A 72,089-nucleotide genomic window follows, 5' to 3' on the forward strand; every position below is an offset into this window, starting at 1 on the left:
ATGTTAGGAACAGTGGAGGAAACATACCAGATTTCAAGGAAGGCAAAGTTTCCCAACAGAAAGTACATGGGGGTGTACAGTCGTGGGTCCCATTTCACTGCACAGATAATGGCTCCATTCCCCACCAAAGTCAAGGCATAAACCACCAAAAATAGTGAGAAGAGAAAAATCTGTACCTCCCAGCAACCAGGGAATCCCAGGAGAACAAACTCCATCACAATGTGTGTTGCTGACCTGTTCATGGGTTTTAAATCTACAAAGAAGAAAGATGTGAGAGAACCCAAGTTACTTTGCTTCCTACATATCCTAAGGATTTTATTGAAGGGAACTTAAACACTACCCTAAAATAAATGAGGTATTTTGAAATGAAGTGGGAATAAATCTCACCTTATTTGAATTGACTATGGATCTAAATCTCAGTATTATTTTGTTAGAATCCAATGCAGAAAGATCCACATCAGCTTGTACAACCAGGGGTGAAAATTTCTTTCTTTTTAATTTTGATCCTTAAGAAGATGCTTTCTAATTTTGGTGTTTTTCTGAAGTTGACTATAGATTTTCATGCACAAACTCTTCCACTTTCTTTTATTTTGCATGCTGCTGCTGCTGCTAAGTCGCTTCAGTTGTGTCCGACTCTGTGCGACCCTATAGACGGCAGCCCACCAGGCTCCCTCGTCCCTGGGATTCTCCAGGCAAGAATACTGGAGTGGGTTGCCATTTCCTTCTCAAGGCATGAAAGTGAAAAGTGAAAGTGAAGTCGCTCAGTCGTGTCCGACTCTTAGCGACCCCATGGACTGCAGCCCACCAGACTCCTCTGTCCATGGGATTTTCCAGGCAAGAGTACTAGAGTGGGGTGCCATTGCCTTCTCCCTTATTCTGCATACCTTGTTACAAAACAACAATGTCATATTTTGAGGACAGCTAGTGTGAAGTTTGGAGAGGGCAATGGCACCCCACTCTAGTACTCTTGCCTGGAAAATCCTATGGACGGAGGAGCCTGGTAGGCTGCAGTCCATGGGGTCGCAAAGGGTCGGACACGACTGAGCGACTTCACTTTCACTTTTCACTTTCATGCTTTGGAGAAGGAAATGGCAGCCCACTCCAGTGTTCTTGCCTGGAGAATCCCAGGGACGGGGGAGCCTGGTGGGCTGCCTTCTGTGGAGTCGCACAGAGTCAGACACGACTGAAGTGACTTAGCAGCAGTAGCAGCAGCAGCGTGAAGTTGATCTAAGCCTTTGGCAACAGACCAGAATTAGCTGATTTACACATGGAGATAAAAATTACTCCAGAACACTGTCTTTTCAGAATAACCTAATCAATTGAGTTATTTGCGACAGATATCATGACACTCAAGACTCGAGGCTATTCCTAAATTCCTTTAAAATATCACTCTAACTACTTGAGTGATGCCTAAAAAAGTACAAGAGATCTAGTATATCATAAATATTTGTTATTATTTAAAAAATATCTCTATTGTGTGTTTAATTTTACATTTTTACACATACTATAAAAAATAAACCATCTTGCTTTTTATATTCAGATCCTACCTAGATAAAGAAAATGGTGTTTTTAATACAAAAGTTTAGTTCATTTAGTTAGTATTTTTGGATGATAAAAACAACTAAAGAAATCTACAGTCAAACAGGGTTTTATCTGCAATTTTATCTGGTAGAATTAATTTTGTTCTCTGAAAAGAAAGTGAGGACATTTTCAAATATTTGGACAGACATGTACTTTTCAGTACATGCATTTAAAATTTGTACATTTAAAAATTGTGCAGCATTTAAAAATTGTACAAAAATGTATAAATTTTTATATATTTCAAACAACAGAGTAATCTTGTAATTGATTAATATTAAGAAAACACTAAGAGGCCTAAGGGTGACAGAGGATGAGATGGTTGGATGGCCTCACCAATGCAATGGACATGAACTTGGGCAAACTCTGGGAGATGGTGAGGGACAAGAAAGCCTGGCGTGCTGCAGACCATCGGGCTGTGAAGAGTCTGACACGACTTGGTGACTGAACAGCTGAACAACAGCAACAACTTGGCAAGTGAACAAGAGACCTAAAAATAATAGTTTCAACATTCAGTTTTCTTATTAAATTCAGATCTCCTGCCTTGTATATTAGAAGTCATCAGGCTTAACTTTGTTAGGAATAGGAGATAAAGAAATTTGAAAGGCAAAAAAGAACAGAGAAATTGAAAGGAGGATCATGTATGATACTTATGAATCAAGATTTGGAATATTCCCATCAGTGGTTTTTAAGGAAGTATAAAAACGAAGTTTGAGCATCCAAGTCTAAAGCTGTCCAGTTTTCCAATCAATGTTGAATTCAAAAGATATTTGTTTACCATCTTCACTGAATAAGGTGCTTGATAGAAGATTCCCAGACTGTTATTTACAAAGCATAAATAAATCACTTTCTCTGTAATAGGTAAGAAATAAACCCAAGTTCACAGATTTAAACCAGAATCATGAGATCTGTGCTTCCTGTTTTCCTTTACGAAAAAAATGAAATACGTCTGCTTAATGTGAACAACAGTTTGGAACACTCTAGGTTTGACAATTTCACATCTCACTTCGTCTTTTCTGCCACAGTGCCCTATAAGATTTATTAGCAGCGACATTATTTTTCCTGCAGCTTTTGGTGAAAATGTAGATAAGCAGTGGGATGGTCAAAAAGTGGGAAGTTTAATTAAAAAGTCTAGAGTTGTCAATTTTTATTTTTACCATTGATGGAATAAACTGACTCAATTAAGTTCTTCATAACTCCACCCTCCAAAGTCTCCAAAATTACTTGCTGGGAATAGTTAGAGTATTAGAATGGAATATCACAAATTTATGCCATATACACACTGTTTCTTATGCTTTGGGGATTCATAAATCATTACATGAGGACAAACTTAGGGGCCAGTTTTTTCATACCCTTCTTTCCAATTCAAGAAACCAACCAGCCAGGCGACCAGTCAACTCACCAGTCCACCCACTTCAAGAACAGTAGCTTGATTAAACAGCCTCCTTCTGTATGCTCTTCACTTGGTATTCTGTCCTCTCAGGTAGTCTGAAGGAAGAGTATACTACCTGGAAAGTGAGATTGCTTTCAGAAAGACAGTCTCTAATAATCATAAAAATCATACGATAGGAAAAAATGGTGCAGATGATCTATGCTAACTGTTCATTTCACAAATAGGCTTCATAAAGGGTCCATGGCTGTTTATCCAATGAACAAAAATGTTCTATGTTCACATACAGAATGTTTACACTATACTGATACAGAGGAATAATGACTAACCAGATTTATAAAGTAAAAGGCAGTCTATAGTATATCACATCAGTGGTTGTAACATGAACAGTTAGTCCTTTTTTTTCTTACATACACTGTTGGATTTCCTGGCTCAGTTTGAAGAGATACATGGGTATGGTCTGGAGAAGGCAATGGTACCCAAATGCAGTACTCTTGCTTGGAGAATCCCATGGATGGAGGAGCCTGGAAGGCTGCAGTCCGTGGGGTCGCTAAGAGTCGGACATGACTGAGCAACTTCACTTTCACTTTTCACTTTCATGCCTTGGAGAAGGAAATGGCAACCCACTCCAGTGTTCTTGCCTGGAGAATCCCAGGGACAGGGGAGCCTGGTGGGCTGCTGTCTCTGGGGTTTCATAGAGTCGGACACGACTGAAGCGACTTAGCAGCAGCAGCAGCAGTATGGGTATGGTAGAGCTAAACATAAAAGCGTGTCCTCCTCATTGACTCTGATGAGGAAAACTCCAGTTGAGAGCATTTTATGTGGATGATTGGGCTTACTTCCTTCCTGGAGCCTCCAGAGGTTTATTTTCTAAGCTTGCGGAGACATTTAACATATGAAACAGTGTTAATCCATGTTTCCTCTCAGGGGTTACTCTAAAAATCTATGTCTCTCACCAAGTGGTTTCAGGGGCTTCCTTGCTTCCCCTGGAGTGCCTCCTCTTTTCAATTTTTGGGACTCATCCAGGTTTTAGTAGATTAGCTCCTATGAGGTGGCTAGAGTCAAGAAAACAGAGAATCCAAGGGAAATATTGAGTAAATTTCAGGAGGCTTTTCACTGCACGGATTGAATTCCATTGAGGAATCACCTTCTGTGAGGGTCAGTGCAATAAATGGAAGTTTTCTTTCCCATGACTCTAATTCTGAAACTGAGACATGCTTGTGAACAAATATTTCCCCTCTAGCTTGAATGAAGCACTACAACATAGAGATATAGGAAACTGTAGTCTGTTGGCCACTTTATAATTAAATCCACTAAAATATCCTGGAGTCTTTCACTGTAATAATCAGGTGATTGGTACTAGGTAGGAACTGCCTTGAATGACCTAATCATGATGTGGAATGACCTTACTTGCTGTGGAGGGAAATCCAAGATGGCAGAAGTGATTTACTTATCTAGTCAAATTGCAATTTCTACTCTGATTTCACTTTCTATGAATGGGGAATTTGAAACCAGTGTAAATGTGATGAGATTTTTTTTATCATTGGTCTTTTGTTTTTCTTCTAAAATAATTGGGGCTTCTTTCTAGGATCCCCTTAAACCACTTCTGTAAATATTACTCCTAGGGAAAGGTGAATGACAGTCAGTGAGAAAATCTTCACTGATGGTTACTAGGACAGCTTATAAGTGAATTTGACACTTCGTTGGCACTCAATGACATTTCTCCATTGAGTATTCTTGACTTCCTTGTCAAATTATTAGTTGTACTTATATATATGAGGGTTTATTTTTGGGCTCTCAATTTTGTCCCATTGGTCTATGTGTCTATTTTTATACCAATACCATGCTGTTTTGATTCCTATAGCTTTGCAGTATAGTTTGAAATCAAGAAGTGTGATGCCTCCAGCTTTGTTCTTCTTTCTGAGGATTGCTTTGGCCATTTGGGGTTTTCTGTGGTTCCAGACAAATACTAGGGTTGTTTTTTCTATTTCTGTGAACAATCCATTGAAGTTTTGATAGGACTTGTATTGAATCTACCTGATGGCTTTGGGTGTGTGTGTTAGTTGCTCAGTTGTGCCTGACTCTGTGACCCCAAGGACCGTAGTCCACCAGGCTCCTCTGTCCCTGGAATTCGCCAGCAAGAATACTGGAGTGGGTAGCCATGTCCTTCTCAGGGGATCTTTCCAATCCAGGGATTGAGCCTGGGTCTCCTGCATTGCAGGCAGATTCTTTACTGTTTGAGCCACCAGAGAAGCTATTTTAACAGTATTAATTCTTCCCAATCCATGAAAGGCTAGTTTTCGGTTTATTTGGGTCTTTGTCAATTACTTTCATCAATGTCATTCTGTTTTCAGTGCATGGATCTTTCATCTTCTTGGTTAAATTTCTTCTTATTAGTTCATTGTTTTTGATGTTACTGTGAATGGGATTGTTTTATTTCTTTTTTAGATATTTCATAGTTGGTGTATATGAATGAAACTGATTTCTGTATGCTGATTTTGCATCCTGCAACTTTACTGAATTTATCAATAATTCTAACAATTCTTTTTTTATTTTTGCTGGAGTCTTTAGGATTTCCTATATATAAGATTATGTCATCTGCAAACAAAGAAAATTTACCTTATTTTCTGATTTGGAAGACTTTTATTTCTTTTTCTTGACTGGTTGCTCTGGCTAGGACTTCCAGTACATGCTGAATAGAAATGGTGAGTGTGGACACCTTTGTTTTGTTTTTGAGCTTAGAAGAAAAGCTTTTAAGCTTTTACATTTGAGTATGATGTTAGCTGTTTACTCGTCATAATATGGCCTTTATTGTGTTGGGGTATATTCCTTCCATATTCAATTTGTTAACAGTTTTTTCCTTTTTAATCATGAAAGGATGTTTTATTTTGTCAAGTGCATTTTCCGTATCTATTGAGATGATCATATGATTTTTGTTCTTCTATTTGATAATGTGGTGTATCACATTTGCTTATGTTCACCCATCCTTGTATCCCAGAAATAAATTCCGCTTGGTCATGATGTATGATCCTTTCAATGTGTTGTTGAATTTGGTTTGCTAATATTTTGCTGAGACTTTTTCCATGTATATCCATCAGGGATACTGGCAGTACTTTTCTTTTCCTGTGGTATCCTTATCTGGCTTTCATATCAGGATAATGCTGGCCTTATATTCCCCCATCAGCAACAATACTTTGGCAGCAATACACGTACAAAAGTGCCTCGGTGGGAGTTTTGGGATCCAGGTAAGAGATTATGAATCCTCAGGGAAGCCCATGACCAACAAATGCCATTTTAAGAAGGCAGGCTGACACACAGATGCAGACTCACTGACTTAGGTCTTGGGTGCAGATTTGGGAATAGTCTCATCTTCCTGTCGGCTCAGCTCAGTCATTTTTGTCCTTGGTCTCCACCAGTGCCATCCCTCCAAGAAATCCAGCAGGAGTCATGCTCACCTCTGCCCAGGTAACAGTCCCACCAAGCTGTTTGCCTGTGAATCCTGAAGTAATTTGTGACCCCGTTCAAGCTCTTTTTAGCCTTCAGTTGTGCCTGTCCAAGGACTGAGTAGCAGAAAAGACTGTCTCTGAGGCAGGCCCTCTAACCTTGGTCCAACTACAAATCCTGAAACACCCTTTTAACTTAACTCTAGCCTCTCTTAGCCATAGGTGATAAATACTCCTGCCACCAGGCATCAAAAAGTAAAAATACTTAGGTTAAATAAATTTAACCAAGGAGTGAAAGATCTGTACATTGAAAACTATAAGATACTGATGAAAGAAATTGAAGAAGACACAAATTAATGGAAATCTAGCCTGTGTCCATGGATTAAAAGAATTAATATTGTTAAAAAGTATATACTGCTGCAAAGCATCTACAGATTCACTGCAAACCCCACCAAAATTCCAAGAACACTTTCCACAGAGAGAAAACAATCCTAAATTTTTTATGAAACCACAAAAGACTCAAATATCCAAAGCTACATAATACTGTTCAGCCACAAAAAAAGAAGGAAATTCTGCCAGTTCCAACAACATGGATGAATGTGGAGAACATTGTGCTAAGTGAAACCCAGAAAGATAAATACTGAATAATTTTACTTACATATGAAGTCTAAAATAGTGAACTCACCAAACCAGCTCTCTGAATAGTGAATGCTAGGGAGTGGGAGAGTTCAGGAGATGCTGGTCATGTTGGTCAAAGGATATAAACTGTCAGTTGTAAAATAAATAAGTTCCAGGGATCTAAAGTACAGCATGGTGACTATACTTAAAATATTGTATTATACTTGAAATTTGTTAAGAGAAAGCTTAAGAGTTCTCACCACTAAAAAAAGGTAACTATCTGAGGCAATCAATGTGTTAACTAACTTGAGGTGGTAATCATTTCATAATATATGCATATATCATTAATAACTCACCATGTTGTATATCCCAAAGTACAATTTATATTTATCATCTTAACTCTTTATATAACTCTTTAACTTTATTGTTAAAAAAAAATGAAGAAGTTTATACTTTCTTATACAAACTGGAGAATTTATTGCCAGTACATCTGTACTAGGAATAATGTTTAATTTTTTCAGGCAGAAGGAATTTGTTACCAGATACATGGTTTCACCAAGGAAATGAAAAGTACTGGATATGAAATAAAGAAATACATATAATACCAATATTTTGTGTGTTTTTTATAGAATAAAAGTAAAATCCGTGACAAAAAAATAGCCCAAAGGGTGAGAGTGAGGAATTGGGAAAGTTATATAAATCCTTTATACAACATATGAAATAGTATAATATTATTTGAAGTATGTATATTGTAGACCATAGGACAACCATTTAAAAACTTAAGAGAAACAAGTCATAAAGCATAATGGAGTTAAACATATTCATAAAAAATAAGCCAAAGACTGCAGAAAAAGAGGAAAAAAAGAACTGAATAGTTAAATATAGAATACAGTTAGCAAAATGGTAGATTTTATTTATTCATTTGTTTTTGATGTGAACCATTTTTAAAGTCTTTACTGAATTTTTTTTTACACAATACTGCTTCTGTTTCATGTTTTGTTTTTTTGGCCACGAGGTATGTGGGATCTTAACTCCTCAACTAGTGACTGAACCCACACCCCCTGCTTTGGAAGGCAAAGTCTTAACCACTGGACTACCAGGGATGTCCCCAAAATGGTAGATTTTATCTAACCATTTCAGGTATTAGATTAAATTGTTGTTCTTGTTGTTTAGTTGCTAAGTCCTGTCCAATTCTTTTGTGGCCCTGTGGACTGTAGCCTGTCAGATTTCTCTGTCCATAGGATTTCTCAACAAGAATACTGGAATGTTGCCATTTCCATCTCCAGAGGATCTTCCTGACCCAGGAATTGAAACTGTGTCTCTTTCATTGCAGGTGGATTCATTACCACTGAGTCACCAGTGAAGCCCATTAGACTAAATACAAATGATCTTAAGAAACCAGTTAAGAGTGATAATGTAAATTGGGGGAAAAAAGCAAGATAATATGTTTTCTACAAGAAATCCATTTTAAATTAAAAAAACAAATTAAAAGTAAAATATTAGAAAAAGTGTACCAAATGGACATTAATCAAAAGAAAGGTGGAGTAGCTGTATTAATATCAAAGTAGACTTCAGAATGAGGAACATTACCAAGAATAAAGTAGGATACCTGTGCTTGCTCAGTCGCTCAGTTGTGTGCGACCCTATGGACTAGCCCACCAGTCTCCTGTCTATGGGATTAGGATACAGCATGATTCAAAAGGGGTCACTTCTCCAGGAAGGTATAACAATCCCAAATGTATGACATACCTGACAACAGATTTCCAAAATACATCAGCAAAAACTGGTCAAAATGAAATCAATTTAAGGAGTGAATTTTACTGTATATAAAACATTTAAAATAGCCTATGTTAAGTGAAAGATTCCTTTTAATGAAATTTTAAAACAAGTATATCTAAACTATTTTTAGTAGATAAATAAAAATTATAAAGCAAAGAAATATACAATAGAAATTAGTGGGAGAAAAAAAGTATGATAATAAGACTTCCAGAGTTCTTACAATGCCCTCTTTATTGACTTCTGTAGTGGCTATGGGATATTTGTCATTTAATTATTCTTTATACTCATTGTATTTAGCATAAATGTTTTATGTATTTTCTGTCATGTATTGTATTTTACAAGAAAACTGTAAAAAAAATAGTTTTTTAGATAAAACCATGGGGAACTTAATTGAATAAGTTCTTTTTGAAGTATCATGCTATGTAAAATTCTGCTTCTCTGCCTTATATTTTCTCATTATATAACACTGGAAGTTGGTGATGGACAGGGAGGCCTGGCATGCTGCAGTCCATGGGGTCGCAGAGTCACACACGACTGAGGACTGAACTGAACTGAACTGCGTCGCTTAGTCGTGTCCGACTCTTTGCGACCCCATGGACTGTAGCCCGCCAGGCTCCTCTGTCCATGGGGATTCTCCAAGCAGGAATACTGGAGTGGGTTGCCACGCCCTCCTCCAGGGATCTTCCCAACCCAGGGATCAAACCCAGGTCTCCCACATTGCAGGTGGATTCTTTACCTTCTGAGCCACCAGCTGTTTTATTCTGAAACTGAAAGGTTTTTTTTTTTTGGTCTCATCGGTTTGTTGTTTATGTTGTCTCATTCAATACCTTGTTTCTTAGGTATCATGAGTGTTCTGATGTAGTATATATTTTATTATGCTTTTTAGTTCTTTATTGGGGAATTCATGCATATCTACTATATTTCTGACATAAGCCCTTTTTTCAAAGGCTATTTTTTAGAGCACTTTTATGTTTACAAGATTGAGAGGAAGGCATAGAGATTTCCCTTATACCTCCTACCCACACATGTACATAACCTTCCGCTGTATTACTGATATCATTCACTAGAATGGGCTGCACTGACACATCATAATCACCCCAAAATACATAGTTTGCCTTTGGACTCATTCTTGGTATTGTACATTCTATGGTTTTTAGACCATATCCAGTCCTGGCAAACAATTTTTTTTTCTTTTTTTGGGCTCCATAGTGGGATTTATTACTACAGGGAAAGAATGAAGAGGGGGAAGAAAAGTAGATTCTTCTCGGCTATAAACCGCAGTGCTGGCGCAGTAAACAGGGATGCAAGGCATCAGCCTGACCGCAGAAGGGAGATGCTAACAGGCAGCTGGGGTCCAGTACTGCAATCTACGCCCCTACAGCAGGGCACCGGTGACGCAAGGTGGCCTCCACGCGCTTGTCAGGCACACGCGTCTCCGCCGCCAGAGGGCGCCTGGGAGTCTGTGGCGGGAGAGCAGAACCCAGTTGACATTTTCCTGTGGGAATATGTGGAGAGAAGCTGGTCAACCCCGAGGTACTGAGGCGTGAACATCCGCATCATTTCGGTGTTTTGACTTTTAATCTTACGGTGTGAGCACTTTTAACGTTTCCGCCTTTCGCTGTCACTCATGTTTTCCTGAGGGGAAAGTTACAAACCCTGAGTGGAATGGTTTGAATCTTGAGAAACTCTGTGTAAAGGCCGCTGTGTGGGTATTTTTGAGCCTTTCCCTGAGTGAATGGTTGATTGTCTCCATAGTTTTGCTCTTTCCAGGATGGCAGAGTTGCAATCATATAGTTTCTAGGTTTTTTAGATGGGCTTATTTCACTTAGGAATATGCATTTAAGATTCCACCTGTCTTTTCATGGTTTGAGAGCAAATCTCTTTTAGGCACTGAGCAAGAAGATATTAAGAAGAGGTGGCAAGAATACACAGAAGAACTGTACAAAAAAGATCTTCACGACCCAGATAATCACAATGGTGTAATCACTCATCTAGAGCCAGACATCCTGGAGTGTGAAGTCAAGTGGGCCTTAGAAAGCATTACTACGAACAAAGCTAGTGGAAGTGATGGAATTCCAGTTGAGCTATTTCAAATCCGGAAAGATGATGCTGTGAAAGTGCTGCCCTCAATATGCCAGCAAATTTGGAAAACTCAGCAGTGGCCACAGGACTGGAAAAGGTCAGTTTTCATTCCAGTCCCAAAGAAAGGCAATGCCAAAGAATGCTCAAACTACCGCACAATTGCACTCATCTCACATGCTAGTAAAATAATGCTCAAAATTCTCCAAGCCAGGCTTCAGCAATACGTGAACCGTGAACTTCCAGATGTTCAAGCTGGTTTTAGAAAAGGCAGAGGAACCAGAGATCAAATTGCCAACATCCACTGGATCATGGAAAAAGCAAGAGAGTTCCAGAAAAACATGTATTTCTGCTTTATTGACTATGCCAAAGCCTTTGACTGTGTGGAGCACAATAAACTGTGGAAAATTCTGAAAGAGATGGGAATACCAGACCACCTGACCTGCCTCTTGAGAAATCTGTATGCAGGTCAGGAAGCAACAGTTAGAAATGGACATGGAACAACAAACTGGTTCCAAATAGGAAAAGGAGTACGTCAAGGCTGTATATTGTCACCCTACTTATTTAACTTATATGCAGAGTACATCATGAGAAATGCTGGACTGGAAGAAACACAAGCTGGAATCAAGATTGCCAGGAGAAATATCAATAACCTCAGATATGCAGATGACACCACCCTTATGGCAGAAAGTGAAGAGGAACTCAAAAGCCTCTTGATGAAAGTGAAAGTGGAGAGTGAAAAAGTTGACTTAAAGCTCAGCATTCAGAAAATGAAGATCATGGCATCCGGTTGCATCACTTTATGGGAGATAGATGGGGAAACAGTGGAAACAGTGTCAGACTTTATTTTTCTGGGCTCCAAAATCACTGCAGATGGTGACTGTAGCTATGAAATTAGAAGACGCTTACTCCTTGGAAGGAAAGTTATGACCAACCTAGATAGCATATTCAAAAGCAGAGACATTACTTTGCCAACAAAGGTTCGTCTAGTCAAGGCTATGGTTTTTCCTGTGGTCATGTATGGATGTGAGAGTTGGACTGTGAAGAAGGCTGAGTGCCGAAGAATTGATGCTTTTGAACTGTGGTGTTGAAGAAGACTCTTGAGAGTCCCTTGGACTGCAAGGACATCCAACCAGTCCATTCTGAAGGAGATCAGCCCTGGGATTTCTTTGGAAGGAATGATGCTAAAGCTGAAACTTCAGTACTTTGGCCACCTCATGCGAAGAGTTGACTCACTGGAAAAGACTCTGATGCTGAGAGGGATTGGGGGCAGGAGGAGAAGGGGACTACAGAGGATGAGATGGCTGGATGGCATCACTGACTTGATGGACATGAGTCTGAGTGAACTCCAGGAGTTGGTGATGGATAGGGAGGCCTGGTGTGCTGCGATTCATGGGGTCGCAAAGAGTCGGACACGACTGAGCGACTGAACTGAACTGAACTGAACTGAATATTCCACTGCTGGACGTACCACAGTTTATCTGTTCACCTGGGGAAGGGCATCAGTTGCTTCCAGGTTTTGGCAATAATGACTAAAGCTGCTATAAACATGTGCATGCAGATTTTTGTATGGACATTTTAAAACTCCTTTGGGTAAATACAAAGGAATGCTGTTGCTGGATCATATGGTTAGCATATGCTTAGCTTTGTAAGAAACCTCGGAATAGTCTGCTGAAGTGGCTGTACCATTTTGTATTCCCCCATTTTGCATTCCCAACCAGCAATACGTGAGAATTCCTGTTGTTCCACATCCTCCCCAGCATTGATCTTATCATGTTCTGGATTCTGACCATTCTAATAGGGATGTGGTACTATCTACTTATTATTTTAATTTATATTTCTTTGATTAGTATGCTTATTTCCTATCTGTGTCTTCTTTGGTAAAGTGTCTATTTAGCTGTTTAGCCCATTTGTTTGATTTGTTTTCTTATTGTTGCATTTAAAAATTAATTTAAAATTTTATTTTTATTGAGATATAGTTGATTTATAATATTGTATTAGTTTCAGATATGTAATATAGTGATTCAGAGTTTTTAGGGATTGCATTCCACTTAAAGTTATCATAAAATATTGGTTATATCCCCTGTGTGTGCATGCTATGTTGCTTCAGTCGTGTCCAACTCCTGCAACCCCATGGACTGCAGGCTGCCAGTCTCCTCTGTCCATGAGATTCTTCAGGCAAGAATACTGGAGTGGGTTGCTGTGCCCTCCTCCAGGCACTTATTTTTACTTCTTCCAGTGCCTCCAGTGCCTCCTCCAGGCACTCCAGAACTTATTTGAGTTTAAAATGGGTCCTAAAGCAGCAGACACAACTTGAAACATCAACAGATTTGGTCCAGGAACTGCTAACGAATGTATAGTGCCATGGGGCTTCAAGAAGTTTTGCAAAGGAGACGAGAGCCTTGAAGATGAGGGGCACAGTGGCTGGCCAATGCAAGTTGACAGCGACCAATTGAGAGGATTATTGAAGCTGATTCTCTTACAACTACAAGAGAAGTTGCCAAAGAACTTAGAGTCAGCCATTCTTTGGTCTTTTTGCATTTGAAGCTAATTGGAAAGGTGAAAAAACTCATAAGTGGGTGCCTCATGAGCTGATCATGCATCAAAAAAACTGTTTTGAACTGTCATCTCTTATTCTTTGCAAAAACAATGGACCATTTCTTGATCAGATTGTGATGTGCGATGAAAAGTGGATTTTATATGACAACCAGCAAGACCAGCTCAGTAGTTAGACCAAAAGAAGACCCAAAGCACTTCCAAAAGCCAAACTTATACCAAAAAAAAGTCATGGTCAGCCACTGTTTGGTGGTCTCCTGCCTGTCTGATCTATTACAGCTTTCTGAAACTTGGTGAAACCATTTCATCTGAGAAGTATGCTTGGCAAATCAGTGAGATGCACTGAAAACAGCAATGCCTGCAGCCGATATTGGTCAACAGGATGAGCCCAATTCTCCATGACAATGCCCGACCACACGTCCCACAACCAATGCTTCAAAAGTTGAATGAACTGGGCTACGAAATTTTGTGTCATCTGCCATATTCACCTGATCTCTTGCCAACTGACTACCACCCTTTCAATCACCTCGAGAACTTTTTGCAGGGAAAATGCTTCCAAAACTAGCAGGAGGCAGAAAATGCTTTCCAAGAGTTCATTGAGTCCTGAAGCATGGATTTTTATGCTATAGAAACAAACCAACTTATTTCTCATTGGCAAAAATGTTGACTGTAATGGTTCCTATTTTGATTAATAAAGATGTGTTTGAGCCTACAGTTATTAATTAATAATTTTATTTTTATTGAAGTATAGTTGATTTGTGATATTTTATCAGTTTCAGATGTGTAATATAATGATTCAGAGTTTTTAGGGATTGCATTCCGCTTAAAGTTATTATAAAATATTGATTATATTCCCTGTGTGTGCATGCTGTGTTGCTTCAGTCATGTCTTACTCCTGTGACCTCCTGTGACCACCAGGCTCCTCTGTTCATGGGATTCTCCAGGCAAAAATACTGGAGTGGGTTGCTGTCCCCTCCTCCAGGGGATCTTCCCAACCCAGGGATTGAATCCAGGCCTCTTACATCTCCTGCAATGGCAGGTAGGTTCTTTAACACTAGAGCCACCTGGAAAGCCCATATTCCCTGTACTGCACAATATATCCTTGTAACATATTTATTTTATATATAGAGTGTATACTTGTGTCTTTTTGAATCAGTGTTTTTATTTTCTTTGTATTTGAGAGTGGAAATACTAGGTCATAGGATAGTTCTATTTTTAGTTTTTTGAGGGACCTCATACTGTTTTCCATATGGCTATACCAATTTACATTCCCACCAAAAGCATACAAGTTTCCTTTTTCTCCACATCCTTGAAAACTTTTATTTGTGTTCATTTGATAATAGCCATCTGACAGGTGTGAGGTGATATCTTATTTTGTTTTTGATTTGCATTTCTCTGATAATTAGTTGAAATCACTTCTTGATTTCAAACTATATTACATAGCTATAGTAATGAAAACAGTATGGTTTTGGTATAAAAACAGATACACAGATCAGTGGAACACAACAGAGAGCCCAGAAACAAATCCACAAGTATATGATCAATTAATTTATGGGAAAGGAGGCAAGAGTATACAATAGGGAAAGCATAGTCTCTTCCATACATAGTGTTGAAAAACTGGATAGCCACATGCAATAGAGTGAAACTGGACCACTGTCTTACACTATAAACAAAAATTAATTAAAAATGGATTAAAGACTTGAATGAAAGACCAGAAATCATAAAACCTGTAGAAGAAAACATAGGCAATAGGCCTCTTGACATCAGTCTTCATAATGATTTTTGGCACTAAAAGCAAAGGCAATAAAATCTTAAACTAAAACGCTTCTGCCCAGTGAAGGAGCCATCAGCAAAGGAAAAAGGCAACATATACTGAATGGGAGAAGGTATCTGCAAATCATATATCTGATAAGGGGCTAATATTCCAAAGTAGATAAAGAACCCATGTAACTGAATAGCAAAAAAAAAAAAAAAAGAAAAAAGAGAAAAGTAATTCCATTAAAAATGGGCATAAGATCTAAATCTAAATATACATTTTTTTGGGGTTGCTTGAATCATTTTTATTAAAATAGAAATGAGATAAAGATGCCCATGGTCTTCAAAGTGTCTTATTATTATTATTCAACATGAAAGTTCCAAAACATTTGCAGTAACACAAGTAAATAAACAATATGATGAAAGACATGATATAGTAAATAGACATTTTTCCAAAGAATACGTATAAATGACCAACAGGTACATGAAAAGATGCTCAGCATCATTAATCACTAGGGAAGTTAAAATCATAACCACAATGAGATAATTCACACTTGTTAGAATGACTATTATAAAAAGGACAAGAAATAACAGGTGTTGACAAGGATGGGAAAAAATGGAATCTTTGTGCAAATTGGTGCATCCACCTCAGAAAACAGTGTGAAAGTCTTCAAAAAACTAAAAAAGCACTACTACATGATCCAGAAATTTCATTTCTGGGAATATATCCAAAGGAAATGAAAGCACTAATTAGAAAAGATATACACCCACATGTCATTGGAGCATTATTTACAATAGCCAACTTATAGAAACAATTTAAGTGTTTATCAACATATGAATGGATAAAGAAGATGTTTATATACATGTATATATAATGGAATATTATTCAGCCATAGAAAGAATGAAGTCTTGCCGTTTTCAACAACATGGACTGACCTTGAGGGCACTATGCTGAATGAAATAAGTCAGACAGAGAAAGACAAATATTACTTCATTTATATGTGGGACCTAAAAACCCCCCAAACACCCACCCCCTGTCCCAAACCAAGCTCATAGATACAGAAAACAGATCAGTGGTTGCCAGAGGTTTGAGGTGGGGTGGTGAGAAGGGTAAAGAGAGTCAAAAGGTACAAACTTCCAGTAATAAAATAAGTCCTGGGTATGTAATATATAGCATGGTGACTTAGTTAAGAATACTTATTGCATATCTGAAAATTTTTTAAGAGAATAGATCTTAAAAAATTTTCATGACAAGAAAACATTTTATAAAAAGGAACGCATTTGAATCAGTTCTTTAAATATAAATTTATTTGTTTTTATTGGAGGCTAATTAGTTTACAATATTGTATTGGTTTTGCCATACATCAGCATGAATCTGCCACAGGTGTACACGTGTTCCCCATCCTGAACCCCCCTCCCACCTCCCTCCCCGCACCATCCTTCTGGGTCAGTTCTAATGAGGTGGATGAACCTAGAGCCTTTTATACAGAGTGCAGTAAGAAAGAGAAAGGTAAATATTGTACACTAATGCATATATATGAAATCTAGAAAGATGATACTGATGAATTTAGTTACAGAGCAGCAATGGAGAAACATAGAGAACAGACTTTTGGACACAGGGAGAGGGGAGGAGAGGGTGAGATGTATGGAGAGAGTAACACGGAAACTTACATTACCATATGTTAAATAGATAACCAATGGGAATTTTCTGTATGTCTCAGGGAACTCAAACAGGGGCTCTGTATCAACCTAGAAGAGTGGGATGGGGAGGGAGATGGGAGGGAGGTTCAAGAGGGAGGGGACATATGTACACCAATGGCTGATTCATGTTGAGGTTTGACAGAAAACAAAATTCTATAAAGCAATTATCCTTCAATTAAAAAATAAATAAATTGAAAAACTTTTATAACTATATACAGTGATGGATATTAAGTAGACATTGTGGCAATTATTTTGTAATACATATAACTATCAAACCATTATAGTGTACAGAAATTAATATAGTATTATATGTCAATTATACTTCAATGAAAAAGAAAAGAAAGGGGTCCAAAAGTTTGAATCATTTCTCTCAGGAATGCTTTATCTAAAAGAAGGAAGAAAATTTCACAAATTATGCCAACTTTTAGGAACACCTGCTGAGCACAGCTTGAAATACTATAAAGGGCTAGATGGGGAGGTATCTTCTAGAAATTTGGCATCTCACCACTTGCACCATTGTCTCTGTTTCTGGGTCCTGTTCAACATGAAATATTTACTTATCAGTATCATGCTATACACTACCCTTATGGTAGAAAGTGAAGAGAAACTAAAAAGCCTCTTGATGAAAGTGAAAGTGGAGAGTGAAAAAGTTGGCTTAAAGCTCAACATTCAGAAAACAAAGATTGTGGCATCCGGTCCCATCACTTAATGGGAAATAGATGGGGAAACAGTGGAAACAGTGTCAGACTTTATTTTTCTGGGCTCCAAAATCACTGCAGATGGTGACTGCAGCCATGAAATTAAAAGATGTTACTCCTTGGAAGGAAAGTTATGACCAACCTAGATAGCATATGGAAAAGCAGAGACATTACTTTGCCAACAATGGTCTGTCTAGTCAAGGCTATGGTTTTTCCTGTGGTCATGTATGGATGTGAGAGTTGGACTGTGAAGAAGGCTGAGTGCCTAAGAATTAATGCTTTTGAACTGTGGTGTTGGAGAAGACTCTTGAGAGTCCCTTGGACTGCAAGGACATCCAACCAGTCCATTCTGAAGGAGATCAGCCCTGGGATTTCTTTGGAAGGACTGATGCTAAAGCTGAAACTCCAGTACTTTGGCCACCTCATGTGAAGAGTTGACTCCTTGGAAAAGACTCTGATGCTGGGAGGGATTGGGGGCAAGAGGACAAGGGGACGACTGAGGATGAGATGACTTGATGGCATCGCTGACTCGATGGACGTGAGTCTGGGTGAACTCCGGGAGTTGGTGATGGACAGGGAGGCCTGGCATGCTGCACTTCATGGGGTCGCAAAGAGTCGGACACGACTGAGTGATTGATCTGATCTGATCTGATCTGATCATGCTAGAAGCACAAAGGTGCCCAGGAGAGAAAACCTTTTACCAAAAAAAAGGGAATAATCCTTTTCAAACTATTGAGTAAGTCAATGGGAAAGAGAACAAGAACTCAGATGACATAACTCTGATATTGACAAATAAGAATTCCAAACTTTCAAACAGCTTCAAAATGAAATAAAGAAATGTAAAGGAATAAGATAAACACAAAGCTTGTGTTTAAGCTAGTGTTGCTGCAGTGTTTGCACCATCATGAGAGTAACCTGTCCTTAGGATAAAATAAACATCTGCTCTAAAAATAGCATGAGATGATCCCTCAGCACTGGAGAAACTGGGTCTCAAAGGCCCCAATTAACGGACTCCTGAGGGAAGGGAGTATTTGGAATATTATTGACAATCTTTCCTCATAAATTATCACTTTTGGAATTCATAGAAGACTATAAGCCTTTGGAGGAATATAGTAGGTTTCAGAGCAACGTAGACAAGTCTTTCTTGTGCAGCAAATATGCCAATTTCTCTCCAAACCAGTATCAGTGTCCAGCAAGGTTAACTCCCTCTCTGGGCTGTTTGCTCCCAAGCATGGCATGCCCTTCATCTTGCCTGCCTTTTGCTGCAGCAAAAACCAAAGACGAGAAGTCAAACTCATGAATTCTATGAGGAGATGGGTTCAGAAGAGGTACAAGTATAAGACAATTCTAGGTATGCTTTTTAGCTCTGCCTTCTTTTGTGTGACTGTAAAAATAGTGACACCTCAAGATATATGAATTAATGTAAAGAGACTCATCGTTACAACTAAGAGGGCTGGGAAAAAGGGAAATGAGAGAGCTGAAGATGAGGAAGGGACCTCAACCATATGTAAATTTTGTCCTTATTAATCAAGGAGTTGTACCCAGTCAGAACCTTTGAGGAGAAAAAAGTTGTTAGCAAAGTGACATCTGGAAATAACTGGCAAAGCAGTAAGGAGAAGCCCTCCCTGTACTGAAGCCCTCCCTGTTTTTAGCTGTGTTTGGCTCTGCCACAGAGCCTATGGTCTCTGCTGCAAGGAGGAAGAGCAAGGCGATGATTGAGCAACCCAGATTGGTGAGTTCACTCCCACATGGTTTCTAAAGCCATTGGAATCCTCCTACACATTAGCACCAAATACTTCTTGCTATTTCCACCCTGTTCTCAGGTTACTTTGGCTTCTGGGTAACTCTCAATTCCTGCTTCACAGCATTGCTGTGCCATATATGATCTATTCACAGACTGAAGAGGAGCCTTGTGGTGTGATATGAAAAATTCTGAATTTCTCTGATGCACTGTGTCACTAATTGCAATCATCAACATTATTCTTAAAGCTCTAACTTTATGTGATATGGAAAGTAATCAGTATTATAACTAATGCTAATGCTAAGTCATTTCAGTCATGTCCAACTCTGCGTGACCCCATAGACGGCAGCCCACTAGGCTCCCCCGTTCCTGGGATTCTCCAGGCAAGAACACTGGAGTAGGTTGCCATTTCCTTCTCCAATGCATGAAAGGGAAAAGTGAAAGTGAAGTCGCTCAGTCGTGTCTGACTCTTAGCAACCCCATGGACTGCAGCCTACCAGGCTCCTCCATCCATGGGATTTTCCAGGCAAGAGTACTGGAGTGGGGTGTCATTGCCTTCTAATACATTAATAAACATTCTTAGCTGGAAAACTTTTATTAAAAGTGTCTGGGTCTGTATTCTGTCTGTATATTTTTCTGAATAAGCATCATGATTCAGTCATGTCACTTCTGGTCATTTTGGCGCAAATAATAACTGACCCTCACTAACAGAGGGGATTCAGAAAACAAATGAATATGCCCAAATTACTGACAATAGCATTGTAAGTATTTGTTATTTTCTGAAACTGTCCCTAAACCAGAATAGGGGACTTTCTAGCAATTCTGACACCTCAGGCAAAAACCTCAGAAATCCTTAAATGATATACCAGATACATTGCTCATGTTAAAAAAAAAAGTTGTAAATAAAGTTTTAACTTAGACCAAAGTTTTAAAGAAATATTTTAATTCAATAGGTAAAAGATGAGACCAGATGGAAGTCTTTATGCAGGTATCTGGACTTCAAACTTTTCTTGAACTACAAACAATGATGAATACTGAAGAAAGGATAGCACATTTGACTTTTTTTTGTCTTGGTTATCAGATTGTGTTAAGATGTCAACACTTACAGTTGCAACACTGATCCAAAATAAAAATGAAATGCATTAATATTTCAATGTCTTGTGTTACCTTTTACTCTCTCTTCCAATTCCTATCATTTGTGTCTGTAATTCCAAAGATCTGAGTAATTGAAATTCTGTGTCTAATATTAAGAATCTTTTATATTTTATTCTGGACTTCCCTGGTGGCTCAGATGGTAAAGCGTCTGTCTATGATGTGGGAGACCCGGATTCAATCCCTGGGTTGGGAAGATCCTTTGGAGAAGGAAATGGCAATCCACTCCAGTACTATTGCCTGGAAAATCCCATGGACAGTCGGACTCGACTGAGCAACTTCACGTTCATATTTTATTCTATAGTTAAAAATACATGGTTACCATACTTACTTACATTTGTAAGTATTGTCACTAACCTGAAAGCTGCTTATTGCATAAGATCCTGTCATTGCTGTATCTGAGAAAATACTGAAAGAGGAATGAGAAAGTCCAAAATTCAAAGTCAGATCATATCAAGCATTCTTAAAGTTCGACAGTCTTCAGTAGTATAGTTAGGTTATTATTTAAATAATAAAATAATAGGATCTTGAGGGCTTTAGAACCTTATTAAGAGGAAATATTCCTGAGGACTGAAGAATAAAGTCATCTTTGTGATGGTAATTTTTTTCTCTTCACCCTTTAGGAAGCCATGAATGTGTCAGGAGTCAACACGGTGACTGAATTCATACTCCTGAGTTTTCCCTGCTCTAGAGAGGTTCAAGTCCTCCTCTTTGTGCTCTTCTCTGTGTCCTACATCCTGACACTGATGGGGAATGGGGCCATTGTCTTTGCAGTGAAGCTGGATCACAGACTCCACACTCCCATGTACACTCTGTTGGCCAACTTCTCATTCCTGGAGATGTGTTACATCAACACCACTGTTCCCAATATGTTAAGGAACTTCCTGTCTGAGACCAAAACCATCTCTTTCACTGCCTGCTTCCTCCAGTTCTACTTCTCCTTCTCCGTGGGCACCACTGAGACCTTCTTACTACCCCTCATGGCTTTTGATCGATACTTGGCCATCTGCCGACCTCTCCACTATCCTACCATCATGAGCAGCCATCTCTGCATGAACTTGGTGGGCCTCTGCTGGGTAACAGCCTTCCTCTGCTATCCAGTCCCTATCTATTTCATCACACAACTCCCCTTTTGTGGCCCCAATACCATTGACCATTTTGTCTGTGACCCTGGTCCCCTTCTGGCCCTGTCCTGCACCCCTGCCCCTGGAATTGAGCTTTCCTGTTCTATATTGAGCTCTCTTATTATCTTTATCACCTTCTTTTTCATTCTTGGGTCTTACACCCTGGTTCTCAGAGCAGTGTTGCGTGTCCCTTCAGCCTCTGGCAGACGTAAGGCCTTCTCCACCTGTGGTTCCCACTTGGTAGTCGTGTCTTTATTTTATGGAACCCTCATGGTCATGTACATCAGCCCAACCTCTGGAAAGCCAGCTGGGATACAGAAGATTGTAACCTTGTTCTACTCCTCCTTGACTCCACTTGTTAATCCACTGATCTACAGTCTCCGGAACAAGGACATGAAGGCTGCATTGAGAAAAATTCAGAAGTGCACAAAAATTAGTCAAAGTGAGTGAGAGACCATGAGTGGATCAAGATCAGAATGATTATTTTTACTCATTTCTATTCCCCATTTAAAAATAGGTCTTTATTCATTTGTACCTAAAGATGCAGACTTAAAATGATCTATTGCTGCCTATTCAGTAATAAAATTAGTACACTAAGCTAAATCAGACCTCATTGCTAACTCAGATTTAGTGGATGGTAATTTGAATTAAATGTCCTGGATGTCTGGATATTAGACTCTTCTAACCTGGTCTCCAGGAAGCACTTGTGCTTTCATTGGTGATGACCTACCTGGTTCCTGACCTCATGCATTTTTGACCTCTATTAAGTGTATCCATTCTTACACTTGATTTTTCTGACCTAAAGATGTCTGTTCTCTCTGTTCTACTCCTGACGAAGGGTAGCGCATTTACACCTTTTTATCCAGAAAGGTGGAAATAGAAAAACTGAGCCAAAATTTTTACTTAATTAAAATCCAAAAGATTAATAAAAGAATAGATTTGGGAGCTTTTTAAAAGAATAGATTTGCAAGCCTTTTGCCAAATTTCTTAAGTGAGAATCTTTAAAGTGGACCCTGGAAATCCTTATTTTAAAGTTACTCAAGAAATTCTGGTACACCTAAATCATCACCAGTTCACAGACTAATCTTATAGAGCCACTATTTAAAATAAATACCTGATGGGGAAATAAAAATTGATGTTGGTTGGGAAAAGTGTAAAAAATTATGGTGCATACTACAGATGACTCAAACACTCATGACAGTAGCAGTAGAAGTTACTTTTCCTGCCTCTTCTTAAACCCTCCGTTTAAAAATAAGAAATAGAGCACATTTTCTTACCTTTTCTAACTGTGCAAGATAATTAATATACCTGGAAATAGGCTTACATTTAAAAAAGATTAGTATATAGTGGCTATCCAAATTGGGGTAGTTTCACGTGAAGGAAGATGTTGAGTGCACCATCCAAAAAAGGTAAAGGAAGACAGAGAGCAAAAGACAGTGATATTTAAGATGCTGAAACAAGACAGACGAAGAGGAAACTGATGACAGGTCCAGGTACTTTGACCTGACCATTTGGTCAAAAACGACTTGCGTGGCCGAGAAGGCGGCGAGGCGGACGGCGGCCCGAGGGTAGCACCCATATTGTGGCCTGCGGGACCGACGCCGCCGCTTGCGGAGCGAGCTGGATCTGTGGGACATGTGGATTTGGGATGTGAATTCACTTGAAAAGCCACTTCGGGGTTATGAAAGTGATTTCTGATGAAACTGGATTGGAATAATTTTCATGATCTTTGTATATTTATATACATAATATATTTTAAAATTTTGCCTTTGACTTAAAGTGCCATGAGAAAATATGCATACTACAAGATGGTCCTAGCCACCTTCTGGATTTGGGTACTCTTGGATATGTTCCTGCTGCTTTACTTCAGTGAATGCAACAAATGTGATGGAAAAAAAAGAGAGAGAACTTCCTGCTGGGGATGTTCAAGAGCCCATACAAAAGCCTCATGAAGGCCCTGGAGCAATGGGGAAACCAGTTGTCATTCCTAAAGAGGATCAAGAAAAGATGAAAGAGATGTTTAAAGTCAGTCAGTTCAATTTAATGGCAAGTGAGATGATTGAACTCAACAGATCTTTACCAGATGTTAGGTTAGAAGGGTGTAAAACAAAGGTGTATCCACATAACCTTCCTACAACCAGTGTGGTGATTGTTTTCCGTAAATGAGGGTTGGAGCACACTTCTGCAAACTCTTTATAGTATCATTAATCACTTACCAAGACACATGCTAGAAGAAATTATTCTAGTAGATGATGCCAGTAAAAGAGACATTTTGAAAAGATCTCTAGAGAGCTATGTGAAAAAATTAAAAGTACCTGTTCACGTCATTCGAATGGAGCAACATTCTGGATTGATGAGAGCTAAGTTAAGAGGCGCTGCTGTGTCTCAAGGCAAAGTGATCACCTTTTTAGATGTGCACTGTGAGTGCACAGTGGGGTGTGGAGCCTCTCTTAGCCAGTATCAAACATGGCAGGAAGACAGTGGTCTGTCCTATCACAGATGTGATCAGTGATGATACTTTTGAGTACATGGCAGGTTCTGACATGACCTATGGTGGACTCAACTGGAAGCTCCACTTTTCGCTGGTATCCCATTCCCCAAAGAGAAATGGACAGAAGGAAAGGTGATCAGACTTCCTGTGAGAACACGTACAATAGCAGGGAGTCTTTTTTCTATAGACAGAGATTAGTTTCAGGAAATTGGAACATATGATGCTGGAATGGATATTTGGGGAGGATGAAACCTAGAAATTTCCTTTAGGATTTGGCAGTGAGGAAGAACTTTGGCGATTGTTACTTGCTCACATGTTGGACATGTGTTTTGGAAAGCTAAACCTTACACATTTCCAGGAAGAAGAGTATCAATAAAAATAAGAGACGACTTGCAGAAGTATGGATGGATGAATTCAAGAATTTCTTCTATATAATTTCCCCAGGTGTTACAAAGGTAGGTTATGGAGCTATATCATCAAGACTTGGTCTAAGGCACAAACTCGAATGCAGACCATTCACTTTGTACCTAGAGAATATTTATCCTGATTCTCAGATTTCACATCACTATTTCTCTTTGGGAGAGATACGAAATGTGGAAACAAATCAGAGCCTAGATAACATGGCTAGAAAAGAGATTGAAAAAGCTGGGATTTAAGTGTCATGGTATGGGAGGTAATCAGGTTTTCTCTTACACTGCCAACAAAGAAATTAGAACAGATGACCTTTGCTTGGATGTGTCCAAACTTAATGACCCAGTCACAATGCTCAAATGCCACCACCTAAAAGGCAACCAGCTTTGGGAGTATGACCCAGTGAAATTGACCTTGTAGCATCTGAATAGTAACCAGTGCCTGGATAAAGCCACAGATGAGGACAGCCTTGTGCCCAGCATCAGAGACTGCAATGGAAGCCGGTTCCAGCAGTGGCTTCTTTGAAATATCACCCTTCCAGAAATATTCTGAGACCACATTTTCAAAAAAAAGGAAAACATAAGGATTGACTGGGCTACCTCAGCATACATTTCTGCCACATTCTTAAGTAGCAAAAAAAGGAGAAGTGCTTTCCTCCTACAGGATGTAAGGTTTTTCAGCCATTAAAACTTTAGACTGCCCTCACCTTCCCTAGCTCTGAAGGTCTTCCTGTCCAAGGACATGCAACTACATAGTAGCGAGACTGTGCACACTGATGTTTACAAGATTGCAAGAGTGGTTCATCAAGAATCATCATAAAGAATACTCAGACTGAAACAGTCTATGCACTATGCTTTCCAGAGAGCTGCACCTTTTATGGTTTGCTTGCACATCAGTGATCTCTGTTGAATGTGCTGTCCTAATGAAGAGACGTCTAAGAATTTTTTTCTGATTAGAACTGGTAGCCGGTATATTAAATACTGATATAAAAATAAATGAAAAAGAACTGGAGCCAGATTCAGAAGCATGAAAACATTTTTAAGATTTAAGAAACAAACTGTATTAAACAGGATTTAATGGAAATTAAAACAGAACTATGAGAAGTACAATTTGTTATAGTATAGTAACAAATTTCTATATAGATTTCATATCTCAGTGGGGAAAAATAACTGATTCCCTCGACATTCATTCTGTTGTCATTGGAATTGTAGTTTTTAATTGCCTTCAAAAAATGGAGATTTAAAGTTGTGACTGGTCTTACTGAACAAGTTCGATATCTCAGCTGTTCTTGGGTCAACCAGCTTACAGGCTTTCCTCTCACACACACAAATTTCTTATTAGAGTTTCAACTTCCTGACTTGATTCAACTGATTATGCTTTACACCCAAGATTCATACTACTGTATTACAGATTTGTTTTCACAGCAATAAATCTTCTGTTCTTTGTTTATGATTCCACTCAACAAAAGGCCTGCAGAAGTGATCTGTAATTTGGGTATTTGGAGATGGTATGTTTGATGGCTTTTTGGAAAACACTTTTCACTCCATGTGCAGATGTGCTTCATTGTCAAGTGCATATTTAGATTAGGTTCTTGAATTGTAATGCTGATCTGCTGCTTTTTTTTTTTTTTTAACAAAATCCGACTGAATATGTAAAAAAAAAAAATCACTTGGCATCTGGGGTTGGTACATTTCATTCATTCATTTAAAGACAATTATTTACCTCCTTATGTGCACTGGGTTTGTATCAGTGTAGAAGATCAGGTCCCTGCCTTTGAGAAGCTTACATTCTTGTCAGAGAGACAGATAATAAGCAATTAAAGCTTAATAAGCACATTTGGATAGACAGAAACTTCTTTGACCTGCAAAGAGCATTTTCAAAAACCTAATAGCTAGCATTATATTAATACTTAGTGGTGAAATTGAAATCTTGTCCCATAAACTCAGAATCAAGGCAAAAATGTCTGTTCTTACCACTTCTATTCAACATTGTATTGGAAGTGTTAGTGCAATCACACAAAGAAAAGAAATAAATGGCATCTACATTGATAGAAGTACATTGTTTTTCATTGGCTATGAAATGATAATCTATATAGAAAATTCAATGAAATCTACAAAAAGGCTACTAGAATTAATAAGTGGGTGTAAACTATAAACTTCAGTGAAACAGAGTTAGGCAACCAGAAAGGAAACTTTCTTGCCCTGCCACTGTAGTAGAGCCCAGCAGTAAGATAACCTCCTCTTCTATCCTGGCAAGCACTCAGCCCGTGAAAAACCATGGATTCTGTTTTCTGTAGCCTTCTCCTTCCCTTGACCATGTAGGGAGCTGATGTGGGTCATCATGATTGCAGACACTGAATTGCAATTCTAGGCTGATCCTGAATAAACTCCTTTTTTTCCTGGAGAAATATCTGGCAGTCTATTTGTTTCAAGTGAACATGAATTTTGAAAGATTTTAAGATCAAAAACATCTTGTATTCTACATACAGGTACTAGTGACAAGCAGAGACTGATACATTAAAATGCCATTTACAGTAGCTTCAAAAATATTAAATAGAGATAACCTTGATAAAAGATATGAAAAAATAATAGCTATAAGAAATTAAGAATTTTGGAGTAGGAAATTGCAACCCACCCAAGTATTCTTACCTGGAAAATTCCATTTACAAAGGTAAACCTGATAAAAGATATGAAAGACCTATACAATGGAAACCAAAAACACAGCTGTGGGAAATGAAAGGCAAATAAATGTAAAAATATAACTTGTTCATGGGTTGGAAACCAGTATTGATGTGGAGAAAATGGAACCCTCCTACACTGTTGGTGGGAATGTAAATTGGTACAACCACTATGGAGAACAGTATGGAGGTTCCTTAAAAAAACTAAAAATAGTACTACTATATGATTCAGCTTCCTTGGTGGCTCAGTAAAGAATCCGCCTGCAATGCAGGAGACTGGCTGCAATGCAGGAGACCCAAATTTGATCCTTGGATTGGAAAGATCCCTTGGAGAAGGAATTGGCAACTCACTTCAGTTTTCTTGCCTGGGAAATCCCATGGAGAGAGGGGCCTGGTAGGCTGCAGTCCATGGGGTTGCAAGAGTCAGACACAACTTAGAGACTAAACCACTACCACCATCGCCATATGATTCAGCAGTCTCACTCCTGGGAATATATCCAGAGAAAACCATAAATCAGAAAGATACATGTAACCAATGCTCTATGCAGCACTATTTACAATAACCAAGACAGGGAAGTAACATAAATGTCCATCAAGAGAGGAATGGATAAAGAAGATGTGGTACATATACACAATGGAATGTTGCTGCTGCTGCTGCTGCTAAGTCGCTTTAGTCGTGTCCGACTCTGTGCGACCCCATAGATGGCGGCCCACCAGGCTCCCCCGTCCCTGGGATTCTCCAGGCAAGAACACTGGAGTGGGTTGCCATTTCCTTCTCCAATGCATGAAAGGGAAAAGTGAAAGTGAAGTCGCTCAGTCCGACTCTTCGAGACCCCCATGGTCTGCAGCCCACCAGGCTCCTCCATCCATGGGATTTTCCAAGCAAGAATACTGGAGTGGGGTGCCATTGCCTTTTCCACAATGGAATGTTACTTAGCCATAAATAAGAACAAAATAATGCCATTTACAGCAACATGGATAGATGTAGAGATTATTATACTAAGTGACATAAGTCAGAGACATATCATATGATACCACTTATATATGGAATCTAAAAAATGGTACAAATGAACTTATTTACAAAACAGTAACAGACTTACAGACTTTGAAAACTTATGGTTACCAAAGGAGGAACATGGTAAGGGGGAAGGGATAAATTAGGAATTTTGGATTAGTGTGTACACACTGCTATATATAAAATAGGTAATCAACAAGGTCCTACTGTGTAGCATGGGGAACTCTACTCAGTATTCTATAATAACCTACATGGAAAACGAATCTGAAAAAGAATGGATATATGCATATGTATAACTGAATCACTTTGCTGTATACCTGAAACTAACACAGCATTGTAAATCAACTATACTCCAATATAAAATAAAAAATTTTAAAAATTGAGGTATAGAAATTATTCACAAAATTATATGTTTCAGGTGTAAAAGAGATTATCCTTCATTTAAAGTTATAAAATGTTGGCTATAATTCCCTGTGCTGTACAATATATCCTTGTAACTTATTTATCTACAGAGAAATTTGTACCCTTTATCTATAGAAATTTATACCCTACCACTGTCTTGCCCATCCCCTTTTCCCTCACCCCACTGATAACCACTACTGTAGTTTGGTCTATGTATTTATGAGTCTGTTTCTGTTATGTTCATTCATTTTTCTTTTATTTTTAGGCTTCACATATAAATGATAACATATAGTATTTGTCTTTCTCTGTCTTGACTTATTTAACTAAGCTAATATCCTCCAGATCCATACATGATGTTGAAAATGGCAAAATTTCATTTTCTTTATGGCTGGGTGGTATTTCACTGTGTGTGTGTATCACATCTTATTTATTCATTCATCTGTTGATGGGTGCTCATGTCTGCTTCCATATATTGGTTATTGTAAATAATGCTGCTTTGAACATTTGGGGTGCATGAATCTTTTAGAATGAGTATTTTTGCTTCCTTTAGATATAGCTGGAGTGAAATTTCTGGGACACAGTTTGACAGCTTCTTACAAAGTTAAGCACGCATGTCCCATTTGATAAAGCAATTTCACCCTTAGTTTTTTGCCCAAAATAAAAAATGGATATCCCCCCAAAAGACTTGTACACAAATGTTTCTATAAGTTTACTTCTAATGACCAATAATTGGAAACAATCCAATATCCATCAGTAGGTGAATGGATAAATTCCTCTCTGAGTTGAATCTCTCTTGGGACCTATTGGCTTCATGTACCTGTATGACTATATCTTTCCTAGGTTGGGAAGTTTTCAGCTACTATTTCTTGTTTATAAAATTTATTGATTTATTTTATTTTTGGCTGTGCTGAGTCTTCATTGCTGTACACGGGCTTTCTCTAGTTGTGGCAAGTGGGGCTACTCTGTAGTCGTGATGCCTGGGCTTCTCATTGTGATGGCCTCTCTTGTTGTGGAGTGTGGGCTTAGTTGCTCCACGGCGTTTGAAATCTTCCCTGCTGCTGCTGCTAAGTCACTTTAGTCGTGTCCGATTCTGTGCGACCCCATAGACGGCAACGCATCAGGCTCCCCCATCCCTGGGACTCTCCAGGCAAGAGTACTGGAGTGGGGTGGCTTTCCCTACTAGGGGTCAAACAGATTTCCCCTGCACTGCAAGGTGAATTCTTAACCACTAGACCACCATGAAAGCCCTAGTGTGTCTAATATTTGTCTCAATTGATATCCTTTGCCCTGGGCGGCAGTGATTGGTTAATTTGCCTTTTTGTGTTTTTGAGGAATATCCTCCATGTGGCTGTTTCTCTGAAAGAATTCTAAGTTAGGTGAAATGAAGGCAAACCCTCTGTTGAAATGTTTTAGGGAACCCCTAGATAGGTCAAAACAAACAGGAAACTTTTGAGAATGAGGTCCATTCTGTTTCCTCTGGAACCAGGAATCCCTTCTAGGAATATGGCCTGCTATCTTTAAAATGCTTCTGTGCTGAGGCTATCTGGGCAAAGGGGATGTGGTGAAGGTAAGCTAAAATGTCACAAGGTCCTCCTACCATATTTTGTTTGCCTTTTTTTTTTTTTAATGAGTATTTATTTGGTTGTTGCAAATTTTTGAATATTTTCTAGAATTTTAATAAAGCTGATTCTGATTATTTTTTGCCTGTATTTTCAGTTTCTCTGTAGAGGAATGGGTCTTTGGAGTTTCCTGCTCTATCATTTTTATTGAGAGATGAGTGGTAAAGCTAAAGAAAAGCAAAAAAATTAACACAAAAATTCTCTTTTCCCCTTTGTTGCACAGGGAGATTGATTTTGGTAACAGGCTCACAGGATGTTAATAAAATGTTGATAATATTTCATGTTTTTCTACTGTGAATAAAGAAATTCACAGATATTTCTGAATTTCATATTCTTTAAACTTATAAAATTCTTTATACATTATGTAGACGTTTATGTATGCATGACATGTCATATAATTTAAAAATGGATTTGTGATAGATTTATTATTGTCTCTAACAAGATCCTTCCTAGAACTGTTGTTATTTTTAAATATCTTGAACCTATGTGAGAACAAGGCAGTTTAAAAATGAATCTAGCAATAGGGGAAAAATTAATGTAACTTTAGCTCACCAGGCTCTTCTGTCCATGGAATTCAGGCAAGAATACTGGAGTGGGTTGCCATTTCGTTCTCCAGAGGATCTTCCCTACCTGGGGATTGAACCTGGGTCTCCCACATTGCAGGCAGATTCTTTACCATCTGAGCCTACTTTCCACCAGGAAAGCCCAACTGTTTACTCACAAAGAAGACAATATTAAGTTATGAGGCATATATGTTTGTATTCATTTGATTAGAAAGTTATAAAATTTTAAGAGAATTAAAAATATTTATATAATATAATCAGTTTAAAGAAATTAAAACCATTATATGTGTATGCATTTGCATGCTTATGTATGTTAGAAACTGACCAGTATTAAACTTGTTATTTGTAGGAAATGGGATTGTGAGAAAGAAGGATGGGAACATTTACCCTTAATTTTATACTTGTATGTATTGTTTGAAAAATTTATGACAAGTGTACATTATTTTGTAATAAAAGCACATATCAAAATGTAGTTTTAAAAACAGACAACTTCTTAAATATTAAAAATGTAAATAACCAGTTAGCTTTGTGACTAAAACATTTAAATCTAGTGAGGACTGATCAAGAACTAGTTCACTCATCCATTTCCAAAGTTTCTTTCACTACCTGCATACTAGTTAGTTAACATGCTGATGCTGGGGATAAAAATGAAAAATAGGGCTTATAGTCTAAGGAAAGAGATTCAAACACATAATAGACTTACCTCAAAGCGTCTGCAAGTACAATGAGGGAATATGACCTGGTGTATTCTAGATGCATTACAGAGGGACACATAGTTGAACCTGGGGATATTAGAAAGGTTTTTCTTGTGGAAGTGATGTGTGAGTTGAATCTTAATGAACGATATAAATACACATTCAACATCTAGTAAGTTACAACAGTAGGATACTTGTGACCTGTTGAGTTTTATACAAAACATTTCTGTTCCTTTTTCAGCTAATAAGTTCAGCTGAGTCATTAAAATATTGGGGCTCAATTAAGGTAGAACTGTGATGGTTATTTCAAGCTGTCTTTAGTAGCTTTCCAAGCACATTTTCTGATCCATTTTCCTAACTTTTTTTAGATCCCTCTACTGTGGTGTTGGAGAAGACTCTTGAGAGTCCCTTGGACTGCAAGGAGATCCAACCAGTCCATTCTAAAGGAGATCAGTCCTGAGTGTTCTTCGGAAGGAATGATGCTAAAGCTGAAACTCCAGTACTTTGGCCACCTGATGCGAAGAGTTGACTCACTGGAAAAGATTCTGATGCTGGGAGGGATTGGGGGCAGGAGGAAAAGGGGATGACAGAGGATGAGATGGCTGGATGGCATCACCGACTCGATGGGTGTGGGTTTGGGTGAACTCCGGGAGTTGGTGATGGACAGGGAGGCCTGGTATGCTGTGATTCATGGGGTCGCAAAGAGTCGGACACGACTGAGCGACTGAACTGAACTGAACCCACCCTTGAGGCATAGTACTCTCCAGTTGCCCAGGAAGACTTTCAAAGAGATACATTTTGGTCTTCAGGTGAGAGTTTTATTCTATTTTTAAACTACAGCAATGTTTAAACATTTGTACTTGTAACTATTTAATGGGATGATTTGGACATTGGAAGGTATAAACATAAAGAAACTAGTTTTTCTGACCATGTCTACTGCAAATACTTTCTGATGCTGTTTGTTTCCACCTGTGGGTATTATCTGGGACAAATATGATAGTGTTTCTGATTACTTTTGGTATTAATACATGGATTTTTAAAATCCAGGTACAATCTGAAACCAAATTTTAATTTTTTTGTACAAATTAAAACTTATTCCTCAAGACAGTCTGACTCAGGCTTCTACTTCTTTTGATCTGCTTCTTTCCCCTCTACTCTTTCATCTCTCCCTTCCCACAAGTCTATACTGCCTCTGGTTACTTTAGGTTTGAGAGGGGAGAGAAGTATTGTTTTTTTTTTTTTTTTTTTTACTGGTTTTGTTGTATTACAGGCTTGACAAAAGTTTGTGTGTTAATTTTTATTTCATGGATTTATTTATTTTTTTGGTGAGGAGGGGGAGCATCCTAAACTGCAGTTCCCCAATGTGGGCAATACTTCATTGACGGGCTACTTACTATTTCTTTCATTTCTGGATTCTAGTGACCCATTCCATATAGACTAACTTTGGGGATTGCCTTACTTCTCCAAGTAGTACTTTTGGGAAGGATCTCTTTCAAGCTGTTTCAAATTTGTTACCTTCTATTAGTTTCAACTAGGCCAAAAATTTCTGTATTTGTGATATTATTGGTGAGAATTCAGTTTCCTCCAGTTATAGCCCAGTTCTTTCTACTTTGCTCTCATAGCCAGCTCTTTTATAGTCTTTACATTTTTGTCCCCCAGGTGTGAACTAGGGACAAAACATGTGTCTCTTAAACTCCAGGGGACAAGGGCAAGCCCTCTGAGTGGATCTCTTGATGTAATTTTAATTTTCCTTAGAGGATTGCATACTGACAACTCACCAACAGTATTCTTACTAATAGTTTCAAACAAACTTCTAGCCCTCCCCTTGTATACTATTGATGAAGACGATGAACTAAAAATTGTAACACTGGCTTAATAATCTTTTAGTGTATTTGACAATGTTGTGTGGGTTTTGCCAAAAATTCAGGACAATGGACATCTTATGAGTTATGTGTCTTTAAAAAAATGTATATGGCTATGCCAGGTCTTAGCTGCGGCACATGGAATCTTTGTTGCCCGGTGCTGGATCTTTAGTTGCGCTTTGCAAGATCTAGTTCCCTGACCAGGGATCTAACCTGGGGCCCTTGCACTGGGAGCACAGAGTCTTAACCACAGGACCACCAGGGAAGTCCCTGTGTTATGTGTCCTTTAAACAAAGTGTTAGACAGCCATGTAAGCAAATAACCAATTTGACTTGTATCTTTTAAAGTTGTGTGGCCAGAGATTTCACCTTGAAAAAGTTGAAATCTTCCTGGAAGCAAATATTAAGAATTTTTAAGAGTTATTTTTACCATATGGTCAGGTGGCAGTCTCTTCCTATGGAACAACATTTAGGAAACTAAAAGTGCATCAGAATATAATCAAATATGTGATGAATCTTGCTGTTCACAAAAGTACCATGATGACTGTGAATAGAACCAAATCGGTTTGGATTGGAAGAAGAGGATTATTTTACCACTTGCAGGAAGAGAGTCATCGAGTTTCACAAAACCTTTTCATGAAGTTTGCATAATTCTCATTGCACAGAGGACCTGACGGAGGGCAAATTTCATGTCCCTATTGCGTAGGCTGTAGATGAGGGGATTTAAGACTGGTGTCACTACAGAGTATATCAGTGTGATGATTTTATGTGTAGTAACTGAGTTGCCAGATGTGGGGCTCACGTACATCACCATAATGGTTCCATAGAACAGAGATACAACAACTAAGTGGGATCCACAGGTAGAGAAGGCCTTTCGCCGCCCAGCTGAGGAAGGAACCCGAAGCACAGCTCTGAGCACCAAGGTATAGGATCCAAGGATGTACAAAATGGTCAGAATGATGATAAGAGAGCTCACAGAATGGAATACATGCTCTATTATGGGTGAGCTGGCACAGGACAATGCCATCAGAGGGTCCACATCACACAGAAAGTGATCAATGATGTTGGGACCACAATAGGGTAGTTGAGAAATGAAGAGAATAGGAACTGAATGTCCTAAGAAACCAGTGAGCCAACAAAGAGACACTAGAATGGCACAGAGCTTCCCAGTCATGATGGTGGGATAGTGCAGTGGATGACAGATGGCAAGGTAGCGATCATAAGCCATGACACAGAGGAAGAAGCATTCAGTTGTGCCCAGGGAAAAGAAGAAGTAGAATTGAGTGAAGCAACCAGAGAAAGATATGGTTTTGGTTTTGGAAAGAAAATTGACCAGCATATTGGGGACTGTGCAGGTCACATACCAGATCTCTAGGAAGGAGAAGTTGGCCAGGAACACGTACATAGGGGTATGGAGTTGGTGGTGCCACCTCACAGCACAAATGATGGCTATGTTCCCAGTTAGAGTCAAGATGTAGATCAACAGAATCATTGAGAAGAAGATGATCTGCATTTTCCAGGGACCAGGAAAGCCCAACAAGACAAACTGTGTCACAGTAGATATCCCTGACTTATTCATGGTCTCCAGACTGTGGAGAGAAGACAGATAGACAACTCACTTTATTGCTAAGGCATTTGAAATTTTTCTTAGGGCAGGCAGTTTGATTCATTCAGGAAAATGTATCAAATATTCTAAAACATGTCTTGGGTAAATCTTGTCCTATTCTGAATAAGCCCTTTGGCCCTGACTCTTTGTAAATGTATAATTCTAGGCTGCTTGAACTTTTCTTTGCCAGTGGACCAAATCTGTTAAATGTCATCTTCTTTTCAAATAAAGAAATCTTGAAATAGAGATAAAAATTATCTGTCTTATGTCTTTCTTTTTTCAGTAAAAGCTTCATATATAAGGGCAATTAATGCCATTTAGTTCAAAATGAGAGGACACATATGCTATCATTTAAAAATAGATTGAATCTGACACTTCCTACAGATTTAAGTGACTTTAGCTCTGGCATTATTATTTCAGATTCTCTCTCTCTTTTTCTTGAACTATTTTCATTAGGAGATTTTCTATCATTTTTTCCCTATGATATCAGAAGAAAATAAAAAAGAATATTCAGATAATAAATTATTTATATATTTTGCAATCTCTTATTTAAAGACAGTTATATTGCACCACAGCTCATTTACAACTTGGTATTTAATCTTTTATTTTTTGCAGTGAAAGTCATTATTAATCACCCCATTATGATTAATTTCACATAATTTATCACAGGGCTTCCTTGGTTGCTCAGACAGTAAAAAGTCTGCCTGCAATGCAGGAGACCCAGGTTCGTTTCTTGGGTTGGGAAAATCCCCTGGAGAAAGGTATGGCAACCCACTCTAGTATTCTTGCCTGGAAAACCTCATGGACCAAGGAGCTTGGGTGGGCCATAGTCTATGAGGTCGCAAAGAGTTAGACATGACTGAGCCACTAACACTTAATTTATCTGGTTTCATATACACTTAAAATATATGTCATTAAAGATGAATATTCTTTGGAAGGACTGATACTGGAGCTGAAACTCTGATACTCTGGCCACCTGATGTGAAGAACTGACTCATTTGAAAAAACCCTGATGCTGGGAAAGATTGAAGGCAGGAGGAGAAGGGGATGACAGAGAATGAGATGGTTGGATGACATTACCAACTCAATGGACATGAGTTTGAGTAAACTCCAGGAGATGGTGATGGATAGGGAGGCCTGGCATGCTGCAGTCCACGGGGTCGCAGAGTCAGACATACTGAACTGAAGGATGAATATAACATATGAGATGTATTGCAAAAAAAAACAAAAAAAACAAACACACTAAAATAACCAAGAGACTTCTAAAGCTCTTCTTATTGCTGTCATAAGTTCCCTTAAAATTCACTCTTTGAAAGATTGTATTTTAGTCTGTTTATTTATTTATGTACTTTGGCCACCTCATGCGAAGAGTTGACTCATTGGAAAAGACTCTGATGCTGGGAGGGATTGGGGGCAGGAGGAGAAGGGGACGACAGAGGATGAGATGGCTGGATGGCATCACTGACCCGATGGACGTGAGTTTGAGTGAACTCCGGGAGTTGGTGATGGACAGTGAGGCCTGGCATGCTGCGATGCATGGGGTTGCAAAGAGTCGGACACGACTGAGCGACTGAACTGAACTGAAAGATATTTATTTATTTGGCTGCACTGGGTCTTAGTTTGGCATGCAGGGTCTTTTGTTGCAGCATAAGAACTCTTAGCTGTGGCATGTGGGGGTCTAGTTCCCTGACCAGGGATTGAACCCAGGCCCCCTGGATTGGTAATTCAGAATCTCAGCCACTGGGCCACCATGGAAGTCCACTTTATTTAAACAATATCTCTCAATTTTCAAAATAGCAGAAAACAATTGAATCAAAGATGTTTTTAAAAATAATTACTTACCAACATTCCAAAATTTGCCCTTATTTCCTTTAAAATACCATCATCAAAGAAGATATCTTTTTAAGAATCAAACACAACTCAGAATAAAATTCATAATGATGACTTTAACATAATGAAATCTCTAGACATCTTTTAACAAGATATCTTTAGCTTTTTTTGACTAATAGGAAATTTTCCTTAAAAATGATTTTGGTAAAATGGTATATGAAAGTGAAAGTGAGGTGGTATATACAGAATATTTATAGTATTCATTTAACATAATCAAATAGAAAAAAATTCCTTCTATTCAGCGAGGTTATATATTTAATATATATGTCTTATTTAAAGATAAGCATATTTACAATGATATAGATGTTGCAGGCTCATTAAATTAGTAATGCATAAAGTGAACTATAATCCTCATTAGAAGCAAACATAAGCTTCCCATTGAGCTGGTTGTGTCAGAACAGTTTGTAGTCCTGTGAACAAGAAACCAGGAAGAGAAGGAAATTCAAAGATGGAGGTAAATTCTTTTTAATTTTTCAAACTGGGATGATTATGAAGAGCTAAACTAACTTGCATTGATGCCCATTTTGGTGAGACATTTGAAAGGATGGCTCCCCACTACTGGAACCTGGTGCTTTTTAAGCTAGTGTCCACTCTTCTTAACAACACAAGAAAGTGGTGAAACAAAGAGTAGCCACTTACCTCTGAAACAGCAGCAACAGATGACTTGAATTCACAGTCTGAGTCACAGACTATGACTCAAAAGCTTCAAATATTTGAGCTACAGACCACGTTTTTGACATTAGAAAAAAAAAACAAACACCTTACAGAAAAACTATCACTCAACTGTAGTGAAGGCATTGTAAATTAATTTCACAGATAATTTCCAACTTAATTATGAGAAGCAATACTTAATATATTCACCATTAAACCCTAGGTGAATCTCAGTCTTCATGTACACTGATTTGATTTTATTATTAGAAGAATTTCTTAGTGCTACTTTTCCTGAAGTTGCAGATGGGTGGACAAAGGTGGAGAAGCTAAGAGAGGACACCAAGAAAAGCCCTCCACTTCTCTTTTCTCTTGGGTTCAGCCCCAGTGGTTGGAGCCACTTTCATACTATTTTGTTCAAAGTATCTATTGAAGTGATACCATTGCTGATGACCCAGCCACTTCCTAAAAAGGGAAAGACACGTGGATGACTTTGGTACCATTTAGTGAGCTTATTTTGGAGACCGTGAGTTCCATGGTGATCTAAATTCTCTGAGTTTTTTTTTTTTGGTTCTTAAGCTGAAAGAGAAACCAATATTCTTTGATACTCAATCTCTTGAGTATATCATATGTATAGATGTATAGGAAAATAGGCCTACCTGTGGTGTGTAATAGCAGCAGTACCCAGCAGGGAAGATTTCTCCTAAATAGAATGACGCTTTCCTAGGTCATCCTGGGGAGTCCATAGGCTCTCCTTCACTGGTCTTAACGTGGAAGCCCTGGGTGAGACCCTCATGCGTATCTTATTTCACTTCTCTTGCACCATGAGATTCTGGTGGTCTGCTTCCTACAGAGTATGTTGTAAGTATGTGCTGGTCTTCATGTGTGCATCATTTTGGCCGCTGTTGGGAATTCTCAGTTCTTTCTTTCTTAAATGTGATCCTATAACTTTTCATGTTTCCCCTATGGACCTTCTTACTTCTTGCCTGGAGGTTTCATTAATATTTCTGATAGGTTGGCTCATAGGGATTATTAGAAATAAGGTGCTACATTGACTCTGGGGGGACACTGTAGTCTTCTTAAGTCTGTGTTTTTCAAGCAAGTATATGTGATTTTGTGCTGTGGGATACAAAAAGTGCCTCATTAATACTGTCTAAGGAAGGGACAGTTTTACTCAGAGGAGATAATTTTGTATTATGCCAAATATATGTATATGCCATGAAACAAAAAGTATAATTTTTAAGATGAAAATTTTAATTTAAAAGAAATATTGTTTCTATATGCCCCATGTTTTCTGACCACTGGTGCCAAACATGCTTTGGTGGTGGAAAGGTTTGATAAAAACTGCATTAGCATATTTCATCGTCTAGCATCAATAGGCCTATCTCCTTATTCTCCCTATGAACACCTAATTTCATTCCCAGTGTGGCCATAACTAAGGAGGTGTTCTCTCATTTTAAGTAGGTTAGCCTCTTAGTGTCTGACTTTCCTGTCACAGCATGGGGTTTGGGCACAAAAATGGAATTTGTTATCGGTATCAGTTCAGTTCAGTTCAGTCTCTCAGTCGTGTCCGACTCTTTGTGACCCCATGAATCGCAGCACGCCAGGCCTCCCTGTCCATCACCAACTCCCGGAGTCCACTCAAACTCATGTCCACTGAGTCAGTGATGCCATCCAGCCATCTCATCCTCTGTCGTCCCCTTCTCCTCCTGCCCCCAATCCCTCCCAGCATCAAAGTCTTTTCCAATGAGTCAACTCTTCACATCAGGTGGCCAAAGTACTGGAGTTTCAGCTTCAGCGTCATTCCCTCCAAAGAAATCCCAGGGCTGATCTCCTTCAGAATGGACTGGTTGGATCTCCTTGCAGTCCAAGGGACTCTCAAGAGTCTTCTCCAACACCACAGTTCAAAAGCATCAATTCTTCGGCGCTCAGCTTTCTTCACAGTCCAAATCTCACATCCGTACATGACCACAGGAAAAACTATAGCCTTGATTAGACGGACCTTTGTTGGCAAAGTAATGTCTCTGCTTTTGAATATGCTATCTAGGTTGGTCATAAATTTCCTTCCAAGGAGTAAGCGTCTTTTAATTTCATGGCTGCAATCACCATCTGCAGTGATTTTGGAGCCCAGAAAATAAAGTCTGACACTGTTTCCACTGTTTCCCCATCTATTTCCCATGAAGTGATGGGAACAGATGCCATGATCTCTGTTTTCTGAATGTTGAGCTTTAAGCCAACTTTTTCACTCTCCACTTTCACTTTCATCAAGAGGCTTTTGAGTTCCTCTTCACTTTCTGCCATAAGGGTGGTGTCATCTGCATATCTGAGGTTATTGATATTTCTCCCGGCAATCTTGATTTCCAGCTTGTGTTTCTTCCAGTCCAGCGTTTCTCATGATGTACTCTGCATAGAAGTTAAATAAGCAGGGTGAGAATATACAGCCTTGACTTACTCCTTTTCCTATTTGGAACCAGTTTGTTGTTCCATGTCCAGTTCTACCTGTTACTTCCTGACCTGCATATAGGTTTCTCAAGAGGCAGGTCAGGTGGTCTAGTATTCCCATCTCTTTCAGAATGTTCCACAGTTTACTGTGATCCACACAGACAAAGGCTTTGGCATAGTCAATAAAGCAGAAATAGATGTTTCTCTGGAACTCTCTTGCTTTTTTGATGATTGAGTGGATGTTGGCAATTTGATCTCTGGTTCCTCTGCCTTTTCTAAATCCAGCTTGAACATCTGGAAGTTCACGGTTCATATATTGCTGAAGCCTGGCTTGGAGAATTTTGAGCATTACTTTACTAGCGTGTGAGATGAGTGCAATTGTGCAGTAGTTTGAGCATTCTTTGGCAGTGCCTTTCTTTGGGATTGGAATGAAACTGACCTTTTCCAGTCCTGTGGCCACTGCTGAGTTTTCCAAATTTGCTGGCATATTGAGTGCAGCACTTTTACAGCATCATCTTTCCGGATTTGAAATAGCTCAACTGGAATTCCATCACCTCCACTAGCTTTGTTGGTAGTGATGCTTTCTAAGGCCCACTTGACTTCACATTCCAGGATGTCTGGCTCTAGGTCAGTGATCACACCATCGTGTTTATCTTGGTTGTGAAGGTCCTTTTTGTACAGTTCTTCTGTGTATTCTTGCCACCTCTTCTTAATATCTTCTGCTTCTTTTAGGTCCATACCACTTCTGTCCTTTATCGAGCCCATCTTTGCATGAAGTGTGCCCTTAGTATCTCTAATTTTCTTGAAGAGATCTCATCTTTCCCATTCTGTTGTTTTCCTCTAATTCTTTGCATTGATCGCTGAGGAAGGCTTTCTTACCTCTTCTTGCTATTCTTTGGAACTCTGCATTCAGATGCTTATATCTTTCCTTTTCTCCTTTGCTTTTCGCTTTAATTTCCTCTAAATATTTTTCTTAGACTTTGTCTGATAGCCTTCTGAGAAGCACAAAAATATGTTTAAGGCATTGTTACTCCATACAATATGTGGTTATGGGATTGTCACAATGGATTTAGGAGGAAGCACTGTGAGTAAAAATGCACAATTGGGAGAAAGATTATTCAAGGCAAAATAAGAAGATTGATCATTGTGAAGTGCAGGGCCTTTGTGGATAAGCAGGAGAGAAGACTGAATGGAATATCTATTGAGTGAGCACTTGGAAGGCAGGAAGAAGAGTTTGTACTTTATCTGTAAGTGATAGAGGTTTGAAGTATACTCTGTTTTTGGTGTGACGACAACCTCAAACAATGGATAATATCCATCACTATGTAGTTTATTTGGTGGCCTGTTGACCCATTTTCTTTAAGAATACTTATTTTCTGAATTTAGAGGATTGCACCCATTCTTGAAAGGCTCCCAGTATGCATTCATTTGATTCTTTCACCAGATAAGGTTAAACCAGCAAAGATACATCACACTTACATAAAAAAATATCTATCTATATAATAACACCATATAATTACTCAGTGATTTTGTACATGTTTAAAATGTTTATTCAGCATTTATCATTGAAGAGCTGAACTTGAACTGCTAAGGAACTGTGAAAAACAAGACTTTCCCTTTCTTGTGAGCCAAAATATGACTTATTGTAGCCATTCTCTATCATTGTTACTATAAATAGTTAAGGTCAGAAATGACTAATTCTGCTTCTTTTTTAAAGATGTCTCAGTTTTGATTAATTCTTAATCCCAGGACTTTCTTTAGGGCATCTTTCATGTCTTTGTTTCGGAGACTGTAGATAAGTGGATTTAAGAGCGGAGTCACTGCTGAGTATACCAAAGTGATGATTTTTTGCATTCCTGCTGGGTTTCCTGATGTTGGGCTCACATACATCACCATAAGGGTTCCATAGAACAAAGACACCACCATCAGGTGGGACCCGCATGTGGAGAAAGCTTTAGTTCTACCAGCATGAGAGGGAAAACGAAGCACAGCTCTGAGTACCAGGGTATAAGATCCCAAGATGGAAAGGAAGGGGCCAAAAATAATCACTGAGTTGAAGGTGTAGCAAATAAGCTCAGTGGAAGGAGCAGGGATGCAGGCCAGTGCAAACAATGGGCCTGGGTCACACACAAAGTGGTCGATGATGTTGGGTCCACAGAAGGGAAGTTGGGAGATAAGGACAATGGGGACTGGATAGCAGAGAAATCCACTCACCCAACAAACACAGACTAGGACCACACAGAACTTCCCAGTCATGATGGAGGGGTAATGCAGTGGGCAACAGATGGCCAAGTACCGATCATAGGCCATAACTGATAGGAAGAAACACTCCGTTGTACCAAGTGAAAAAAAGAAATAGAATTGGATGAAGCAGCCAGTGAAGGAGATGGTCTTGGTGTCAGAGAGGATGTTGATCAGCATGCTTGGGACAGTGGAGGAAACATACCAGATCTCTAGGAAGGCAAAGTTTCCCAAGAAGATGTACATGGGCGTGTGAAGCCGCCTGTCCCATTTCACTGCACAGACAACAGCCCCATTCCCCAGCAGCGTCAGGAGATAGACCACCAGGATTAATGAGAAGAAGAACATCTGCATCTCCCTTTCACCAGGGAAACCCAGAAGGACAAACTCAGTCACAAAATGCATTGTTGTGTTCTGGGATCCCAAAGCTGTTAGAGAAACTGAAGTTAACAGAGCAGTGAATAATCACGAACATTTGTAGATTTTGCTAACAAATAGCTTGGAAAGGTACAAAGGTTGGGGTTGCAAAGAGTTGGACACAACTGAGCAACTAACACTTTCATTTTTCACTTTCACTTTCAATATCCCTTTGAGCAGCAGGGAGGAGAATGCTTTATCCTTTTTTGTTTGTTTGTTTTAATAGATAAGAAAATGGAATATCAGAGATTTAACGAGTTTACGTGAATGTGCAAAACCAGTAACTTCTAGATACACTGGCCTATTTGGAGACTGGTTTGAAACAAATCCCACTTCATTTCAAATATTGCTATAACCCTGAGTCTTAGTAATGTTTCATCTTTTATGTTTAAATCATCATCCCTTGGATAGCCTACATACAAATATAAACTTTAGACAATCTTTTTTGCTTTGAAATAAAGTTGAGTATAGATCTGAAGCAAATAGCTGTAGAAGTCCAGTTAAAAAGCACGTAAGAGTGGAAATGCAGGGTGGGAGTCTTAAGCCTGCTTGCTTTTGCTGTTCTCAGGGAGGTGCTGCAGATGCCCAGGATTCTACAAAATGGTTTGAAAACCATCTATCCATTTTTCTCTAGGTCACATTCTATTATGTGGCTTCTGGATTTGTTGAACAGTTCAGCCCAATCCCCTCCTAAGGAGCTGGTTCTCGCAAAGCACTATTTTTTGTTGGGGAAAAAAAAATCTTCTTTATTACTTGGGATTCCCCTTGTTGAAGCTACACAGAATAAGTCTAATTCCTCTTCCATTATGATGATGGTAGGGATGTAAATAACTGATGGCAGCTATCATGTCCTCTATACATGATTTCTTTTGGAAGCCATCATTTTCCTGGTATGTGTCCCTCAAGCTGCACTATTTCACATCATAACTGAGCTCTTGAGGTAACTTGCAGCTGAACATATCAATTTCTCTAGAATGTAAACCACATGACTTCATTTTTGCTAGGAATTAAGCCCTAAATTGGAGAAGGCAATGGCACCCCACTCCAGTACTCTTGCCTGGAAAATCCCATGGACGGAGGAGCCTGGTAGGCTGCAGTCCATGGGTTCACTAGGAGTCGGACACGACTGAGCGACTTCACTTTCACTTTTCACTTTCATGCATTGGAGAAGGAAATGGCAACCCACTCCAGTGTTCTTGCCTGGAGAATCCCAGGGACAGGGGAGCCTGGTGGGCTGCCATCTCTGGGGTCGCACAGAGTTGGACATGACTGAAGCGACTTAGCAGCAAGCCCTAAATACCATAACTTGTCTGCTCATTATCTTGCTTTTACCTAATTTAACTTAATAATGAATAGAGAGGTTACTTTAGGTTGTGCTAAGACCAGAAAGATGTTTCTCATATTGGCTGATTTAGGATTTGGGACAGGAATATAAACTTGGATAATTTGCTAAAAACCTTCCTAAAACTATTGGTATAGGTTCATTTCTATGTCCTAGAGTTTCCTGGTTAAAGATCAAATATTTGACTGGGTAAGCCACCATCAGTATTTTAAAATCCATAGTATATTAACTACAAAATAGGATAATTGGTTATATTATTAATGTCGTTGTTAAGATACTCACAAAGTTTCATCTTTTTGCAGTTTATACAATCTTCAGAGTGCAAAAGGCTTGACTCTCAGTAGTTCAGCAAACCTGGAGCAAACTCAGAGGATAAATGTTTTATTGCCAAGGTAGCTTTGGATACTTGTATTGATTAACAGTATTTTTAGAATGATTACAAAATTTGCCTCTATAAGCATGACTCATAAACATGAACATTTAATTTTTGTCCAAGCAGTTTAGTTCAATGGACTACAATTGTAATGACCATATGTATTAAAACTTATAGGAGAGTTATAATTTCCAATATGCTTTCCATAACTATACCTGTATTTGCTAGGCCACATGCTGTCATTTTGCTTGGAAAATACAGTTACTAGGCTTTCAGCAAAAAATGTTGAATAATGAATTTAAATTGTAACATGTTATACATTTTACTTATTCATTTGTACATTTAATAAATGTTTATTTACTTTTTATTATATTTCTAGCAGTGTGCAAATTCTGGAATAATGGTAAACATAGGAGATAAAATTCATCCCTTTTTGGAATTTATGGTTTATAAAAACTATCCATATTGTCACTTACATCTGTATAGTCACACTGTATGTGACTGGAACTTCCTTCAACTGTGTGTTTCACCATATACCCAACTATGTGCCGTGCACCTAAAAAAGACATCTATTCCAGTTAGAACTAAACTTAGATAAATCTACATAGTGAATGCAGTAGCATGATAAATTTTATTTGACATAGTGAGATATTTTTGGCTTTTTAAGACAGAAGGCAGTGACATGAGACATGAATTGATTAACTGTATTCATCTTCTGGAAAGTTCTTGGCACCAAGATGAGAAATATAATTTCAATTCATGGTTTTTGACCTGGAACCAAGCCTCATAAATCTTAACTCCCACTTGGTCATTTGACTTCATAATCTTTATGACCTTTTGATGTTTGTGCTGCAGTGAAATTTTAGTTACTACGGAATATAGGATTAGAGAAACATGTATAAATGAGCTTCACAGGTCTCTGCATCCATTTCTACTGCCTCCACCTCCAAAGTATAACTATTATAAGCTCAAATGATGAATTTGTTTATTTATTTTGGCTGCCCTGTGTGGCACGTGGGACTTTAGTTCCCCTGACTAGGGATTGAACTTGTGCTCCCTGCAGTGGAAGTGCAGAGTCTTAACCACTGGACTGTCAGGGGGGTCTCTCAAATGATAAATGTAAGTCCACCTCGTACTACTCACCTCAAGTGATAAAACAGATGAACAGTCAGAGAGAAGAGGAGGAAAAAGGAACCTGGGCAGTTCTTTCTGTACGAACTAATAAGGAAGCCAGGTCCTCCTCTTTAACTCCAACCACTTGTTTAGGATTTAAGCTACCTTGCTCAGAGGAGAACACTTTAAAAATTATAATTGCAAGATTCTTCTTTCTTTAAATATTTATATTTTAAGGTTAACCTATAGATAAATCCAAAGGACAGAAGAGTCTGCTGGCCTACTTTTTTTTCAGTTTCTACTCATCACTTGTCACTGGCTGACAACTCTGAAAGAATAATAACAACCTGCTTTAATTGCTGTAGCTGAAGGTATTTGTCAATAAAAACTTCACTGACCAATATTAGAAAGAAAGTGATTCAAGACTCAGGCTGCATTCTAACTGAAGAATAGTTAATTCTCCCTCCAGAATATCCAAGACATTTGAGCACTATTTTCCTTAAGTGAGTTATATAGTGGGAATTCTGTGATACCAGAGTGAGCCCTTAATGTGAATATTTCACCCAAGACCTCCTTAGGAGTGTGTTGAGAGAAGAGAACTGCAGGCCTTAACACATTGTTCCTATAAAGAAAAAAGAGCTAACAGATTTACAGAAGAATAGTGTGCTCTTACAGCAGTGGGTGTACAGGAGGATGCAGGCAGACTTTCCTTACATACCTGATGATGTTTCTGTCTCCAAGAGGAGGATGTGAGAGAATTTATAGCCACAAGATTGTCCTCATTACCCCATCTAAAAGCTCATTCATGGATGGATAAGAGCATTTGCGGCTCCAGAGACTTGTTTCCTTTAGTATTCTGAACAAGATGAAGTGTATTTTTCATGCCAGTGATTATTAAGTTTGCAAGTCTCTCTTGAATAGGATCCGTAGTTCCCTAGTGTGCTCATTGGTAGGCACCTGGTTCCTTATGCATGTATCTCTGTGCATCCATCTAATCCTCCCTATATTTGTTTGTATTTCCCCAGTGTTTAACTAGTGAGATACAGAGGTCTGGATAAATATCCAAGAGAAGCCAGGAAAATTTTCTTATTTGTGGCGATAACCTTCCTCTAAAGAACTGATCTGAGTGCAGGAAGGGAGGTAGAGAGTGGGACAGGTTAATGAGAGAGGAGATAAAAAAAAGAGAAAGAGAAAGAGAAAGAAAGAATGTGTGTGCATTTAAGAGTGTGTGTATGTATGTTTGTGTCTGTAATCTTTTCTCCAAAGTACATCCATTTCATTCTTGGTATTTAGCCTGTAAGGACTTAAGTTAAAAAAATTCTTTGTCTATACAAAGTTACTTAAATTTGTTATATTTGACATACAAGAAAGAATCTCCCTTCTAAATTTTAAGGATAATTTGAACACATTTGTTTGAAAAAATCGAGTTTTTTGTAAAAGTGGATGTGCAATGCTATTGACTGACATAATACAATATTAGTGAAAATGAAAATTTAGCACTGTAAATGGTTCAGAGACAGGAAGTATGATTTCTTTCATTGATACCAGGTTAAGGAGAACAAACAAGCAGAGGCAGAGAACCTGAGGGGAAGAATTCAATCATAGCAAGAACTCAAGTAGAGAACACTACTGAGTTTACGAGTGAGGATGTATAAGGCCAGAACAATGTCTGAAAATGTCCCTGTCCCAGCAGTGTTAACATCATGCGAGAGCCTGTTAAAATACAAATTCTCAGGTCCCACCCCTACCTAGTGAGTCAGAAATTCTCAGTGTGGGGCCCAGAAACCCCCTTTTTGGACAAACCTTTGTGTGATTCTGCTGCATGCTGAAGTTTGACAACCACTGTATAGATCATTAAAGATTGGGTTCAGGATGGGTATGTTTGAAGGAGCTTCTAAGTTTGGGAAGGATTTCAGTAGGATCAGGAATTAGTTGAGTGTGGTTTGGAGAAAGGACTAAGAATGATATTTGTAGGGATAATTGACATCTGAAGCTGAGTTTTAGATAATGTTGTATGTAGAAAACCAGGCTTAGAATTTTAGGCATCTAGGAGACTTTTGAAAGAGACCTGGGATAAGCAGGGAAATGGTGTAAAAGATTATTCAGGCATCATGTGAAAGGGAGTGACCTGGGATTAAAAAGGGGCACTGGGTTTGAATAGAGTTGAACCTAAAGAGGAGGCGGTGGGCTGAGATAGAAAACTAGGACACAGAAAATCTAGGTCCTGGCCTGAGTGCTTTTGCTTACTAGCTGTAAGAGCCTGTTGAGTTCATTTCTTCAAATATTAGATACATATCTTCTTTGTGTTCTCCATAGGGCTGACGTGAGAATGAAATAATAAGAAAATATTTTGCAAATATCTATATAATCATAATATGATTGTGATTGAAGAGCCTCAGGAGTGGATTCCTAACTCCATTATCTCTCCAGTTTGTTATGGAAATATCATTCCAGAATTAGAATTTCCTTTCTGAGGGTCTAGGAGGACTTTCCATTCTTCTTGGGCAAACCAGTTCCTTGACTTTTACTACTCCCCAAATATATACCCCCAAGATCAGTTTACAGATACAAATTTCTTTTTTAAAGAAATACAAAGTTTTATTTGACAACTAGAAATAAAGAATTTTTTAAATGCCCATGCCTCTATTTAGTCTGTTGTCAATGAAACAACCAGGGTGATGACCCTTTTAAAATATAATGGGATTCTACTACTCCTCTACTCAAAACTCTGCTCAGAAAGGCTTTCCATCTCATTCAGAATTTAAAATTCTTACTATGGCTCACAAGGACCTGTACAACTTGGCCCTCTGTATGCTCTTTTTGACTTCTTCTCTGATATTTCCCTCTTAATCTCTCTATTCCAACCAAACCAAACTACTTGTTCTTGCTGCTGCTGCTGCTGCTGCTAAGTCGCTGGAACACAATCCTGCCTCAGGGTCTTATGGAGAACTTGCCTCCCTCTGCAAGGAATGCTCTTCCCTCAGCTATGCACACAGCTCATTCCCTCATCTCCTTCAAGCTTTTGTTTAAATGATACCTTCTCCCCATGGCCTTCCCTGATGGTCCTATTTAAAATTTCAACCTTTTCTCCCTCTCTTCCTGTCTTCCTTTCCCTTTCTCCATATTGTTTATCACTTTCCAACATAACTACATTTTTGCTTATTTTTTTTATTGTCTGTCCCTCACTAGAAAATAAACTCCACACATCGAGTGTTTTGACCATTTTGGTCATAGTGTATCTCTAATGCCTCTGAGAGTATCTAGAATAAAGTAGATGCTCAATAAATTTTTGTTGAATTGAAAAAATTACTATTTTAAATGATGTTAAAAAATAAGCATGAAACTTTTGGTCTGTCCCTAATCTGGAAGATTCTGGACCATGAAGAGCTAAGAGGATAGAAACTTTTTCTATTACTAAATCCTTTGGTTATATATCCATTAGACATTTAGATTAGATTATTTTTTCACTTTAAAGGATCTTGTACTGTCTTAAGAAATGCCTTCAGTACACTGATGATGATTCACCTAGGATAACTTCTCTTAGTCTAGCTTTACCTCCTTCCCCTAATAATCAAAACTAAAACAGTGTGTGGAATAGGACAAATATAATGCCCTCATATTACTATCTAAGAAGTTATTCATGTTGAAAATATTGTTACTATACTTAGGATGCCGTCTGAATCAGCTGTGGTTTAGCTCTGCCAGGTTAGTTGAGGAATGAAACATGGATGGAATCCACTAAAAACGTCTTCTTTACTGTGTGCACTGGAAAATTAACAGCAGTATATGAAATCTTTTTTAATTAATCTTTTATGCCTGGACAATGGTTTGCTTGTTCTCATGTAGATTAGTTTATGTTCATTCTATTTTCAGGACTTTCTTCAGTGCAGCCTTCATCTCCTTGTTTCTTAAGCTGTAAATCAGGGGGTTTAAGAAGGGAGTCACCACGGAATAGAACAAAGTTATAATCTTCTGACTTTCAGCTGGATTATCAGCTGTAGGGCTCACATACATGGCCAAAAGAGCCCCGAAGAATAAGCACACCACTGTCAGATGTGATCCGCAAGTAGAAAAGGCCTTCTGTCGGCCTGCTGCTGAAGGGACTTTAAACACGGTAATCAGTAAAAGGGTATAGGAGCCAAGGATGTACAGAAGAGTTAGCACGATAATGAGGGAGCTGAGGACATACAAGACAATCTCAGTGACAGGAGCTGGGACACAGGACAGAGCCATCAGTGGGTCCATGTCACACACAAAGTGATCGATGGTATTGGGCCCACAGAAAGGCAACTGAGAGAGCTGCACGGTGGAGACAGAGTAACTAAGGAACCCAAATACCCAGCAAAGAGACAACAAAACAGAGCAGAGCTGTTGGGTCATGATGGTTGTGTAGTGCAATGGGCGGCAGATAGCAAGATACCGATCATATGCCATGATACAGAGCAAATATACCTCAGTTGTACCAAGGGAAGTAAAAAAATATAACTGGAGGAAACAGTCAACAAAAGAGATGGTTTTTGTTTCTGAGAGGAAATGGATTAGCATACTGGGCACGGTGGAAGTAATGTACCAGATTTCAAGGAAAGCGAAATTCCCTAGGAGAATATACATTGGAGTGTGGAGCCTTTGGTCCCACCTCACAGCGCAAACAATGGTCCCATTTCCCACCACGGTAAATATATAGATTCCAAAGAACAGTGAAAAGAGGAAATACTGTAACTCTTGACAACCAGGGAAGCCTAGGAGGATGAACTCCGTCACGGTGCTTGCTGCTGAATTGTTCATGAATCCCAGGACTTCATAGAAGACAGAAGATACCAATATATAAGTTGCTTTGTTTCTTGAAAAACATAGGAAACCTATGCAAGGTATATATGTTGCTTGTTCTGCAATTAGTTTGGAATAACCCATCTATTAAGTCCTATCTTATTTAAAAGCCACCAACAAACAAATTTCAATAAAATTGGGTTCATAACAATAGAATCGTTATATTACTTTTGTTTATCAAAGGATTAGGTTAAAAAAATCCTCTCTTCCCTTTGAAAATTTTGAAAACTCAGAAGCACTACCTTCTGTGAAAAGAAAAAGGTTATCAGTTTGTATTAGATTCATTTGTATTATTTTTTAGGGCCCAACATATGATATCATATAGTATTTGTATTCTCTGTCTGGCTTATTTTACTATGCATAATATTCTCTAGGTCCATTAACATTGGTGCAAATGGCAATATTTCATTCTTTTTTTTATGGCTGAGTTATATTCCATTCCATATATGTATACAGGTAATATATGGGCTTCTCTGGTGGCTCAGGTAGTAAAGAATCTGCCTGAAATGCAGGAGACCTGGTTTCAATCCCTGGGTTGGGAAGATCCCCTGGAAAAGGGAATGGCTACACACTCCAGTATTCTTGCCTAGAGAATCCCATGGGTAGAGGAGTCTGGCAGGCTACAATCCATAGGATTGCAAAAGAGTTGGACATGACTGAGCAACTAACACACATGCACACATAGGTAACACACACACACATATCACATATATCACATATAGCTGTTGGTGGGTACTTGTATAAACTGTTTTTTTAACTTTATATATTTTGTATTTTTTCCATGTCCAAATTATAACTCTGCAACATTAGTTCAGTGGCTGCCTTGTTTTCTGTAGATTTTATCAACTCCTTAGTGATAGATTTTGAGTTTTAGTGTTTTATATTATAATAAATGCCCTAATTAATATTCTTGAGCATATTATCTTAGTATACTTGATCCATAAAGTGAGTTTATAATGATTCAACATTTAATGATTAAACTAATCAATGTATTGTGTCCTAGTTTTTGATGATGAAGATTTTTAGATATCCTTTGATGCTCACCATTTACTGAAGTCAACAAAGCAAAACCCTTTTACATATAAGAAAAATTTCTGCTTAATAGTTCCATAGCATGTTATTCACATCCATACTAGAGCATATGCCATAATGACTGAATAATGTGTTGTGTTTCCTTTAGACTGAAAACTTTTATAATTCATAAATGATGTTAAATTTATCTTTCTATTCTCAGTTGACTGAGTTTCTGGTGCTAGATAGGCACTTGCTAAATGAATTAATGGTTGAATGAATTTTGAACTTGTCAATTCTGTCACTGAAAAGCTAACCTACTGAATTTATGAACATCACCATCACTGAGCCTCTAATTTGAACTCATTGGGCAGAGACTTGTGACTGATCAAACCTAAGATCTAATCCCCACTTGTCTCATGTCCCTGTCATATGTGAGTGTCCATTCTAAATACAAGCCTCCCTAGTTACTTACCCTTTTCATACTCTTCATGGGGGTCTCAAGGCAAGAATACTGAAGTGGTTTGCCATTCTCCAGTGGACCACGTTTTGTCATGTATGTATGTAGTATGGATGTAGATGTAGTATGCATGTAGTACGTAATAGTCATGTATGGATGTGAGAGTTGGACTATAAAGAAAACTGAGGGCCGAAGAATTGATGCTTTTGAACTGTGGTGTTGGAGAAGACTCTTGAGAGTCCCTCAGACTGCAAGGAGATCCAACCAGTCCATCCTAAAGGAAATCAGTCCTGAATATTCATTAGAAGGACTGATGCTGAAGCTGAAACTCCAATCCTTTGGCCACCAGATGTGTAGAACTGACTCATTTGAAAAGACCCTGAATCTGGGAAAGATTGAAGGCAGGAGGAGAAGGGGATGACAGAGCATGAGATGGTTGGATGGCATCACCGACTCAATGGACATGAGTTTGAGTGAACTCCGAGAGTTGGTGATGGACAGGGAAGCCTGGCATGCAGCAGTCCATGGGGTCACAAAGAGTCAGACACAACTGAGTGACTGAACTGAACTGAACTGAGTTACTTACCCTCTTTTATATTTTCACGCCTATTTTCAACATTCTGTTCAGCATTTCTTCTTTTTTAATTAATTTTTCTTATTGGAGTCCAGTTGATCACTACTTCTCCTTATTCCATCTTTTCCTTTTCCCTTTAGTATTCAAATCTTGTGAAATGGAACTACTTACTCTCCATTCACTAATCCATTTAGCATTTGCTAAAGTCAGAAACTTGTCATTCAAACCACTTTCTAATTTTGTCAGTTCCTGTGTGCAATCAATCACCAACTCCTGTTGATTTTCCCTCCCAAATGTTTTTTAAATCTGTTCTGGGTATACAGGAGGTCAATGAGAAAGCAAAAAATGCTTTCTCTGTTTGGATGGACGAGTAGCAGAGTGAACAGCTACATATATAACCAAAAAGAAAAATGAGCCTCCTTAGGAAGGGCTAAGTATGACATTTTTGGAAAAAAATGGATCCTCACATGTGATGGTGAGGAAAAAAGAGAACATTTACTCTGCAGCCTATGTGGTGACATACCACAACTGGATCACGTTCACAACTGATTGACCGATTGACTAAATCCAATAATATTTAACTCAGTAGCCCTGTTGTATCACCATCAGTTCAGTTCAATCTCTTAGTTGTGTCCAACTCTTTGTGACCCCATGGACTGCAGCATGCCAGGGCTCCCTATCCATCATCAACTTCCAGAGTTTACTCAAATGCATATCCATTGAGTTGGTGATGCCATCCAACCACTGCATCCTCTGTCATCCCTTTCTCCTCCCACCTTCAATCTTTCCCAGCATCAGGGTCTTTTCAAATGAGTCATTTCTTCGTATCAGGTGGCCAAAATATTGGAGTTTCAGCTTTAATATCAGTCCTTCCAATGAACACTCAGGACTGATTTCCTTTAGGATGGACTGGTTGCATCCTAAGGGATGCAGGCCCTTGCAGTCCATGGGACTCTCAAGAGTCTTCTCCAACACCACAAAAGCATCAATTCTTCGGCCCTCAGCTTTCTTTATAGTCCAACTCTCACATCCATACATGACTACTGGAAAAACAATAGTCTTGACCAGACAGACCTTTGTTGGCAAAGTAATGTCTCTGCTTTTTAATATGCTGTCTAGATTGGTCATAACATTCCTTCTTTAAGGAAAATAAATAAAGTAACCTTGATTTGTGTTCAAATAGCATAACATACTGTGTGTTCTTGGGCAAGTTAATACCTTTTTTTCAGAGCTCCTGTGAAAATGCTGCTGATTATATTCAATATATGCTAAGTATAGTTCCTGGAATATAATTGAACCTAAAAAAATTCATAGCCATTGTTGTTAATAATATAGTACTGTCAACAAACATGATTACAAAGTATAAACTTTTTAGCATAATTAGTTAAAAACCTAATCACTAAATCTTAATCACTAAGATTAAAAAGTTACTCAGTTCCAACATATCACACAACAAAGCTATGGGCAACTCTCTTTGGTCACTCAGATTGATTTTACTGAGCTCCTTGTATACTCTGGCACTTAAAAACATACAGTTTGGTATGATATAAAGGAAGAAGACATAGAAACATTGTGATTCAAGAAACAGAAAATAAATAAAGGGAGTGTGTTACTTGTGATGTGCATGAGAGGAAGTGGGAATGTTACATTTAATTGGGGGCACTGTAGAAAATGAGTTACTGTGTGCTAAGTTGCTCAGTCATGTCCAACTCTTTGCAACCCCATGAGCTGTCACCTGCCAGGCTTCTCGGTCCCTGGGGTTCTCCAGGCAAGAATACTGGAGTGGGTTGCTACGTCCTCCTTTAGGAGATCTTCCTGACCCAAGAATTTAACCCACATCTCTTATGTATCCTGCATTTGCAGGCAGGTTCTCTACCACTGTGCCACCTGGAAAGCCCATGAGTTCCTTAGTACAACTCTAAATAGTCTTCTCAGACCAAATTAGAGTTGACTAAATTTCTGAATAATGAAACATTTTTTTATGAATCACTAAACAAAAAAGTTTCAGGGGAAAAAAAGTTTCAGGGATTGTTAAACTGAGGGAGATGAGTAGCTGGACACTAGAGTCAACATTTCATATAACAAGCTTATTATGTTACTAGTGACTGAAACTTCATATCCAGAAACATAAAGCCACAAAAGTTTGCAAAAGTATATTAATATTCAAATGTAATTTCACTGTAGTAGGATCAATTTGTAGGTGTCTTAGAAAAAATACAGTGATGCCAAGACAGGAAGAAAAGTTACTTACCCTTCATGATAAGACTAATTGTGGACAAAGCTGGGAATAAATACTGAGTCTGTATCTTCTCACTGATGCTTTTTCCTTTACATGGAATGAAAACCCAGAGGCCTGATCCTGAGCATCCTACAATATACCAAGTTAAATGCTGAAACTCCCTTCCTGAATTACTCAAAAGAAACGGTTATAGCAACAGGGCACTTCTGTTGGGCAATGTGATAGCCAATGAAAAGAATTACAGCCGTATAATCGGTCATGGAGACGTGGGCCTTAGTTGACATACTGATATTTTCATCAAGAGCTCCATAAGAGACCTCAGTCTACCCAAGGCAGCCAGATCTTTCACTTGCCTCACCCAGAAGAGACAATTCAACAGAGCTTTATATTTTGGTTACTTTTGCTATAGAGTGATTGAAAGAATGGGGTATAAACCTCATGAAGAGATTTCAGTGATGGAGGGTGCAGGTGAACGAAGGGAGGGGGAGTGTTGCTGAGACTCCCCAGTGAGCAATTAAAGTTTCTTTTTAGAGATTATTGTGAAGTCTTCAGAGTCCTCTTGGGCTGGTTTATGACTCCCCCGAGACTCCTTGGTGTAACATCCTTTTCTTATCCAAAGTTTTCATATAGTTTAGGTTAATTTGGCTTCCAGAGTGAAGACAGGGATAATGTCTTAAAGGCAATGCTGAGCTGTCTGTGAAGATTTATAGAGAATTTCTTTTTGTTTTCAGGAAGCATTTGTTTCTCTATGAAATATAAAGAATATTCACAATGTATATTGTTTATATTCTATGAGAGTGTATTTTCTTCACACACTTTACAATTATAAATTTTTGTTTCCAGTCCTCAATTACCGACAGACGACTACTTTTCCAATTGTTCTGTCTGTTCTTTGTTCCTTTATTTCTCCTTTTTTGTTTCTTTTGGATTATTCAAGTACTTTTGTTATTTTATTCTACATTTTTTATGATTTTAAACTATTTTTATTGTTGTAAAATATATATAACATAAAAATGATCATCTTAACCACTTTAAGTGTACAGTTCTGGACATTAATTACATTCATATTGTTATGCATCTATCACCAGCATTCATCTCCAGAACTTTTTCATTATCCCAAACTGAAATTCCAATGCCCATTAAATAATACCTTCCCATTTCACTTTCCCCTAGCCCCTGCAATCGACTATTAGAATTTTTATCTTTGAATTTTATTACTCTAGGAAACATGTAAGTAGAATCACACAAAATTTGTGCTCTGTGATTGGCTTATTTCACCTATCATATTGTCTTCAAGGTTTATTCATGTTTTAGAACATGTCAGAATTTCCTCCCAAAGGTTGCATTGTTTGTGTATATAAAATTTTATTTATCTGTTCATATCTGAAGAATACTTTGGTTGCTTTCACCATTTCACTATTGTGAATATTGCTGCTGTGACTATGAGTGTAAAATATCTGCTTGATTTCTTGCATTCAGTTCTTTTGTATATATACCCAGAAGTGGAATTGCTGAATCATTGGTAATTCATGGCTTTTAGGAACTGCTGTACTATTTTCCACAGACTGAAACATTTAATATTCCCACCAGCAATGTACATGTACTCCAATTTCTCCAGATTCTTGAAAGTTTTTGCTGTTTGCTTCTATAATAACCCAGAGATCAAATTGCCAACATCCACTGGATAAAAGAGATGGCAAGAATACACAGAAGAACTGTACAAAAAAGATCTTCACGACCCAGATAATCACAATGGTGTGATCACTGACCTAGAGCCAGACATCCTGGAATGTGAAGTCAAGTGGGCCTTAGAAAGCATCACTATGAACAAAGCTAGTGGAGGTGATGGAATTCCAGTTGAGCTATTCCAAATCCTGAAAGATGATGCTGTAAAAGTGCTGCACTCAATATGCCAGCAAATTTGGAAAACTCAGCAGTGGCCACAGGACTGGAAAAGGTCAGTTTTCTTTCCAATCCCAAAGAAAGGCAATGCCAAAGAATTCTCAAACTACTGCACAATTGCACTCATCTCACATTCTAGTAAAGTAATGCTCAAAATTCTCCAAGCCAGGGTTCAGCAATATGTGAACCGTGAACTTCCTGATGTTCAAGCTGCTTTTAGAAAAGGCAGAGGAACCAGAGATCAAATTGCCAACATCCGCTGGATCATGGAAAAAGCAAGAGAGTTCCAGAAAAACATCTATTTCTGCTTTATTGACTATGCCAAAGCCTTTGACTGTGTGGATCACAATAAACTGTGGGAAATTCTGAAAGAGATGGGAATACCAGACCACCTGATCTGCCTCTTGAGAAATTTGTATGCAGGTCAGGAAGCAATAGTTAGAACTGGACATGGACCAACAAACTGGTTCCAAATAGGAAAAGGAGTACGTCAAGGCTGTATATTGTCACCCTGCTTATTTAACTTATATGCAGAGTACATCATGAGAAATGCTGGACTGGAAGAAACACAAGCTGGAATCAAGATTGCCGGGAGAAATATCAATAACCTCAGATATGCAGATGACACCACCCTTATGGCAGAAAGTAAAGAGGAACTAAAAAGCCTCTTGATGAAAGTGAAAGAGGAGACTGAAAAAGTTGGCTTAAAGCTCAACATTCAGAAAACGAAGATCATGGTATCAGGTCCCATCACTTCATGGGAAATAGATGGGGAAACAGTGGAAACAGTGTCAGACTTTATTTTTCTGGGCTCCAAAATCACTGCAGATGATGACTGCAGCCATGAAATTAAAAGACGCTTACTCCTTGGAAGGAAAGTTATGACCACTCTAGAGAGCATATTCAAAAGCAGACACATTACTTTGCCAACAAAGGTTCGTCTAGTCAAGGCTATGGTTTTTCCTGTGGTGATGTATGGATGTGAGAGTTGGACTGTGAAGAAGGCTGAGCGCCGAAGAATTGATGCTTTTGAAGTGTGGTGTTGGAGAAGACTCTTGAGAGTCCCTTGGACTGCAAGGAGATCCAACCAGTCCATTCTGAAGGAGATCAGCCCTGGGATTTCTTTGGAAGGGATGATGCTAAAGTGAAACTCCAGTACTTTGGCCACCTCACGTAAAGAGTTGACTCATTGGAAAAGACTCTGATGCTGGGAGGGATTGGGGTCAAGAGGAGAAGGGGGGGACAGAGGATGAGATGGCTGGATGGCATCACTGACTCGATGGATGTGTGTCTGAGTGAACTCTGGGAGTTGGTGATGGACAGGGAGGCCTGGCGTGCTGCAGTTCATGGGGTTGCAGAGAGTCAGACACAACTGAGTGACTGATCTGATCTGATTGGATAAAAAGCAAGAGAATTCCAGAAAAACATCTACTTCTGCTTCATTGATTATGCTAAAGCCTTTGTGTGGATCACAACAAACTGGAAAATTCTTAAAGAGATGGGAATACCAGACCACCTTACCTGCCTCCTGGGAAACCTGTATGCAGGTCAAGAAGCAACAGTTAGAACCAGCCACGGAACAATGGACTGGTTCCAAATTGGGAAAGGTGCACCTCAAGGCTGTATATTGTCAACCTGCTTATTTAACTTATATGCAGTACGTTATGGAAAATGCCAAGCTGGATGAAGTACAAGCTGGAATGAAGATTGCAAGGAGGACTATCAATAACCCCAGATATGCAGATGACACCACTCTTTGAAAGAAAGTGAAGAACTCAAAAGTCTCTTGATGAAAGTGAAAGAGGAGACTGAAAAAGTTGGATTAAAACTCAACATTCAAAAAAATGAAGATCGTGGCATCTGGTCACATCATGTCATGGCAAATAGATGGGGAAACAATGGAAGCAGTGAGAGACTTTATTTTCTTGAGCTCTGAAATCAATGTGGATGATGACTGCAGCCATGAAATTAAAAGACACTTGCTCCTGGGAAGAAAAGCAATAACAAACCTAGACAGCATATTAAAAACAAGAGACACTACTGTGTTGACAAAGGTCTGTATAGTCAAGGCTATGGTTTTTCCAGTAGTTATGTATGGATGTGAGAGTTGGACCATAACAAGGCTGAATACCAACGAATTGATGCTTTCAAGCTCAATTCTCAAGAAGACTCTTGAGAATCCCTTGGACAGCAAGGAGATCAAACCAGTTAATCCTAAAGGAAATAAATCCTGAATATTCACTGGAAGGACTGATGCTGAAGCTGAAGCTCCAATACTTTGGCTACCTGATGCGAAATGCAGACTCATTGGAAAAGACCCTGATGCTGGGAAAGATTGAAGGCAAGAGGAGAAGGGGATGACAGAGGATGAGATGGTTGGATGGCATCACTGACTCAATGGCCATCAGTTTGAACAAACTGCGAGATGGTGAAGGACAGAGAATCCTGGCATGCTGCAGTGCATGGGGTCACAAAGAGTTGGACATGACTGATCGACTGAACAACAGCAAAGAATATTCCTCTAGAGAGTGAAGACTGCCATCATATCTTGCCCACATAATGGGGTGTCACTCCTGGATCTTGCTTCAGACATGTACTTGCCCCAGCCATTAATCATTGATGTCTCTGTTGCTAAAAAAATATATCCTTCATTTAAAGACAACTGTATTATTTTTTATTTAAAAAGCAAATCATGCAGTCATGTGGAAAAGAATTTAAAACATTCAGAATAAATCTCTTTTTCTGTCTTCTTCCTCAGACACCAAATTCTCCTTATTGAAGCAAGCCCTGTAACCAGTCTGGATCTCCTTCAGAAGATGGTCTATACATTTATATTACAGGTATTTACACCCTGCAGCTCACTTTTTAAAAAATATTTATTTTTAATTGATTGATGATTGTTTTACAATATTGGTTTGATTTGGCATACATTAGCATGAATTAATCATAGGTGTACATATGTCTCCTCCCTCTTGAATCTCCCTCCCTCAGCTCACTTTTTTTTTTTTACTCAATAATGTATCTTGAAGTAATTATGCAACATTACTTATAGAGCTACTTCATATTTTATGAAATTGAAGATATAGTATTCCACGGTATGACTAAACTACAGCTTATTTAATTCAGTTCAGTTCAGTCACTCAGTTGTGTCTGACTCTTTGTGACCCCATGAATCGCAGCACACCAGGCCTCCCTGTATATCACCAACTCCTGGAGTTCACTCAAACTCATGTGCATCGAGTCGATAATGCCATCCAGCCATCTCATCCTCTGTCCTCCCCTTCTCTTCCTGCCCCCAATCCCTCCCAGCATCAGAGTCTTTTCCAATGAGTCAACTTTTCGCATAAGGTGGCCAAAGTATTGGAGTTTCAGCTTCAACATCAGTCCTTCCAATGAACACCCAGGGCTGATCTCCTTTAGGGTGGAGTGATTAGATCTCCTTGCAGTCCAAGGGACTCTCAAGAGTCTTCTCCAACACCACAGTTCAAAAGCATCAACTCTTCGGTGCTCAGCTTTCTTCACAGTCCAATTCTCACATCCATACATGACCACTGGAAAAACCATAGCCTTGACTAGATGAACCTTTGTTGGCAAAGTAAAGTCTCTGCTTTTTAATATGCTATCTTGGTTGGTCATAACTTTCCTTCCAAGGAGTAAGCGTTTTTTAATTTCATGGCTGTAGTCACCATCTGCAATGATTTTGGAGCTCCCCAAAATAAAGTCTGACACTGTTTCCCTAGGGATCTATTTCCCATGAAGTGATGGGACTAGATACTATGATCTTCGTTTTCTGAATGTTGAACTTTAAGCCAACTTTTCCACTTTCCACTTTCATCAAGCGGCTTTTTAGTTCCTCTTCACTTTCTGCCATAAGGGTGGGGTCATCTGCATATCTGAGGTTATTGATATTTCTCCCGGCAATCTTGATTCCAGCTTGTGCTTCTTCCAGCCCAGCATTTCTCGTGATGTACTCTGCATATAAGTTAAATAAGCAGGATGACAATATACAGCCTTGACGTACTCCTTTTCCTATTTGGAACCAGTCTGTTGTTCTGTGTCCAGTTGTAACTGCTGCTTCCTGACCTGTATACAGGTTTCTCAAGAGGCAGGTCAGGTGGTCTGGTATTCCCATCTCTTTCAGAATTTTCCACAGTTTATTGTGATCCACACTGTCAAAGGCTTTGGCATAGTCAATAAAGCAGAAATAGATGTTTTTCTGGAATTCTCTTGCTTTTTTGATGATCCAGCAGATGTTGGCAATTTGATTTCTGGTTGCTCTGCCTCTTCTAAAAGCAGCTTGAACATCTGGAAGTTCACGCTTCATGTATTGCTGAAGCCTGGCTTGGAGAATTTTGAGCATTACTTTACTAGCGTGTGAGATGAGTACAATTGTGTGGTAGTCAGAGCATTCTTTGGCATTGCCTTTCTTTGGGATTGGAATGAAAACTTATGTAATTAGTTTTCCATTAATGGCAACTGACATTTTTCTCAACATTTTGCTATTACAACAATGATACAATGAACATTTTTACACTTTCATAATTTCCTATGTGTGTGAAAAAAGCCATAGGCTAAGCACCTTAGCAGCTGCATTGCTGGGCTCCAGGGCATAGGCCTTTTAAATTTTGACTGTCCTAAATACAGTGTAAAACTTATACTCCCACCAAGTGTGAGAGAACTCATTTCACATTCTCAACCATATAGTGTGTTATCAGACTTCCTGATCTTTGTCACTCCCCAGGTTAAACATGAGATACTGTCTAATGATATTCTCTCTTTATCTTTTTATGAATGAATTAGTGATATTTCTATATGTTTAAGAATCTTTTCTATATGTTACTTGTTTGTATCTTTTTTCTTATTTTCCTATTACAATGTTGTTCTGTTCTCTTACTGTTTATAGAGCTTTATATATATTAAGGAAACAATATATAAGTGGCAAATCATTGAGATTATTGAAGGGGAAATAATTGAGAAGTTCTAAAGTTAAAAATATAGGATTGTTTACTGAACAGAAAAGGCAGATGAACAGCATGGTGGATAGGACATTTTTATTTTTTCACCATTAAAATATTATCCTTAGAAAATCACTCCTGAAACCCAGTTCTCATTTTCTTCATCTGCAGAATCAGGTAGCTGAATTGATAAATGTATACAGTAATAGGATAACTTTTCTTTCAGGATCTAGGAGGTACTTCAAGGAGAGCTAGTCCAAGTTACTAATAAAAATCCTGAGTAAACAATTTTACTGATCTATAATTCTTTTTCATTATAGGGGACTGGAATGCAAAAGTAGGATGAAGAAATACCTGGAGTAACAGGCAAATTTGGCCTTGGAGTACAGAGTGAAGCAGGGCAAAGTGTAATAAAGTCTTGCCAGGAGAACGTACTGGTCATAGCAAACACTCTTTTCCAACAACATAAGAGAAGACTCTACACATGGACATCACCAGATGGTCAACACCAAAATCAGATTGATTATATTCTTTGCACTCAATAATGGAGAAGCTCTATACATTCAGCAAAAACAAGACTGGAAGCTGACTGTGGCTCAGATCATGAATTCTGTATTGCCAAATTCAGACTGAAATTGAAGAAGGTAGGGAAAACCACTAGACCATTCAGGTATGACCTAAATGACTATATGACCCTTATGACTATACAGTGGAACTGACAAATAGATTCAAGGGATTAGATCTTATAGACAGAGTGCCTGATGAACTATGGATGGACATTGTACAGGAGACAGGGATCAAGACCATCCCCATGGAAAAGAAATTGAAAAAGGCAAAATGGCTGTCTGAGGAGGCCTTACAAAGAGCTGTGAAAAGAAGAGAAGCGAAAGGCAGAGGAGAAAAGGAAAGATATACTCATTTGAATGTAGAGTTCAAAGAATAGCAAGGAGAGATAACAAAGCCTTCCTCAGTGATCAATGCAAAGAAATAGAGGGAAACAACAGAATGGGAAAGACTAGAGATCTCTTCAACAAAATTAGAGATCCAAGGGAACATTTCATGCAAAGATGGGCACAATAAAGGACAGATATGGTATGGATCTAACAGAAGCAGAAGATATTAAGAAGAGGTGGTAAGAATACACAGAAGAACTGTACAAAAAAGATCTTCATGACCAAGATAATCACGATGGTGTGATCACTGACCTAGAGCCAGACATCCTGGAATGCGAAGTCAAGTGGGCCTTAGGAAGCATCACTACAAACAAAGCTAGTGGAGATGATGGAATTACAGTTGAGCTATTCCAAATCCTGAAAGATGATGCTGTGAACGTGCTGCACTCAATATGCCAGCAAATTTGGAAAACTCAGCAGTGGCCACAGGACTGGAAAAGGTCAGTTTTCATTCCAATCCCAAAGAAAGGCAATGCCAAAGAATGCTCAAACTACTGCACAATTGCACTCATCTCACATGCTAAGCAAAATAATACTCAAAATTCTCCACGCCAGGCTTCAACAGTACATGAACCATGAACTTCCAGATGTTCAAGCTGGATTTAGAAAAGGCAGAGGAACCAGAGATCAAATTGCCAACATCACTGGAAAATTGAAAAAGCAAGAGAGTTCCAGAAAAGCATCTATTTCTGCTTTATTGACTATGCCAAAGCCTTAGATATTCTTTAATATTTCAATTCTTTGATATTCTTTAATAATTCAATTCTTCAATATTCTTTATTGACTATGCCAAAGCCTTTAATATTCAAAGTCTGATATTCAGGGAATATCCGACCACCTGACCTGCCTCCTGAGAAATCTGTATGCAGGTCAGGAAGCAACATTTAGAACTGTACATGGAACAACAGACTGGTTCCAAATCGGGAAAGAAGTACGTCAAGGTTGTATATTGTCACCCTGCTCATTTAACTTATATGCAGAGTACATTGTGAGAAACGCTGGGCTGGATGAAGCACAAGCTGGAATCAAGATCACCAGGAAATATATCAATAACCTCATATATTCAGATAACACTACCCTTATGGCAAAAAGCAAAGAAGAACTAAAGAGTCTCTTGATGAAAGTTAAAGAGGAGAGTGAAAAATTTGGCTTAAAACTCAACATTCAGAAAATGAAGATCATGGCATCTGGTCCCATCACTTCATGGAAAACAGATGGGGAAACAGTGGAAACAGTGTCAGACTTTATTTTTCTGGGCTCCAAAATCACTGCAGATGGTGACTGCAGCCATGAAATTACAAGATGCTTGCTCCTTGAAAGGAAAGTTATGACCAACCTAGACAGCATATTAAAAAGCAGAGACATTACTTTGCCAACAAAGGTCTGTCTAGTCAAAGGTATGGTTTTTCCAGTAGTCATGTATGAATGTGAGTGTTGGACTATAAAGAAGCTGGGAGCCGAAAAATTGATGCTTTTGAACTGTGGTGTTGGAGAAGACTCTTGAGAATCCCTTGGACTGCAAGGAGATCCAACCAATCCATCCTAAAGTAAATCAGTCCTGAATATTCATTAGAAGGACTGATGCTGAAGATGAAACTCCAATCCTTTGTCACCAGATGCAAAGAACTGACTCATTTGAAAAGATCCTGATACTGGGAAAGATTGAAGGCAGAAGGAGAAGGAGACGACAGAGGATGAGATGGTTGGATTGCATCAATGACTCAATGGACATGAGTTTGAGTAAGCTCTGAGAGTTGGTGATGGACAGGGAGGCCTGGTGTGCTGCAGTCCATGGGGTTGCAAAGTGTCGGACTCGACTGAGTGACTGACTGAACTGACCTGAACAATTCCTGAGCACCTCTCCCTTAAAAGAATTAGGCCTAAATTTGTCTCTGGGTTACTGGTTTTCCTTATTTTATTGAAATCAACCCTTCTCCTTGCCCACCTTGTTTGCAGGGTAGAACACTCAGGAATCTGGAGGTGCTTACAGTGAAAAGAAAATCAGGCCTTTGCATGTTTATACCAGTCCCTGTATTCACTTGTCTCTGATTTGTGGGTTTTTGCATGATTATGCTACAAGATCATCTTCTGAAAGTGAGGGGAGATGTGAGAAAGTATGGAACTTAGATGTAATAGAAAACAACTTTTGGTTATAGTCATGACTAATCAGCTTGGATTGAACTTACCCTTCTACTAAAAGTAACTACAAAATCTGGAGAAATTACATAAAACAAGCCTTTGAAGGCACTAGAGAGAAGTCCACAGACGTGACTTCAAGGGCTATAATTCCAGGGGAGGGAGGAATAAGAAGAGGAGCTCCACATTTACCTTGAGTGTTTCTCCCCCAGGATGATAATCACTGCGTTGGGGAGTAAGGGGACAGGGAGGTATCTGAGAAAGAACAGCGAGAAGGAAGAATTAAGTCTCAGCAGAAAGCAGTAGTTTCTTTGAACGAAGAATATAAGGGATTTGGTGTTTGTGGCTGCCTGAGAAACTGGTGTTTGAGAAAAAATACTGGAGACAGGAGGACCACGGAGAAGTGAGGGTCAAAATGTGATGTAGTTTCCTTTCTAGGCATTTTTTGATTTCTCAGTCATTCATGTGCAAGATGAGATTTCAAGAAGTCTAGCAGACAGAAGAAACTGGGAGTTTAAAGAGCTCAGCAGAGGTCTTAGGAGTCATGGGTTTCAGAATATAGGAATAGAAAGTCAGGGCTCTCTAAGGTGGAGGTGTCTTGAAAACAGTTCAGGTGTGCGATTGAAATCTCAGGATGGTCATGTTCCTGACTAAGGATCACATCCCAGAAATAAGAGCAAAGCTGTTTTAGACTGTTTTTATTACACCTCAAAATAAATACTCCTTAAATGAGATCAAAGTGATCTGCTTTACTCTATCTTTTGGTAAAAGAAACCTTTCTTTACTACATTATTTAAAAAAATTTTAAAAATATAATGTTCAGCATTTGGTAAAAAGTGAGGTATATAAGAAACAGGACAAAAAAAAAAAAAAAAAAAGAAACAGGACAAATGAGCAAGAACCAAGAGAATAAATAAGCAACAGATACGTGTTCACAGGTGACTGAAATTTTAGTCAGTATTAGGATGAACGATTATCTGAAAAAAAAATTTTTTTTTTAAACCTGAAAATGAGGTAAACACAATTTAAGTCTCTAATTGCTCAAGAACTCTTTTGATTAACATTTTTTATAGTCTAAGAAATTTCTGCAGGGCCTTTTTCATATCTTTGTTTCTAAGACTATAGATTACGGGGTTAAGAAGTGGTGTCACAACAGAATAAAACAGAGTCACAATCTTCTGCATTCCACCTTCATGCTCAGATGTTGGACTCCCATACATTACAAGGACTGAGCCATAAAACAGTGAAACCACAGCCAGATGAGACCCACAGGTGGAGAAAGCCTTTTTTCGCCCAGCTGCTGAAGGGACTTTCAATACAGCTCTCAGGACCAGAGCATAAGACCCCATGATGAAGAGAAAAGGAATGATGAGGGGCACAGGACTTAAAGTGGAGAAGACAAGCTCTATCACAGGAGGTTTTTCGCAAGTGAGTGCTAGAAGAGGACCTGGGTCACACAGGAAGTGGTCAATGATCGCAGATCCACAGAACGACATTTGGGAGATGATGATGATGGGAATCAAGAACCAGAGGAAACCAAGTACCCAGCAGCTGATTATAAGATTGGCACAGAGACGTCCAGTCATGAGAGCAGGGTAGTGTAGAGGCCAGCAGATGGCAAGGTATCGATCAAATGCCATAATAGCTAAGAAAAAGCATTCTGTAGAACCCAAGGAGAAGAAAAAGTAGAACTGGAGAAAGCACCCAGAGAAGGAGATGAGCTTGTTGTCGGAGAGGAAGTTGGCCAACATGTTGGGGACAGTGGAGGTGACATACCAGATCTCCAGAAAGGAGAAGTTGGTGAGCAGGATGTACATGGGGGTGTGGAGTCTCTGATCCCAGCGCACAGCACAGATGATAGAACCGTTGCCCATGAGGGTGAGGAGGTAGAGAGCAGAGAAGAGCACAAAGAGGAGAATCTGCCCCTCCCTGGGGCAAGGGAAGCCCAGGAGGATGAAGCCAGTGATGGTGCTGGAGGTGTTGGGGGTGTTGGAGATTTTCATGGATCTGGGAGCTGTGAAAGGACCAGCAAATATCAAATGAGTTTGTATAGAGATATCAGGACCCAAATTTATATTTAAATCATCTTGGGAAAGTAAATAAGGATTGATATATTAATAGCTATTTTTTCCCTTGTAAACTGGGTTAACTATTCTCGTTCACATTTTCATCATGGATTCAAGAAAATATTTGATCAGAATTGGTAAACTCTTGAAGCAAAGTGTGGTAGAGGTATTTGAACATTAGACTTTGTTCTTAATAGAGAATCTGTCTGACTATCTATCTATCTACCTACTACCTAGCTACCTACCATCCTACCGCCTATCTAGTTTCTCAGAAAAATAGGGACAGAAAAGAATAATTCTGCTGCGAATAAAGGTCCTTTATGGTTTCTAAAAATGATTGTAAGTCCAGTACTAATTCAGAGGAAGGTAGCTTTTTTGATGTTCAATTAAAAACAACTGTTACTTATAATGCTTAGGTATTTCTGACCAGGGTTGTTCTGCTGGGGTTCCTGAAATTTCATTTAGGGGTAAGCATCTGTTTAATCTAATAAATTACCTTTCAGATTAAATATTTAAAAACTGTTTTTATTTATTTATTTGTGATGAAACATTTCAGTATAGTATTTCTTCCCTTTCCTTTACCCTCACATCTAATTCATCAGCAATTTCTGTTAGTCTGTCTCTAAAATAAGTCTCATGTCCATTTACCTCTCTCTAATTCAAGCCATCATCTTCTTTTCTTCACTGGACCACTATGATACTGTCCTAACTGGGTTTCTTGTTTCTCATCCGTGTCTCTCTACAATTTGTGATCCATACCATGGCCAGAATGACTCAAAAAAAAAAAAAAAAAAGAAAGAAAATCAGATCACACAAATTTCAAATAGCTTCCCAATGTACTTAGGATCAAACAAATTTTCAAACTAGGGTCTTTGAATTGACCCTTATTCATATCTCCAACAGAGAAGGCAATGACACCCAACTCCAGTACTCTTGCCTGGAAAATCCCATGGACGGAGGAGCCTGGTAGGCTGCAGTCCATGGGGTCGCTAAGAGTCGGACACGACTTCACTTTCACTTTTCACTTTCATGCATTGGAGAAGGAAATGGCAACCCACTCCAGTATTCTTGCCTGGAGAATCCCAGGGACGGGGGAGCCTGGTGGGCTGCCGTCTATGGGGTCGCACAGAGTCGGACACGACTGAAGCGACTTAGCAGCAGCAGCAGCAGCATATCTCCAAACTCTCCTCATGATTCTGTTAGTCAAATATACTTTTCCTGTGTCTCTCATGCACACGCATACACACAGAAACACACACTATGTAAGGGAGATATACACACCCTATACTAACATAAACATTGCAAATATAAAACAGGTTTCAACAAACAGTGGGGTAGCAGGATGTATTCCATACCATGTGCTCTACTGATCCTACTGCAAACTGCATGTGTTTGGATTATAATACCTACGCTAGGCAGCATAACAGTAGAGAGGGACTCACTTTGTAATACTCTGCACCAGGGGTCAGCAAATATACATTAGTCTTCTATGGATTTTTATTATTATTATTTTTTTTATTTTCCACATAAACTTTATTTTTTATTTTTTACAATTTTTAAAGACTATTTTACTTTCTTATAGATAGGAATCTTTAAATTCACATATGATTTTGGATTTTTTGTTTGTTTGTGTTTCCCAGTGTGCTAATTTTATCTTTTGTTTTTTAAAATTTTATTTTATTTTTATGGGGAGGGAGGAGGGAGGAGGGTTCAGGAGGGGGAGCACATGTATACCTGTGATGGATTCATTTTGATGTTTGGCAAAACTAATACAATTACGTAAAGTTTAAAAATAAAATAAAATTTAAAAAAATAATTTTATTTTATTTTTAAACTTTACGTAATTGTATTAGTTTTGCCAAACATCGAAATGAATCCGCCACAGGTATACCTGTGCTCCCCATCCTGAACCCCCCTCCCTCCTCCCTCCCTACACCCTCCCTCTGGGTTGTCCCAGTGCACCAGCCCCAAGCATCCAATATCGTGCATCGAACCTGGACTGGCGACTCATTTCATACATGATATTATACATGTTTCAATGCCATTCTCCCAAATCTCCCCACCCTCTCCCTCTCCCACAGAGTCCATAAGACTGATCTATACATCAGTGTCTCTTTTGCTGTCTCGTACACAGGGTTATTGTTACCATCTTTCTAAATTCCATGTATATGCGTTAGTATACTGTATTGGTGTTTTTCTTTCTGGCTTACTTCACTCTGTATAATAGGCTCCATTTAAATTAAAAAGTAAAAATTCTTAGCTCACTGGCTATACAAAAGCAGGCCATATTTGACCTGTTGCCATAATTTGCTGAGCCCTGGTCAATACATTTATAGAGACAGGAAAGCAAAGACATTCATTTTACTGTAGAACAATGGAAACTCTTTGGTCCATGGTGTGACCTTATCAGAAATGGAGGAGACCTCTAGAGGGCAGCTGGAATCAGCCTGTTCTACTCTCACAGATTTTTTTGGACCAGTTTAAGTATAAAAATTCAGTTTCCAAAGTCATCAGGATTGTCTTTCTCTTTCTGTTTCTTTACACACACACACACACACACACACACACACACACACGCATGCACTGCTTCCTTCCTCCACACAATACTTCAGTGATATAACATTGGCCTTCTTTCAGTTTCTAGAAGCAGCAGTACTTTCCTGACTAAGTGTCTTTCTTCTTGTTGGCCTTCATGGTCACTCTTGATTCCTACTGCTCAGCACACTATGAGGAAGAGGGTATGTACTTTGTAAACGTTTTTTTAAAGAAATGAACAATTGTGAACAATGTAGAGAATATAGACAGATACTGTAGACATATTTACCAATTACTTCATTTGAGCTTCAGATAGCTTGTGAGATGAAATCTTAGGAAATGAATTATACAGGAACAGGCTCCAAGTGATCTGGGTAATGAGAGTGCTGGCCCAGACTTGAGATGAATCCTTTCAAAGAAGTAATGGAAGCTAATGTTCTGTGTGGAAGACCATGCCCCACCACAAGTGGCTTACTCTCTGTTTCTGGAGATAATTATGGTGCCCCAGGTGTGGCTGTTAAAATAGGAGAGGAGGAAGATGGGAGGAAATTCTAGGGTTCAGCCTCATAACAAAGTAGCTTGTTGGCTCTAGTGGAGTCTTCTATTGTCTATAAACTTTGTTTTCTTAATTTTTAAAATTTTTATTCTCTATTTTTAATTGAAGTATAGTTGATTTACAGTGTTGTGCTAATTTCTGCTGTACAGCAAAGTCACTCAGTTATACACATATATACGTTCTCTTTAATATTCTTTTCCATTATGGTTTATCATAAACCACAATGGATATAGTTCCCTGTGCTACACAATAGGACCTTATTGTTTTTCCATTGCTTGAAAAATTTGTTCCATTTTGTTTACCCATTCTAAATGTAATAGTTTGTATCTACTAACCCCAAACATCCTGCCCATGCCTCTCTCTCCCTCTTCCCCCTTGGCAACCACAACTCTGTTCTTTGTAGCTTTCTTTTCTTTATATGAGAAAGGAATAGTACTGTATGATTTTTAATTACTTTCATTATAGCATGCTTACTCCTATTCCAAGTATACTGCAAGGACACATGATATCAAGGCTGTGAGATCTATAAGATCTAGAAGTGATATTGTAGTTACATCTATCTCTTATATGAGAAAATCAGTTGGATAGATTTTCACTTCTACAAGAAGGGAAAAGATCCAGGCCAGTTCCCTCTCAGGGCAGTTTTACTTTGAGAGTCTGACAATATGCCCTAGAAAATAAGAAAGATGTGAAAAATGATTCTGTGTGTGCCATTATCATTTCATGCTCAACTTAACCAAATTGACTATGGATGAAAAAAATATTTCTAACAAGATTGTATTGTTTGTTACTTACCCTTAATTAATTTCCTCCTCTGTACAGAGTAGCTGTGGTTTCACCTAGCACAAAGGGGATTCTGGAGCTGTCCAGAGAGGCAGGAAGTGTCCCCTGAATTGGTTGTAGAAAGTGCTGTGGCAGAAAGAGTGGGGATATGCAAATGGTGGTGTCAGAGCTGTGTGATGTACACAGGATATTTGGACTGAGTCATTAACAAAGCCAAACAAGAAAAACTACATACTCACCTGCGTTATATCTTGGAAAGGTTGGGTTAAACTCAATCTTGAATAGTCAGGTCATCAGCTATACTATATAAAATGAAGGAAAGATGTTTCTCTGATATTTTACTTTTTCCTCAGGGCTAGTTTAAGAAGGCACAATGGGGTGGAAGCATTATTGGCCTGCTATTGCAATAGCACATCCATCTATTTCATTTAGTTTGGTCAGGAGATAGCACACCTGTCCCATGCAGTGCAGGAGACCTGAGTTTAATCCCTGGATTGGGAAGATACCCTGGAGAAAGGAGTGTGAGCCCACTCCAGTATTCTTGTCTGGAGAATCTCACGGACAGAGGAGCCTGACAGGGTACAATCCATAGGGTCGCAAAGAGTTAGATACAACTGAGTGCGCATGTGCACACGCGCACACACACGCACACACACACACACACACACACACACGATATACAAGACCTGGATGAACTTTTTGGCCAATCTGCTTCCCTAGTGGCTCAGAGGTTAAAGCATCTGACCGCAATGCGGGATACCTGGATTCGATCCCTGGGTCAGGAAGATCCCCTGGAGAAGGAAATGGCAACCCACTCCAGTGTTCTTGCTTGGAGAATCCCAGGGACGGCGGAGCCTGGTGGGCTGCCGTCTATGGGGTCGCACAGAGTCGGACACGACTGAAGCGACTTAGCAGCAGCAGCAGCAGCAGCAGCAGTTTTTCTTTTTAATATTTACTTTCTCCTCTAAGAAAATGGACAAAGAGGGCAATCCAGACCTGAAGTTTCTCTGAATGTCTGGTCTTTCTGGAGAGGAAGGTTGGTCGTCTCTACAGAAACCACCAAGAAGTGAAGCAGTAGAAATAAGGTGACAATCTTTCTGTATTTGCTGGAGGATGGAGAGATTCTAAGCAGAGGCTCCAGGGAGTGAGGATCCATGAGGATCAATTTACCACTTTCAGAAGAAGATCTGTGTTAGGAGAATGTTCTTTACTAGTTATTCCCTTCCTCTGGGGCCTACCTTCTCTGGAGACTCTGATCTTTCTATTTTACCTTTGACTCCCAGTAGAGTGGAAAATTTTACTTTCTAAAGCCTCCCAATTCTCAGGGATGGCAAGAGATTTCATCCATGTGTAAGACAACTCGGATTGCCTATCGAGTGTTAAAGGAAAGTCTGTAAATATAACACAGTGTAGTGGCCATGATGTAAGAAACTGTTCCTGGGCCTCTAGTGAATGCTATCAATTATGAGTTTTGGAAACAGAGCCGCCTTTGATTTTCTAGAAAGAAGAGATAGGTGGGCTGAAGGTATGATGTGACCTCAGCCATAGAGGGCTGTGCAGCTAGTTGCCCCAGGAATCCGTCCCCTTCCAGGGCCTCCCTGGATGTTTTATAGATCTTTCCTTTCTCACTTTTGCTTGAGCCCTGTGAGTGTCAAGCAGATGTTTTGAGGTC

The 72,089-nt window shown here is 38.9% G+C and overlaps 6 protein-coding genes and 1 pseudogene across 6 annotated transcripts in view; 2 read left to right on the forward strand and 5 right to left on the reverse strand.

Moving 5' to 3' along the window:
• The window catches only part of LOC113899416 (olfactory receptor 11H4), a 966-nt gene extending 703 nt beyond the window's left edge, over window positions 1–263 (reverse strand). The window contains exon 1 of the mRNA XM_027552779.1: window positions 1–263. This exon is cut by the window's left edge and continues 703 nt beyond it. Within this exon, the coding sequence (XP_027408580.1) occupies window positions 1–242 (242 nt within the window). The 5' untranslated portion in view covers window positions 243–263.
• A 20,856-nt stretch (window positions 264–21,119) lies between these two features.
• On the forward strand, window positions 21,120–22,064 carry LOC113899417 (olfactory receptor 11H6-like). Its single transcript, XM_027552780.1, has one exon. The coding sequence runs from the start codon at window positions 21,120–21,122 to the stop codon at window positions 22,062–22,064; it is 945 nt and encodes a 314-aa protein (XP_027408581.1).
• A 1,334-nt stretch (window positions 22,065–23,398) lies between these two features.
• Window positions 23,399–25,068, forward strand: LOC113899419 (annotated as a pseudogene).
• An 8,544-nt stretch (window positions 25,069–33,612) lies between these two features.
• Window positions 33,613–35,143, reverse strand: LOC113899420 (olfactory receptor 11H7). The gene has a single exon (XM_027552781.1). The coding sequence runs from the start codon at window positions 34,925–34,927 to the stop codon at window positions 33,983–33,985; it is 945 nt and encodes a 314-aa protein (XP_027408582.1). The 5' UTR covers window positions 34,928–35,143; the 3' UTR covers window positions 33,613–33,982.
• Window positions 35,144–41,656: 6,513 nt separating this feature from the next.
• Window positions 41,657–42,650, reverse strand: LOC113899421 (olfactory receptor 11H6-like). Its single transcript, XM_027552782.1, is given in 2 exon segments — window positions 41,657–42,631; window positions 42,633–42,650. Coding segments are annotated over 2 exon segments (993 nt in total).
• Window positions 42,651–49,278: 6,628 nt separating this feature from the next.
• Window positions 49,279–50,208, reverse strand: LOC113899580 (olfactory receptor 11H4-like). The gene has a single exon (XM_027552846.1). The coding sequence runs from the start codon at window positions 50,203–50,205 to the stop codon at window positions 49,279–49,281; it is 927 nt and encodes a 308-aa protein (XP_027408647.1). The 5' UTR covers window positions 50,206–50,208.
• A 15,336-nt stretch (window positions 50,209–65,544) lies between these two features.
• Window positions 65,545–66,579, reverse strand: LOC113899422 (olfactory receptor 11G2-like). Its single transcript, XM_027552783.1, has one exon. It carries the CDS (start codon window positions 66,478–66,480, stop codon window positions 65,545–65,547), a length of 936 nt encoding a protein of 311 aa, XP_027408584.1. The 5' UTR covers window positions 66,481–66,579.
• Between the last annotated feature and the right edge of the window lie 5,510 nt (window positions 66,580–72,089).

The sequence above is a fragment of the Bos indicus x Bos taurus genome, chromosome 10, assembly GCF_003369695.1.
Source record: "Bos indicus x Bos taurus breed Angus x Brahman F1 hybrid chromosome 10, Bos_hybrid_MaternalHap_v2.0, whole genome shotgun sequence".
Classification (NCBI taxonomy): Eukaryota; Metazoa; Chordata; class Mammalia; order Artiodactyla; family Bovidae; genus Bos; species Bos indicus x Bos taurus.

Excerpts from the sequence above, each read along its gene's own strand:
- LOC113899417 (XM_027552780.1), top strand. The coding sequence starts at position 21,120 with ATGAATGTGTCAGGAGTCAACACGGTGACTGAATTCATACTCCTGAGT.
- LOC113899420 (XM_027552781.1), bottom strand. The coding sequence starts at position 34,927 with ATGAATAAGTCAGGGATATCTACTGTGACACAGTTTGTCTTGTTGGGC.
- LOC113899580 (XM_027552846.1), bottom strand. The coding sequence starts at position 50,205 with ATGAACAATTCAGCAGCAAGCACCGTGACGGAGTTCATCCTCCTAGGC.
- LOC113899422 (XM_027552783.1), bottom strand. The coding sequence starts at position 66,480 with ATGAAAATCTCCAACACCCCCAACACCTCCAGCACCATCACTGGCTTC.